This window comes from Pectinophora gossypiella, chromosome 8, assembly GCF_024362695.1.
Source record: "Pectinophora gossypiella chromosome 8, ilPecGoss1.1, whole genome shotgun sequence".
In the NCBI taxonomy this organism is placed as follows: Eukaryota; Metazoa; Arthropoda; class Insecta; order Lepidoptera; family Gelechiidae; genus Pectinophora; species Pectinophora gossypiella.
In genome coordinates this window covers 6077126-6149214 of record NC_065411.1, presented here as the reverse complement: position 1 = coordinate 6149214, position 72089 = coordinate 6077126, and the positions used below count along the sequence as shown (strand labels likewise).

At 37.6% G+C, this 72089-nt stretch overlaps 1 protein-coding gene across 1 annotated transcript; it reads right to left on the bottom strand.

Annotated features, from left to right (window-relative positions):
• Positions 1-13019: 13019 nt before the first annotated feature.
• Positions 13020-64798, bottom strand: LOC126369114 (uncharacterized). The gene is made up of 45 exons (XM_050013407.1): positions 64755-64798; positions 63968-64121; positions 62707-62950; positions 61362-61498; positions 60880-61011; positions 59851-60061; positions 59329-59507; positions 59004-59081; positions 58823-58930; positions 58230-58371; positions 57098-57240; positions 56158-56331; positions 55651-55878; positions 55255-55356; positions 54104-54265; positions 53257-53358; positions 52451-52542; positions 51455-51572; positions 50675-50794; positions 49609-49707; positions 49191-49298; positions 48649-48744; positions 47537-47625; positions 45785-45908; positions 45227-45421; positions 43871-43930; positions 43278-43512; positions 42449-42496; positions 41012-41163; positions 40138-40257; positions 39312-39527; positions 33487-33561; positions 32941-33133; positions 32227-32328; positions 31642-31763; positions 26124-26276; positions 24628-24761; positions 24019-24136; positions 22777-22901; positions 20417-20606; positions 19323-19410; positions 17204-17268; positions 14932-15091; positions 13785-13981; positions 13020-13136 (listed from the first exon to the last, which is right to left on the bottom strand). The coding sequence occupies exons 1-45, from the start codon at positions 64796-64798 to the stop codon at positions 13020-13022; spliced, it is 6051 nt and encodes a 2016-aa protein (XP_049869364.1).
• Positions 64799-72089: the final 7291 nt, after the last annotated feature.

The window sequence follows — 72089 nt, the reverse complement described above, 5'->3', positions numbered from 1 at the left end:
TTCTTACTTATCTCGCTCGACTATTTACAACAGAGCTTAGAAGAAATTATGGTAGAGCAATAAAGCTGCCGATAATAAGTTATTGTCGGCTAAGTACTGGATAACATTTGAGGAAAACATACAATTAGTAACGTAAAGAAAGCAATTGCACCATAGAATAAGTAACTTATGTGATCCTTATTGTATTATTTCATTTTTGTAAATTGTTTTATTCTCATATATTTTATGCTACGTTTAATGGCAATTTAAGTAATACTATTTAATAATAAGTATAACTAAAGCACATAATAACGGGTTCTTACCGCGTTTAAATGGGGATATGAGACTCCCGATATTTCGACACTGATGACTGATGAGATTGGAGTGGAGTAGGTAGATCCATAATTTTCTACGGGCAGACATATCTGTATACCCTCTTTCTTTGCCGCTTGTTTATGTTTTTGATATCGGAATGTTCGGAACCATCTGAACTCGCACCAAACTCACTATGACAAACCGCACTCACTGTGTACTCACGTTTTTTGTCCGCGTAAACTTAAAACAATGAATAATAAGTATGTATGTAATATGAATAAAAAGGTACCTGAGCTACGCATTGATCTATGACATAAATTCGCTAAACCTTATGTAATTACAGAATAAACCTCGCCTTTATCCTTCTCATCCTGGGCCTACTCCAGTAAAATTAAACATTTCCCATATTAAAGTAGAGCACGTCTGATTCGGTATTATTCTACGAATTGTTGTTTTAGCTCTTAAGCCAGAACTCGTGTCGCTGCCAAATTGAAATATCGTCGCAATTTATACTCCAACTGTAACGGTACTTATTAGAAAAGCTATATTTCTACAGCCGATAAGTCGCTTAATGGTGTGAGCAAGTCGATAAATGACCTATTAGGAAGTTAGGATGGCTTCTTTAATTGGGTTTCCGAGTTGCGTCGCTAGGGGAGCAAGAGTTTCGTAAATATTAAAATTACTTTAGCGCGTGTGTGCCGTTTGGCGGCGGGAAAAATCTGATTTTCCATATATTGACGTGGATGCCCAAATGGAGGCAATATCGGAGTGCTGATTTGTCGCTCCGCTGAATATTGGTCTGGCGTTGATTCAAATCGGTGGAATGCGACCCGGGAAATCGAGGGTACCTTTTAATTCCGCTAACAAAAATAGCTACATCCACTCAGATATTCTTTATTCTATTTAGTCACTCATTGGTCATTTTTTTACGTAATAATATAATAAAATAAAACAAAACATAAACAGCCAACCGGAGGAGATATGGAGCATACTCCACCACGCTGCTTCGCTGCGGGTTGGTGGAGGTATTTTTACGGCTAATAACCGGGACCAACGGCTTAACGTGCCCTCCGAAGTACGACATGATCTTATTTTTTCAGACAATCAGGTGATGATTCGAGACTGTAAAATCCTTACCAAATGATAGACTTACAAAGTAATTTCGACAATGTCCCCATCGGGAATCGAACCCGGACCTCCAGATCGTGAGCGTGACGCTCTAACCGCTAGACCACGGAGGCTGTGAGTAATATAATAATATACTTAAAAAAAATATATTAAAATTTAATGCAAATCCCCGAACACATACTTACCTCGTCAATACAAAATACTTACTCAAATCTGTGCACTGTTACATACGGACATTTAGACAATTACCTGAGGTAATTGTTACTTTTTTCATTTCAAAGTCTTTATTATATCGTGAACTATAACAACATTAAAAGTAAATCCAGGCCAAACCCATTAATTACTTAGTTACATTTCATTTAAAAGAAATCCAATAATTTATACAGCCTTGCTCTTTTCATTTCGTACAAAAAATTCTCATATTTTCGAATGAAAGAAATATGAATATTCAAAGAGTGAAATGCAGAGTAAAATTGAAATCGTATAACGCGTCTTCGTGCTGTTTTAACAAGTTCCTAAGTAAACATAGCTTTAGAAAATATAGAACCTACTGAATTAAAATTAAAAGCCGAGATAAATTTAAAATGTAGGTATAGCATAATAGTATAAGATTTCAAGTAAAACGTAGAAAAGGACTGAAAAATCGCAGTTTCCCTTATTTATCATTATTTTTTGCGTCATTTGCAACGGCAGATGACATTGAGGCATGTGGAAGATTAATCAGGGCGAGGGAGGGGTGAGGTGGGTGAGTCCCCCTCTGGCTGTGGGGGGGAGCGGGGTGATGTCCGCGTTATTTAGTTGAGCATTATATCAAGCGGCGTCGCCCGGTGAAATTAAATCAACGCTTTCAAGTGGCTCGTTGCAATCGTTACTCATTTGTCACCAGCGCAAATTATATCGTGGACATAAATCGTCTTTTATTTCATAAGAGAACGAGTTTCATATTTAATTTAATGCGTTTTGCTTTTCAGTTGTCTGGATTTGTAATGATACTTGTTGTGTTTTAACGGTTGGGGAAAATTGCTAAATAACTCGCTATCTCGGGATTGTAAACGCGGTTAATTAAAGTATATCATTAATTTAATATGTTAAACTTATTACACGTGTTATTAGAGGCCGTATTGACTTATAACTTATTACATACAAAAACGAACACACAAGTTTGATAAAAAAAATGTGCTTTCATTATGAAATCCGTCAAAAGTAGTCAGAATCCGTCCTTTGCACTGAATGAAGCTGGATTTCAACACTTCTGCGACTGGCCCATATAAAGAGCATATCACATTTATATTTCGATATCGCCTTTATTATTACATTATTACTAGCACACATCATCCCACTGCAGGGCAAAGGCCTCCTCTTCCTCCACTCCTCCTGATCTTGGGCTCTCTGTTTTCAAGATGTCAAGCTTGCATCCAACTCGTCACGCCATATTTTTCTTGGCCGGCCACGACGCCTAAAATTGTGAATGATGGTGCCCTTAATGAAATGAAATCCATTTGTTCAATGAAAAATTCTAATACAAGCTTTTTAATCGTATAATTAATACCACAGGAACAACAAAGATATTAAGTAGGAAGTATTGTGAATACGAATATTACCGGCATAGGGAAAGTTCGTACTTTACTACGTACCTATAGAAAGGCAACTCTGCGCTCCCCACCAGCGGCTGAGCTGGCGGACAAGGTTTAACCGTGTACAGTCATGAGCAATATAATGTACCCACTTTAGGACTCTGTCTGTCGCACTGTGTATTATACATATTAATGCTCGTGACCGTACAGATAACAGACAACAGTTTCTTTGTCATTTATAATATTAACATAGATTAAAGTATTACCTTATAACAAGTTTTGGAATGAAAATTGTCCAGATCTAGATGTGTGTAGGCTAGGACAAAGGCATAGAATATGGAATAATACTACGTGTAGACCGGCAACTCTCCACTCCCCACAAGCAGCTGAGCTAGGTTTATCCTACCTCCTTCGGTCTTACTTTAGACTTCAATTGTAGGGGCGTCAGACGTCACACACACATATGCGCGTGTACAATAACTTCAATCAAATCAAATCAAATATACTTTATTGCACAGAACTAAATTTAAACAATCAGACATAACACATGAATACAGTACAATTTGGACGGCCTTATAGCTCTAGAGCAATTTCTTCCAGGCAACCACCAAAACGAAATAAACATTTACAAACAACTTGGATGCTTCGTCAAAGTGTAGTATCTGTGTAAAATGAAGCTTTTTGTATGAATTGTCCGGGGTGTGCCTACACCCACGATTAGATGTATGATACTTAATTTCATGCTTTACAAAATTCTGAACAATACGAATGACTATCCTATCCGTAAGAATGCTAGTAACATCGCCAAAGATGTAGGTGATCTAACTATGCCGGTCTTCACATGATATCGGTATAGTACTTAACACATGGCTATCGAAATAAGCTCAACTAGACTAAAGCACGACCGTAACCCGTGATATCGTAGAACTTACTGCGATATACGAGACTTTCTAATTGCAATAAAACATAGAAATTCTACACATAGAATGATTGCTATTCGATTAAAAATGATCAAAATACCAAAAAATGGTTTTTAATAAACTTTTTGTAAACTCACAACTATATTTCTGATTGGGCCAAACAGATGTACATCCATCGGTTGTACCTACACATTGAAATACCCACGATTTATCCAGTCTTTTTTGTCCGGACCAGTAGTGGCAAATCTACAATAAGCCAATGAAACAGCTTCACCTAACCACACGTGTGGCCGGCGATGACTATTCGCTGCAGCAGCTTGTAGTCGCTGCGATCCACACAAGACACCAACATCCGCCACCGTCGCGCTGCTCCACCCCCGCGCGGTTAACAGTTCTGCGTCCTCCTATGATAGTTAAATGCTTTCATTTTGACTTATTAACATCTCCTTGTAAGTATAGAACTATACTTACCTATTAAACAAGGCTCGGAGAAAATGAGCCACACTTGTGACAGGGACAGAAGCACGCGACAGGCACCGGTGTTCGGAAGTCGCTACAAGAACATGTTAATAAGTCAAAATGAAAGCATTTAACTATCATAGGAGGTAGTGGGTAAGTCGTTTTTAAAACTGAGTAGCTTGCCTTATACCTGCTGCACAGAGCAGAGAAGGTGGGAGTAGTGGAGGGGGCGCAGGATACATTTTGCGATTTCATATCGTAGCCTTATAGCGAAAAACACGAAGCGCATTTTTTAAAAATCACACTCGGCAATAGCCAAACTAGTGTCATTCCAGGTAAAATGTGGTTTAACTTTTTGCCCGGAATGAAAGTAATTAAAACAAATGGAGGTTTTGTTTAAGAAAATCGCATAAGAATAGGATACTTGACTGGGTCAAAGACACATTTTAAAATGCTAATCTAGAAATAGAAGCCAGTCTAAGATGATCAAAAATCAATGTCATTTAACTTTTCGAAATTTAACCACTTTTATTGATGATGTCACAGGACAGAGGCTTAGGCCTATTTTGATCGTGATTTTCGAATATTAAATTACTAAACTTTGCCTGCCTTATATAAGGCGAATTTAAACAACAGCAACACCAACAGTATGTCCATACAAACTCCAAAGAAAACTTTCGTTTTGACGTTTCGTAAAAAGTATCTCAATTGACTAGGTTGTCAAGTGGACTATTTGATTTTTCCATAAGGCACTTATGTGTTTTCCTCTATAAGGCAACGATATAGGGTTGAACCACATTGGCGGCCCGCAACCGCATTTGCGTTCCGCAGAAAAGGATAGAAACATAATCATAGAATAAGGAAATAGTACTACGTATAGAACGGCAACTCTCCGCTCCCCATCAGCGTCTGAGCTTTTACCTCACCTCCCCTCGAACATAGTGTAGATTTAAATCATATATAGCGCCAGACGTCACACACACAGATGCACGTGTACGATAACGTCAATGTGTGGTGTATGTGTAAAACGAGGTTGTTTGTATGAAGTGTCCGGGGTGTGATATAATAAAAATACGATGTGGTGTGACCAAATGTAACTCAATTCAACCCATAAACGCCCATGTCCGCTTGTTCCGGTTTCTCGGTTCTGTGAAGCAAGAATTAGAAGGGACACCCCTAGTGTTCCGTAGTGGAACGCATTTTATATTATACTCCCTAGTGACGTACCTACTCGTGTTATTATATTCCACTTTCAGTTTCCCATTCAGTGATTTCACGACACGTGCATCTGCTTAGATTTTATTCCAGCTATAAATAACATTGAGTAATATAATTATAAAGAAAAATGAAATATACAAGAATATAATTATATACATACAATATACATATATAAATTCATGCTCGTAATCTTTAAAGGGGTGGGCACAGCCTTTAATAATCGGAAGACAACTTTCAGCCACTTTGATACAAAGTTCTAAGATGAATAATGATGAACCGAACTATTGTTCTATGATAATGATATGTGTCAGTCATATCAAATATACAGAACACATTTTTTTTGTTTTTTTTTCATTTACTGATAAAGTAAATACAATTAGTCACTTATAATTAAAATTACAATTAATTGAAACATTAAATTATTGCACAAACAATGCAGGTCAATCTAAAATACCTTACCTTGGACATAAATACTTACCTTGATCTAAAAAGAGTACAAAGGGCAACTTTGTTTCTCTATTAAAGACTTACATTACATTACACCAGTTATGATTTGGAACTACCCAAGGCGAGGTTCTTATATTTCCGCCAGTTCTTTTTAACATAAAATAAAACTACACTTTAGAATGCTAATTAAATTAAATAACTCAATTTGTGACTTCAAACAGTGTTACCTGCCTGAAACTTATTAGCAAAAAATAATCTTCAAAAGTATTTTAATGAAGTGTTTAAATTAATTATGAAGTTGACGATGATTAATAGAGAAAGCGGCATGCAGCGTTTATAATTAATTCACTTTTGAGCCAAGAAGATAAAATACTACGATTAAAAAATATAAACATTTTTTTATTTTATTCTAATGGTAATACAATCAAACCCGCAACGAAAAACTAGTAATTTATATATTATATTTTATTTTATACCCAACAGAATATCATTGGACGAAAAAATGTCGTCTTCAGTTAATGTCCTCCAGAGGGCGCCACATTAAATTAAGCATGACGTCACATAGCCTATAACCACCGAACAATTAAGACGATTCTAGTGCCACCTCATTTGTTAAATTCTGACACGTGGTTTAGAAGATAAGTGAGAACAGACGTGCACACACACGACACGTCCGATAGAGCGAAGTGGAAGAGAATTACGAAGAAGGCAGACCCCACCATCAGATGGGAATAATAAATGCCAAGGAGAGAGAGAGAGAGAGAGAGACGTGCACACACACACATACATAGATAGCGGTCAAACACCATAACCCTCCTTTTCTGCTCCACCGTAGTTGGGTAATAAGTACCTGCTCTTCTCTCGTCGCCGATAAAAATGTTCGAACCAACTGTATTTGTAAAAATTACACTTAATATAAACAAATAACTGGTGCAAGTAGCGGAGATCAAAACAGACCTGCTGGCATACATAAATACTACCTAACTATAGACCATTTGTACCCGATTACTCTAGCCATAGAGGCAGCCAATCAGCTCGCGATACTAAACACTTCAGGACCCCGATACCGACCCCGCCGGCATGGTCGACGATTTCCCTCAATCAGCGCTTATCCCTATCGACTATCAGACGCCCAACTGGGCACCCTCGGGCCTGTTGTCTTAAACTTTGTACCAGGTGAGAGCCTTCAGCGCTCCCCATTTGTCCGGCCAATTAGTTAATACCATCTGCGGCAAATCTACAATAAGTCAAAAAAGTAGATCATTTGTATGTTTCTAAGAACATTGTCTCAAGCACATAATCAGCAAGGTACGGAATAACATTGCAACTTTAAAAATCCAATCTCCATATGAATTCTTTCCGCTCCGCGGATGCATTCCAACTTGAAACGTTTGCAAAAATAAAATGAAAATTTGTATGTATCTACCATAGACCTCGTATAAAAAATAGACCACCAATCTCTGTAAAAAAAGTCCAAACACATCTTCCATCCATTATTATTATGATCGAAATAAAGAGAAGCAATATAAGTAGCAAGATAATTCTATACATATCTGATCCAATTTTCAATCAAGAATTATTTTTATATATGCCTCTGCCGTTACGTCTTTATACTTTTGAATAATTATGTACCCGAGCGATGAAAAAATAGATAATTATCACGGTACATCTGTACAATGCCACCTATATTGTTTCTTAAAGTAGCCTGGTAAGTCGCTCATTTGACAGCACTCATTTTGCATGGCCGACGTAAAATTCTATAGAGACATTACCATAAACATATTCCTTCGCAAGTCCTCAGAGAGTGTGTGAATGTTATTGTACGCATTATTACGGGATAGTGGTCCAATTTGGTCAGTGAGGTTAGGTTAGGTTAGACTAAATACACCATTAAGGCCCGGGTCATTCCTGAGGGTCGAATTAAATTTCTCATATCGCACGCCCTATTTGCCAAAGGGTATTGTAGGTATTATGTTGTTAACTCTTGTTACGCCCTCCGTGGTCCAGTGGTTGAGCGTTGGGCTCACGATCCGGAGGTCCCGGGTTCGAATCTCGGCGGGGACATATCACAAAAAATCTCTTTGTCACTTTGTTTTTTCACTTTCCTAATTTGGTTAGGCCATTACAGGCTGATCACCCTGATTGTCCGAAAGTAAGACGATCCGTCCTTCGGAAGGCAGGTTAAGCCGTTGGTCCCGGTTACTACTTACTGATGTAAGTACGTAATCGTTATATATGAATCAGGGGCCTTTGCCGGCTCAATAGTAATCCTGGCACCTCGGTTGATGAGGTTGGTAATCCGATAGAAGAACTGTTGTTGAGTGAAATGAAACCGAAAAAATAACGACAAATGATCTTCTGTTCTTCTTCTATCGTGTGGTTTGTGAGGTCAATGACCGACCTCATCAATTCTGGTGTCAGGGTTATTATTCAGCTGCGGCGACTAGGATTCGATCAAAATCAAAAATACTTTATTGCACAGAACTAAATTTAAACAATCACACGTAACACGTGAATACAGTACAATTTGGGCGGCCTTATGGCTTTAGAGCAATTTCTTCCAGGCAACCACTACCAGGAAAACAACTAATGAGATGATGATTCGATGTGGTTACTATACAGGCATCATCGCGGCAATTCTCTAGTATTAAATGGGTAGTAAACTAGTGAAGTTGGTTCAGGCAAGTTTGGAAATGTAGGTGGTTTTCACTTAGCAAAATTAGCCGTTTGGCACACCGCATCATTTCAGTAATGGTACCAACCACAGTCGCGACTGCAATTTGTTTTATCGGTTCACTGTTTTAGTTGAGAAGACATATCAAATGGACGAGATGTTTTAAAGTAAATAGTTACTACCTTAATGACTTACGAAACAAGTTTCATATTACATTGCGTCGGAATACACATTTTTTTTATATACAGGGTGTTAGTGACGTTGTAATGAAAACTTTGAGGGATGATTCAGGCCATGATTCTGAGTTGATATCAAGTGGAATTTTCCGTCGCAAAAGTATGGAACGGAAAATAATTTAAAAAATCATAAAAAAATTAATGAATTTTCCGATCGCAAAAGTAAAGAATTGAAAAAGATTAAAAAATACTAAAAAAATCATGAATTTTGCGACGGAAAATTTGATATTAACTCAGAATCATGGTCTGAATCACCCCCGTTAGTATTCGTTACGATGTCACTAACACCCTGTATCTTTTTGGTATGAAGTCGTGAGCTTATGTTTAAGTAAGTAATTTTTTTTTCAATATTTCATATTAAAAATATATATTATATAATAAATATACTTTATATTTATAATTAAACATTAGCTGTCACAAAAGGTAAGGCTTTATTTCACCACTTGCTTACAATCCTTAGACTAGTTTTCGCTGATTTGTTGGAGACAAAAGTATACTTACAACAAAGAAAATTAGAGGAAAACAAGATTCTTGTTTTCTTGTCAGACGAATTAGAGCATTTTTTCTGTAAAAAATATAATTACTCTAAAAACAAAAGGATTATTCAACATTCTGGAAAACTAGAGAGCGCACTTCATATTTAATAATTTTGAGAAAAAGTATTCAATTTAATTAGATTTTACGTATCTAGAAACAGACAGACACACATGAACAGCGTTTACGTCCCACTGCTGGGCAGTCTCCTCAATCAACCGGAGGGAGTATGGAACATATATCACGCAGCTCCAGTGCAGGTTGGTGGGATAATAAGTACATAGAAATAAACAAGAAAGTATCATCATAATCATAAACAGCCTATGTATATAGGCTACGTATGTCCCAATACTGGGCACAAGATTCCCCTCAATCAACTGAAGGGGGTATAGAGCAAACTCCACCATGCTGCTCTACTGCGGGTTGGTGGAGATGTTTTTACGGCTAATAGCCGGGACCAACTGCTTAACGTGCCCTCCAAAGCCCGGAATCATCTTGCTTTTTCAGACAATCAGGTGAATCAGGCCTGAAAATTTCTCTACCAAACAAAGGACAGTCTCACAAAGTGATTTCGACAATGTCCCCATCGGGAATAGAACCCGGACCTCTAGATCGTGAGCCTAACGCTCTAACCACTAGACCACGGTGGCTGTTAAAAAAGTATAGCGAAACCAATATTTTTTTTTTTTTTTCCCTCAACCATTCTGAAAGTATTATTGTCTAAAGCCAGCCTTTAAATATTTTTATAGGTTTCAATATTGCCTGGCACTATTGGAAGGATCGACGAGTGAAGTATAAATCATACTCTCGATATTTTATAGGTTTTAATTTGGAGGTTTTATGTCCTGATAACATCTGCAGCAGTAATGGCTGGGCGGCTGATTCTACTTACTATTCATTCTAGTAAAAAAAGGAAAATTTCTGACAAATATACGTACAGTAGATCTAGTAGTAGATACAAGTAGTATAGCTATAGTCCTAAGGAATAAGTATCACGAAATTACACTTAAGTAACTGAATATAGTGGTAGTTAAAAACATAGGACGAATATTAAAATAAGATGAGACTAGGTATATTTTATTCATTTTTATTTATTGAGTAGATATAACCGCTACATATATAAGTACAGTCATGAGCAATATAATGTACCCACTTTAGGACTCTGTCGCACTAACATATTTGACATTTAGTGAGACTTACAGTTCAATTTGTCAAAAAAGTTAATGTGACATGGTACCAAAGTGTATACATATTAATGCTCGTGATCGTACTTAAAAATATTTGTTAAAGACTTTTTTATCGATAAATATTATTTATTACTTATTAGTAGTAATTCAAATAGAATTGTGTATGTGTGTGTTGTTGATTGTTTTTTTTATCGTGATTCATTATTTCGCCCCTTTACTTGGCGCGACAGATAAGCAGCTCGCTCGGTAAAAACTTTCTTTCCTATTCCCTACTTCTTCTTCTTCCTTACTTCTTTCCCTCTTTCTTTCTTATTCCCTACTATTCTGTAATTGACTCAATGACAGGAATATAAACATTGCTATACGTTGGCTTAAAGACAAACTGTTTCCCACCGGGGTAAGTAGAGACTATGCAATTCCATTTGCTTCGATCCTGACACACTTCTCTTGATTCCTCTTTATTCAGCCTTTTCATACAAGCAGGCTGGTTCCGAGTAGATCGCACATCTAAGGACAATAAGTACATCTCCAATTTGATTAATTACGTCCTTCTAGAAGCGACATCTGAGAAAAAATAGGGTACTACTAACAACATATAATATTTACTATCAGAATCCGTGCTACGGCCGCGCGCCATACCCGCCATCTTTACGAGCCCAGCTTTATGGCAATGCGGCGCTTGCAACCAACCCTCACTAAGTAATACTTACTATAATAGCGTATTTACGTTCATGATCACGATCAAAACTTAGAATTAGTATACTTACGTACAATGTCAATAGTGCGGCCATTCAGGTTATAAATAATAAGAAATGGACAAAAATACATTTTTGTACATTTTTGTAATTTACATAAAGAGCACGTACAAAGCCGAACGCGCATACTTACCTAGTAATTGAGTAGATATTTTTTCAAATAAGTACTCATAAGTAAGAACAAAATCCATAGTAAATCTTCTCAAGCTTCCGCTATCCGCGAACAAAAAGAACTACCTGTCGGAAATAAAAAAATAACGTGCAAATAAGAGCAAAATTGCTACAATATTCAGCAACTCGACAGAATGTTTCATCAAAATGCAAAACAGGACAATATCCTACAGCCTGGGGTAAAGGAAAGAACTGAGTTAACTGGACACTGGAAAACAGATAACTCTATTTGAATAACTCATTCACACGACCATCGCCGGGTAACCTAATTTGTACTGACGGGCTCACACGCCTGAAAAAGGACAACATGGACAACTTTTTGCGCGGATTATTCAAAATTCAAAAGCAGAAACAAAATCGCATCGCGAATATATTATCGAATGTTTGCGATGCTATTTTGTTTCTGATTTTGAATTTTGAATTTGAAAGACAAGCTACTAAAACATGAACTAGATTTAAAAATTTAGATATACTCCGTGGCACAAATAAAGTCGCAGATTCTGCATAGAATTATTATGACTTGTAAATTAGTTCCATTAAAATCCGTGGACTTCTATCGTTGCGCGGATGATTAAGGTAATAAACCTTAAATCTAATTTATCTTTAGTCTTCGTTATGTAATATGGGGATCCGTGCTCAAGATTTTTTTTTACATGTTATTAGATCTTTTTGAAATATTATTAAAAGGTTCGTTACTTAGAAAATCAATGAGTTCATCTGAGTTCATTATAATTGGTTTTTTATGTTGATTTTTTTTTTGCCTTTGGCGGCTCAATAGTAACCCTGACACCAGGGTTGATGGGGTTGGTAATCCACCTCACAATCCACACGATAGAAGAAGATGTTGATTTTCGTCATAGAATAAGGAATAATGCTACTTATAGAACAGTAACTCTGCGCTCCTCCCCAGCGGCTGAGCTAGGTTTTACCTAACCCCTCCTCGGTCTTATTTTAGTCTTCAATCGTCGTTAGAAGTCACTCACACAAATGCGCCTGTACGATTACGTCAATGTGTGTTTTTTGTCCTGGAAATGAACTGACTTAATCTTTTATACTTTGACTTTTATATTATTGTGACAATTATTAATAATAAATTTATATCTTTAATAATGTAAAAAATATAATAGGGCATGCATAATTAGTAAAGAATTCTAATGTTTAATTCGTTTATAATATTAATGTTAAATTAATTTATATTTTTACGCCGACTGGCAGATCACAGCGCTATAAACTTATATTATGTATAACACCCTACTCTACCTGTGTTTCACAAATAAATCATTTTGTATTTGTATTTTGTATTTTTGTAGTAACGAGGAGTTTTGTATGAAGTGTCCGGGATGTGCTTTGGTATAAAATAAAGAATAATAAGGCTATAAATTAAAACGTAATATATTTCTAGAACACTAAATAAATCTGAACTTAAGGCGAGAGTTGAGTAAAGAGATACTCTGATCTTTCGTAGATGATCTGATGAGCCTCTGGGAAGAACTGCAGGATGTTTATCCAGTGATCCAGGCACAGGGACAGGACACTTACCTGTAACCACCAGCAATTGAAATATTGGATTTTTTTATTTATTTCTTCTGCTTGGATGCAACCTCAGCAAGCCTGGTGTCAGGAGCGAATTTTCTCATAGTACTTCTACCGCATTATTAAATAACCCTAACACTAAGGTCTATAAAATGGACCTGACCTGTCACATCTTCAGTTTAGGTACCCTGACCCAGTGAAAAACGGGATAGCTAACACAGTTGAATTATTGGGACTTACATTTGGTTATACGTTCAATTTTAGAAGATCTGTCTAATCTTCATATCACATGCTGATAGGATTTTCTTTATCAAATCCCTCGATTTTTTTCAATGAATTTCAATCTAGGTGAAAATTGAGACCTAAAATTTTGACCTGTATAGAAGCTACTGTATCTATTGCGAGGTTTTGTTGGCAAAAATTAAAAAGTTAAAATGACACTTACGTGATTTTCATTATTAGGCGTTGGTGACCTTCTAAAATTGAACGTATAACCAAATGTAAAATCCATGACTATTCACCAACCCCAGCGTTATCCCGTTTTTCACAGAGTCCGCTTACCTAACTTGAAGATTTGACAGGATTTGATATAAGGTCCTCTAAATCCTCTTTCGTACCCTGTGAAACTAGGATATGGAGATGATGGAAACTGACCTTCGTCTCAGACCTGTAAGAGAACACGTGTGGCATCCCCCTCGTCAACCCCTGCAGTATGCCAAACACGTCCCCAGCACTGAGCTGCTCGTGCACTGTCTCCGTGAGGTCACTCCTAATGGAGACCACCGACACAGTCCCTGATGCCACCCAGTACATCCGTGCCTCGGTGTCGCCCGCCATGACGATGTAGTTACCTAGACAACAATTATGGGCATCTTCAAAGAACCGGAACGGCCAACTTTTTCTGGGATGACTTCAGAACAGTACCTATTTTGACGTGACTTATTGTAGTTTTTCCGCAGATGGCATTAACTACTTGGCCGGATAAATGGGGAGCGCTGAAGGCTCTCGCGCGGTACAACGTTTAAGACAACAGGCTCAGGGCGTCGTCTGAGGTAAAATTATTGAAAGAATTAATCGACGCTAGTGGGTTGATAGCGATAAGCGCTGATTGAGGGAAATCGTCGACCACGACGACAGGGTCGATATCGGGGTCCTGAAGTGTTTATTCTCGCGAGCTCAGAACAGTAGCAACGCTGCATTCGTATGATGGCATTGTCAAAGGAATCGGTGCCCACGCTTAAGATCTGTCAGTTTGCTCAGTCTTTTTGCAACATGCATTCAATGCGTACGTCAAGAGAGAGAATATCTTCATATTGGCGTGTCAACGTGTATACACCTCACTAAATAATGTTTAATTTCATCGTAGGTTGATCGGTACCAACATAGACACCAACACGTGAAGCCTATTCACTCTAGCCTTAACAATTCTGTGGGCGCACCGTGCATCCTTATTTCTTTGTTGTTGCTTTTAAGGTTTATTTTAAATAAAGACAAGCACTATCTGAAGTCCTCAAAGTAGGTATCTAACGCGAGCCTCGTTCAATTTTTATATACCGACCGCCTGCCCCTACGCTGGCAGTCGTCGGTTGCAACCCGCACAGTTACCTACTGTCGCATATATCGAGCGATCTACCGAGTGGCACTCCGAACACGCTTCTTTCCAAAATTATTCCGTCGTTTTATTTATATCGCCTATAAACTCCAAGGTAAATAACACAGTCTTTCGTTATTCGCATTGAAAAGGAGGCAATGTGTTTCATGCGGGATGTGACAAATAGATACAAAATATAACTCATAGTACCAGGAAAGAAAGCAGTGTACTCCAAAGAAGCAGTGAGGTGCTTTAGGAACGCATCTCCAGTGTCAGCGAAGAGGTAACAGTTGCGCAGGTGGTGACCAAACATGGCGGACATCAGGTCACATCGACGCACGTGCGGGGTCTGCGCTAGTAACACCGGCAACTGAAAATAATCAATATATATTTAATGAACACATTTTGTCTTCTCCTTAATAGAGACAGTAAGAAATGTGTTAGTGGACACATTCTTAAGTTATGAATTAATCAAAAGGCTAGATTGTAACTTTAAATGAAGTAAAATATTATGTACCTACTTCATAGTATGAAAAAAGAACATATTTTTGAAAAGAAAACCGACAAAATAATGGAGTTTAGTCCCTACGAGGTGTGCACGAATTCCGCCATCGCACGCGATTGTTAGCGCGCGTTTCAAACAGTAGACGCGGCTACGTAGTTAAACGTCGTACGGCTGTTGGTCGAAGCCCCGCGATATGAGGCGCGCGGCGCGCGGTAGCGTAACCGTGCAGACATTGCCGGTACCGTAAAGATAGTTATCTACGTATATGGCGACTCATAACAAATAAATGTGTGAAAATACTTAAATTTATTTTGTAGGTAAACGTAATTAGATATTTCTGTTTCAGACAAGACCCACGTCTTGTCTGAAATGCTATGATGCATATCTAAACATTACTAGTAGTACAAGCACAAGACTGCCTTCGGCCGGTATACAAACCGTATTCAAACACCTCAAGGGATATGTCAAGTTGGCCTAATTGACTGCATATGTACTCCCAACTAGTGTTGTTGAATGTGGGACAACAATGTAAAGAAACCGGGACATGGGTGTTTGATTCGATCCTCAAATAGAAAATAACTGATCGTTTAGACAAAGTTTCATGTCTCGCTTCTCGAACGTATACTAATTTTGTACCTACATAGTTTGGAACCCAATCGCATTGACATAATTAACTTTTAGAGACTTTGTTTCGATTTTAATACGTTATGGCTCCCCCTAGCATTATCCCGTTTTCCACAGAATCAGTTTACCTAACCTGAAAATTTGACAGGCCCGGTTTTTTACAGAAGCGACTGCCTGACTGACCTACCAACTCGCGAAAGGAAAACCAGCCCATTACAGGTTAGGTCACATAACTCCAAATATACATTTCTCGGGAACGTGGGTTTCCTCACGATGTTTTCCTTCTCCGCTGAGCACGTGATAATCATTTATGTGTAAAACAAATTGGACAATCATTAGTATAGGCCTGTGCTGGATTCGAACTTGCGACCTCAGAGTGAGAGGCAAGTGTTCTACCAACAGGGCTACCGTGGGTCTGAAATAGGTATGTTTGCACCAATAAATATTTTTAGACGTGGTGGTAAGTGGAACGAGTCTTGAGGTCTCTGAATATCAAAATGTCTCGTGCGGATCGACACCAGCACTATCTACTTTATCCTACATTCCTTGTATAGTCCATTGAATGTGGTATTACCACTGAATGCCTATTCAAATTGCACAAGAGCCATTGACCACACCGAAGAATTTATAGTATTACAGGTTCCGAGGAAACAGGGATACATAAACTCACGCCTATTTTCCACCGGGGTAAACAGAGACTGGTATATACAATCACAAATATATATTTGTACTCGTATATATAGCGAGAAACTACAAATATTTTATGAATGCGAGCGACTAAGCTGTTTGAATAAATATTTAAAAAATAATACCTTAACAATGCAATAATAAAAAAATCACCAAATAATAATAAAACTATAAATGACAAAATCTAAGAATTGATTATAAATTAATTTTGTGTGGCTATCTATGATTTCAGTTATTTTATGCAAAACTAATGTTACTTACAAGCTCACGTCAATAAAATAGTATTGGAAATAATTAATATTGCATATTTTTTGGCACTTAGTTTATCGTACGATGGATGTACCTCTGGCTAGCCCAATTAGGACTATAATCGTGAGATAAAAATACACACAAAACTGCCTTTTATTATTCATTTGAGTGAAAAATATTTATATTCTGATAAATTATTCCATCTCAAAGTACATCTTAACTCAGCTATTAACCCAATAAGCTATCTCCAGTACAATAATTCTCTGACCCCTTTTAATCCTTAATCCACAATTTTATTGTAAGGAAACGCAAAGTGCTGTGAAGATTAAAATTTCCTGAGGAAATTCACAAAGGTAATGTCGTAATAACTCGTGGTAAAAAACTGAGGTCAAAGGGGTTAATTGTCCACTTTCTCACCTGCCTCCCTCGTTCATAGGTCCACAGATGTTTGACATAGTCCCAGAACTTCTTCGCTTGATACACTGTGGAGAAAATGCATAAAATTAAAAAAAAACTTAAAATTGTCATAAAAGAGAAAACATTAACAGTGTTACTACAAAACAAAGACTAAAAGATAAACTACGTTTAAAATATAATCCGTATATGAAAGAAGTCCCGAACGCCGCGGCGCTACTGTCGCAGATCCTGCATAGAATTATTATGACTTGTCAAGTTAGTTTCATTAAAATCCGCCGACTTCTTTCGTGGCGCGAAATACTATTTCAAACCTTGTTTATTTTTAGTTAGTGTTTTGTAGTAACACTGTATAAGTTCTCACTCGGACAGGATTCAATTCGGCAGCTCTTGACAAAAACTGTGGATTAGCAGAGTGAGTTTTTACCCAAACAAACAAAAAAGCAGTGTATTAAATACAACAAGTACTTCAGCAAAACAACCACCTTTTATGTATTATAATTATTAGAATTACTTAATACACTTTTGTGTATTATATATTATAATTATACGGTTTAAGTTCAAATCAAACCAAATATACACACAAACAAAACATACAGACATTTAGCAACGGTACAAATGGGTTCTGAAGCAATTTCTTCCAGGCAACCACTGCCAGGAAACCATAAAACTTGATAGTGGACTTGCCATATAACTTGGAAAACTTTCTCTCTATCATTATGCTCTCGACCCCCACCTATACACTTCACTAGCTGTCCTAAACCAACAATACTATGAGCAGGATCAAACTTTCCAGCTCACTTCCACATACTGATCTGTTGCCGAGGTTCACCGCGCGAAATTACCATATTGGAATAATTAACTCACCACTAGGATTCCTTGCACGAGCGATAGATATATTCGACGAATTTTTGTTTCAAAATAAGAAAGAAAGAAAGAAACATTTATTACTATAAGCTAATTTCCAACTAGTCAAATCAGTTACTCTTTACTAAACGTCAAAACACTAAATCACTATGGAATTTCTATCGAAAAGCACACTGTGATGTCATAGAAAACGAGATGAAATGTCGGATTTATTATTATGTTTTCCTTAATTAAAATTCATAAATAAGTTAAATAGAAAAATGAATAATTATTTTTGGTTACTTTTAAATCTTTTCTTATATAGTCATCAGAATTTCATAATTTTATCTTTTTGTTTTTTTTTCGACGTGACTTATCGTAGATATGTCGCAGATGGCATTAACTACTTGACCGGACAAATGAGGACCGCTGATGGCTCTCACCCGGTAAACATAATTTATCGTTGACCTAGGAAACTACCCAATTGGGTACAGATCTACAGGTGACAAAAAAAGTTTTCTTTTTTCTATTTAACTTATAATAAAGAAAAATTTAATATTGAAATTATTTTTTTCTTCTATGACGTCACAGGTTGCCTTGTCATCCAAATTCTATAAAAACGTGTTTTGACGTTTAGTAAAAAGTATCTGATTTGACTAGTTGGAAAATACCAACTCATTTATATCGCTCGTGTCTCTAATCCTTAGACTCGTAACAAGAGTTTCTGGGAAGTATTTACCATAATTATACTAAGAGTATCGACACCCTTTAGTTTCGTACATGTGAAGTTAATACAAACATCTCCTTTGCATTATTACCTTCTGTTGTCTCAAACGAGTACACCCACTGGCTGATATAGTAGGTACTTATACATTAAAGCTATATAATATATTATACAGATATACGTAATTACGTATGTAGTATATTATATACATGTGTGTCAGAGTTTTACTGTTTTTTTTTTTCTATGAACACGTTAGGACCAATGTTAGGCGTGTCACTTGTCAATAAATAAACATATAAACAGCATATCAGCATATCGTGTGTCAGGATCGAAGCAAATGGAATTCTATAGTCTCTGCTTACCCCGGTGGGAAATAGGCGTGAGTTTATGTATGTATGTATGTATGTATGTATAAACAGCATATATACCCACTGCTGGGCACAGGGCATCCGTCAATCAACCGGTTGGGGATTCGAATATACTCCACGCTGCTCCACTGTGGGTAAAACACAAACAAATAAATAAAACAAGAAAATAAGAAAAAGATCTTACCAGATAATCCCTGATTAGACAAGACCTTCATAAGACATTTTGTTACATTCTCGTAGTTTGCAAGCGCATGTTTCTTGGCGTAAGCAACCTGCAAATACAACTATATTCATTATTTACAGTAAGTAATCAAAACATATTTTATACTTACAAATCAAATATACTTCATTTCACACTAACAAAACATACAAACTTATAAAACTCTACTACTTATCTCCTCCTAGTACGGCTTTGAAATAGACTACTCTGGGCGCCATCCCACTCGCGTCAGACAGAGTACTGCGTGGCAGAAACCAAGAGGGAAACCACTGCTCTATTTTTTCCTAATAAGTAGCATGGAGCATGCTACATCGACCGGCCAAAGCAAACACGTAAAGACCCCTCAAGACAATTTAATCTAAATGTGGTGTGACACCAACCGGCGATTATCCCTGTACGCACTATGGAAGTGCACCAAAAACAATCCCCGGTTCCTGTAGGACTATTGCACATTATGGGTTATTTGTTTCACAATTACTTCCGCACAATATCCCAGGAAGAGGAAATGACTGAAAACCAGCGCTGGATGGCTCCATAGCATGGCTCCATCGCAGCACAAGCTGAGCCATTTCCTTTTGCCCGTATTCGCAATATTCATAATTACCTAGTTCATATAGCAAATGTAAATTGTTACTGGCAATAAATTTATTTTAGTCTTATTCTTATTCTATCTTTTTTCGGTCCGAATTCGGAACACCACACTGCGTTTCATAACAAGATCACAGACGTTGCGCAGAAGGCGCTAGTCTGAAGTGGGATTGGGCTGACCATGTTACCCGTATGCCGGAAACACTACGGGCAAGGAAGACTACAGAATGGGCGCCAAGTGTCAAAAGGCGTCGTAACACAGTACTAGTTATATTAAAAGTTATATTGTCGTGTCGAAGGAAAAGATAGAAAGTAAATGTAAAAAAGAAAAAAGTGTATGTGTATGAAAGTGTATGTGTGTGTGTTGTGAAGTTTAGCAATAAGGCCGCCTATTGTGCTTATCTTATTCGTTTGTACATGACGTTTACTTGTGTCTTTGTGCAATAATTATTGGTTGATTGATTGTTTACCTGCATAGACGATCCTACTATGACAGCGGACATAATTTTACCGCAGATCAGGCAGAATGTCAACAGGCCGATCGCCACCAAATACTCGATGACAAATTCGTCACCACCAGTCGTGGTCGTCTCCGAAACTATGACGTAAATTGACGTCACATAGTCCCAATAGTTCTGTGATCTCATATCCGAAATTTCTCTATAAAATATTTTTACAAGTTAGTCGTTGTTGTCGGCAGCAGTATCGAAAAATTCGTATTGACAGGATTAGGACATTAGCGTCAAAATGGCGGGACCAATTGCTTAACGTTGAAATTACATATTGTTAGATATACTACCTACATACATTCATAAACAGCCTATATACGTCCCACTGCTGTGCACAGGCCTCCCCTCAATCGACTGGAGGGGATATGGAGCATACTCCACCACGCTGCTCCACTGCGGGTTGGTGAAGGTGTTTTTACGGCTAATAGCCGGGACCAACAGCTTAACGTGCCTCCGAAGCACGGAGTCATCTTACTTTTTCAGACAATCAGGTGATTCAAGCCTGAAAAGTCCTTACCAAACAAAGGACAGTCTCACAAAGTGATTTCGACCATGTCCCCATCGGGAATCGAACCCGGACTCCAGATCGTGAGCCTGACGCTCTAACCAATAGACCACGGAGGCTGTTATACTACCTATCCACTACTATTTAATACCTTAACTAAAAATCTAGTACCTTTCTTATTCAAAATATATCATGTTAAACACTGGTCGCGCCATTTTGACGCTAATGATTAGGTGTAATGTACTGCTACCAATCTGTCGAAAGTTATTGTTGCTTCAATAAAAATCATGTATATTATAGGTATCGATAACTTATTTAGATCAATACTGGTGCTAATTCGTGTCATCTAATTTTATTTTATGTTATACCTGTCATTTTCTTATCCGCCGAAAGGGAAAGGGACGGGTAATCGACAGCCATAAAATTTATGAAACACACGTCAATTTTAGGCAGAGATCTAAAACAATCCTTTAAAAAAATTACATTGAAAGACAACACTAGCGTAATTGTTAAAATGTTCGTCCTGGTCCAGTCTTACTAAAACGAATAATTTTCGCTTTGTGTGTTGGCAACATCAAAAGTCTTATATATTTTACTGTAATATATTTAAAACACATAATAACGGGTTCTTACCGCGTTTAAATGGGAATATGAGACTCCCGATATCATGATCCCGTGATCATGGCACTTGCAACAGTGTCGAAATATCGGGAGTCTCATATCCCCATTTAAACGCGGTAAGAACCCGTTATTATGTGCTTTAATTATGATAATAACCGCGTAAACTTAAAACAATGTAATATATTTGCCACGGACTTTGCCGACGAGGCATGTTTTTCTTATCTTGCTTACTTATATGTAAATATTTCCTAGTTATTCAATACAGTCCATTTCTAACAACATCTCGAAGTGTTTTATTTACCGGAGCAACCATCGCCTCCAACATTGTGATTTAATCATAAGTATACTACAGCTGAATTTAATACCTATACATCGGAAATAAACAATACCCACCCATAATTGCGGCCCAATTCTCGTTTGGATGCACGTGGTGCCCTGTGTAACAAAAAAAAAACTAAACTTTATAACTACTTCATACATCAGACAACTCAAGAACAACTTTTTTTACCTATAATAAAATAGGCTCGCGTTTACCCACAATCCTCCAATCAATCCTTATGGTATGTGACGATGTGGCCTAGGATGGATCACGCTTACCTAGGAAATGCCTATTCACTCTAGCCTTGAAGACTCCCAGATTATAACGAGTTGGATGAATTCGAAAACAAATATAAACAAAAACAGGTAAGTAAATAAAGTGACGTCAGCAATAGATTAAGCACTGCTGATTACGAGAAATAAAAGAAATATAAGTTTATAAACTAAAAACTACGGGCAAATCGCGCTCTAAAAAGTATGAAACGAAAAAATATTTATCTGACATTCTTCTTCGTCAGAATATGTCCTCATGAGGGCGCATAGCACATCACATAGCCTATAACAACCGGTCAATCAAGACGCTTCTAGTGACACTGCATTTGTTAAATTCTGACAGATGGTTTAGAAGTTAGGTGGGAATAGACTTACATTATACATACATACGTAGATAAAATACTTTATTGAGCACAATGGACATACACGGAAATGCACAACAGGCGGCCTTATTGCTCATGCAGTAATTTCTTCCAAGCAAACTTTGGGTATAGGAAAATTTTGTACATATATAATAGTAACGGGTTAGTGCACGTTATATAGCGATCAAACACATGACCCTCCATTTTGCTTTTCCGCAATCGGGTAAAGTAGGTATACTAACTCGTCAATAAGATGTACTTTGACGGTGCGGACGTAGCAGATAGGCGAGGAGGCTATCATGAGCGTTAGCCACGCGCATGATGCTGTGTGGATTACCAGTACTATTACGACACATGTCGTTACAACCTGTTGGACAAACAAACATTACATCATTCATAAAATATTATAATATACAAAAACTCAAGCCCTAACTCACGTAATTCCTAATCGAACAGAGGCACAAAATATCAAAGACAACTTGCAGCCACTGTTATTGATAGTCCTAAGATATAATTCATCTTATGTTGACAAGGCATCAGCTTACGTCCATAACAATGGAAGGTTTTCTTTTTTAGAATTAAAAAAAATATATATTCTCAAGAACTCGTTAGATGGCGCTTAGCAACTACGTTACTGGCCCATTGCCAAAATGCCAATGATAGAAAATAAAAAACTGCCTACCCCCTTCTTATACTTGATGTCGGAATGTTCGGAACCATCTGCAGGGCTTATCGATCGATTCGATAAATGTTGTCGAAATCGATAAGTGTGTTTTTCCCATAAGATGCGTGTCATGTGATTTTATTCGTATTTTGACAGAACGACATAACCTATAGTTCGCATATTAGCACCAACGGGCAAAACGACATAATTATATCGTCAGAATCGAGAAAATGACCGGGAAAAAAAAATATTTTAATTAAAACAACACTGGTTCTAACGCAGTAAGAATCCGGTATTATATGTTTTAATTAGCAATAGTAGTTATCATCAAGTTGCGATAAGATTATTGAATAGCTAAAGCGAAATTGCCTTTTTTTTACTTATTGTAGATTTGCCGCAGATGGCATTAACTACTTGGTCGGACAAATGGGGAGCGCTGAAGGCTCTCACCCGGTACAACGTTTAAGACAACAGGCCTGAGGGTGCCCAGTTGGGCCCGAACCTCGGCTCAGGGCGTCGTCTGAGAGGAAAAATATTTGGAAGAATTAATCGACCCTAGTGGGTCGATAGCGATAAGCGCTGATGGGAAATCGTCGACCACGCCGGCGGGGTCGGTATCGGGGTCCTAAGTGTTTGGTGTCGCGAGCTGATTGGCTGTCTCTATGGCTAGACTAATTGGATCGTCGGGATCGTATATATATGCTACATACATATACGTATACATATATATATATATATATAATGAACAACTAATAATGTACAACGCACAAACAACATATATAATAATAAAGACAGTCTACGTGTAAAACATAAGCATTACCTGGAGAGTAGTAAGATTGTTGGTAAGTTCAGCCGCAGTCTTCCTGTAGAAGTCTACAATGTACACGAGTCTCAACATTTTGTGGGCTCGTAAGTAATGTATTAGCCTTAGGGGTGAGCTGTAATCACATAAAACAAAAGAATAAAGCCTTATTTACTTCTTCTTCTTAGAGGGGCCTTTGGCGGTTCAATAATAACACTGACACCAGGGTTGATGACGTTGGTAATCCACCTCATAACCCACACGACTGAAGAATGCAACGTTGATTTTACAGTTTTGACGCATAGCATCACTAAACCAAGACTGGTTTGTCTCAATGTTAAGTTTCCCGACACGTGACAATTTATACAACTTTCACCATTATACACATCAAGAACAATTAAATTACAGTAGATAACAAAAATCCTCAGAAAAGGTTCGGTACGATCTACTTGAACCGGCGTGCGTGTATGTAACGGTTGATAAATGTGGTGGAAGCAAGAGAAGTGTGTCAGGATCGAAGCAAATGGAATTTTTTAGTCTCTGCTTACCCCGGGAAATAGGCATGAGTTTATGTATGTAGAAAATAAAAAAATAAGGTGGGTAGGAAAACAAACATAAGTAACTTACGGAAATATAAATGCGATAAATTCTAGCGGAAAGTTGACCAATACGTCAGTCCACCCCCATAGCTTATGTTGCCTATATCTCTTGCGGCATTTCACTCCTTCCGTTACAAAGTCCCCGCGTTTATTCAAAAATCCCTGTTAAAAACAATATTTGAATAATTTGTCATTTTTATAGCCGCTGTAGTCCTCTAGAACACCAGCTTGCTTCTCAATTGGTTAGCGCCAGTACCGGGGCTTGCACCAAAGAGTTATTAATTTACCTTAAGTGCAGTTTCCACTAACACAGTTGGCTCGACCATACACGGCGATAAGGCTCACCACGTTGGTCTAACAGTAAGTTCGGTGAGGTGTGGGTACTTATTTCATCTTGCGATGGATGTACCTCTGACTACCCCAATTGTGATATAATCGTGAGCATATGTTATGTTGTTTATTTTTTAATCATCATCATCATCTCCCTAGCATTATCCCGTTATTCACAGGGTCCACTTATCTAACCTGAAGATTTGGCAAGTGTTTATACATACGTATATATGAGCTCTTAACGTACCTCACTTACTTATTCATGTCTCATTGGGACATTTCTAACACTCAATACTTACAGGAGTGGTAAAGGAAGTATTGGATAAAGAATACGTTTGAATTAATATTAATAATTCGTATTGAGCGCCGACCTGACCTGTCTGTCTCGCTCGCACTAACGCGGTAAGAATTAGGTTTTTGTATAGTGTCCGGGGTGTCTTTGAAGTTTTTGGTACGGGAGCGGGACTGTGTGAAATCGGACCGCGCTCAGATTTTTATGTGAAAAGATGCACGTAAACTGGAACTTTACAAAAAACCCCGGGTACGCTCCCGGTACAAGCCTTTTTGTGCGATGAGAATTAGTACACCCTGCCTGATAGTCTCGGGATCTTGAAACGTAGCCAGAGAGGATTACCTACGTTAGAGCGATACCAACAACATTATTAGCACTACCACTGTAGGCTGAGCTGTACAGGGTGGCCCAGAGGTTCACGTTCAAAATGATGATAGAAAGTCTCATTGACTACTAGAAAGATCACTATGTATGTCCAGTGTAGGTCCAGCGACTATTTACGGTTTAGGAGATATGACCCATTTTGTACCTTTTTCTAGATTTCCTACTTTATTTCAGAAATCATGATTTTGTCGCTCTCTTTCTTAATAATTCTTTTATTTTACTTTATACCTATTAAAATCATAATTCCTAACATAGCAACAGTCCGAAAACAAAACTTGCAGTCACTTTTGGTATTCGTAAGTATTTCAAACTTGCATAAGACCATTATGGTGACACAAAGGATTTTTACTATATACCAAGGAGGATCAGCATCGTGGTGCCTTCGGATCACCCTGTATAGTATATGTATACACCCACTCCTCGCCAGCTATGTTTAATTCAGAGAAATACAATGTTTTTTTAGTTCTTTTGTGAAATCGTTAACGGACTTCCCCCTTCTTTATTTCCTAATAACTTACTTGATGCATAGACATGTAAATTTTTAGGTAAAAGAAGATGTCGATGAAAGCCTGTATCCAACAAAGAATCAAGCAGTCGTTGAGAGTCACAACTTCGTACAGGATCAGAATGTAATTAACCGTGGTCACCATGCAACTCACATAGCCGAAACACTGTAAAACAATAATGATAATTTAAAAAACATCTCATACTCTATACACTCTAGGATGGTGTGTAAACAAGTAACTACTTATTGTATTTGTTCGAGCATGATATTATGTAGCAAATTGGACGCAACGATGGTGAATGTCGGTGTACGGACAAACCAAAGTGGGTTTTTGTTGCACCGTCAATTGTAAAAAAATGTATTAAGTACTGTACTTATTTTTAATAAATAAATAAATAATAAATAAATGACAGAAATATAAAGCAAGTGCAGTACGGCCTGTACCATAGAGCAACACGGACCTCCGCGGACCCCTAGTACAGTCATGAGCAATATAATGTATCCACTTTAGGACTCCGTTGCACTAACATATTTGACATTTAGAGAGACTTACAATTCAACTTGTCAAAAAAGTTAATGTGACATGGTACATATTAATGCTCGTGAAAGTGTATACATATTAATGCTCGTGACCGCACGAAAGAAACATAAACTGTTTTGACAGTTGTCATCCGTTCCGTAGTACGTAGTATAGCTCCAAGGAGGAAATTAGAGTTTTTTTTTTAGTGACTAACTCAGTGTACTTTATATGCTATACGTACGACTCTAGCGAAGTCGCTAATTGGAAACTCGTATTAAATATAAAATAATACGAAATAAATGAAAAACATAATACTTAGCTAAGTACATATGAAAATCCCCAATTACAAACACAGTTGTTTCTAATATAGGTGACGATGATAATGATTCTCTTTGCATGTAGGAGGTACGGTAGTAACTATGCTAAAAACAACCCTGTTCGCCGCATCTGCAGTGATTACAACCACTTGTTTTCTGACCTTGACATTTTTTCTCTCTCTAAGCCCGTTTACAAAAAGCACATATCCTTAAAACTTTCAACTAGCTGCTGCCCGTGACTTCGTACGCGTTTTTCTTTTGCTTTATTAATTGTTATATTAACGGCTAAGATGCTGCTACTGCTAGGGGGAATCACATTAATTATGCTATAGTGTAATACAATAAATATATAAACACCACATTCACACATACACTTCTTCACACATACATGCAAACGCACACACACACACGCACACACATACACACACACACACACACACACACACACACACACACACACACACACACACACACACACACACACACTTACACTCGGACACACACTACTCCCAATCTTATTATTATCATTTTTGGGTACTAGCCTTAAACCATGTTAAGATGTTTCATATTTTTATTTTTTTTACTGATACTTTCTTTTCAAAAAATAATTTTCTGGCCTCTTTCGTTTAGCTTCGCTTTTAAAAATATATCGAGGGTTGAAAGGCAAATGGGTTTAAGCGACATTTTGGGCGAAATTGACTTATATATATATTCGGAATCAGCGATTTTTTCCGCGTCGACTGATCTTGGTTTCAGATCAATCGAAGCTACTTTTTGGCGCTTCAACCAATTAGCACTTTGGGTACATTTTTAAAAACCCGTGTTTTAACCGACAAAAAAATGCACAAAATTCTGGGCGGGTGGCATATCAGTCGTATTCCGGGATATGAGTCGGTCACATAAGCTGTTATGTCTTTTCAATTTCATGATTCGAAGTCTGTTAAAGCGTTTTCCCTGGCAGTATTTTGTTATAGATAAGTCGGTTAAATCATTTGTCCTTAGACGAAACGAAAATAGATTTGGCGCTTAAATCTTTTTGCTTTAATCCAGATTTTATAAATATTGTCGCTTCAACCGTTTTGCCTTCGACAGTTTAAAAGTAAAATTGGCACTTGAACTGTTTTGCCTTTACCGACAATATTCATAGAATTTGACTTCAGCTATTTATGCTACATTTTTTTAAAATTTTTGTCGTATAAAACAACTATCATTTTCTTTTGAAAGGACTTAAAACGTTTTTCCAAAACAAAAAAGAAATAATGTTAACATTTCAGTCATCGCAATTTTGTATGAAACCTTGTGCCCGCATCACTTCAACATATCAAAATAGGTATGGGCAGGTCCTGGTTGGGCGGTTCACACAGCTAAAAATTACGATTGGGAAGACCGGGAGTGTGCGTGTCATCATGTCACCCAAGCCGTATCCGTTGATGGTGACTTCTATTTGTGTCTATCCCAAGTCGTTGTTGTGGTACAATTTGACGTGGCTAGCGGAACCGAACTTCGAATTGAAGATCTGGTCACATGGCATAGAATCAAGCTGGCCAGCCGAGTTTACCGTGTAATTGTAGGAAGGTTTCCGTTGAGTTTTCCGTATTTGGCGTCTTGGACTAAGATTTTCGAGGACTATATCACGCGCTATTCCAGGTTCAGACACACTCATCCCAACTATCAGTTGGCATGTTGAAAGCCACATGGTTGCGCTTGAGTACGTCTTTGTACCGCAGGTATTGTCCACCTTGTTTACAGTTCCTTCTAGACACCTCGAAATAGAAAACCTTTCTGTCATCCATTCGTATGACGTGACCGCACCATCGTAGGTGATGTTTTATGATGAGAGCTTCTATTCCGAATATGCCAGAACGACGTAATACTTCTGTTATTGGAAAACCATCTTGCCGCTTTATGCGAAGGATGGACCTTAGACATTTAAAGTGTTACGTATCAAGTACGCCGCTGAGAATTTGTGTGTACAAATTTTATATTTTAAGTTTTCCAAAGGCTGCCACCGCACCTGTTATCTGGGCTGGCAACTCCGATGACTTTGGAGTCATTTCATATTAAATTGAGAACCCAAATATTTTAATTTTGAAACTTCCTCCAGCTCAGCGCCCTTTAAAGCAACATTGGAAGAAGCTACATCCCCGGAGCATCCTCTGGATGGTTATTTTAAAAGGGTTTTGCACAAAACTATAAATATTCTGGTGTGTGACTTAATTGAATCGGCCATTCCTCGGCAAGTTTGGTTAACTGACGCATAGATGTGAGACGTGAGAGATCAAAAATGATCTTATTCATTTTAGCCTTAATTTCAATTAAGCTATAAATAACAATTCCACAGAGTATCCCACTTATGATATATCACTTATGAATAGACTAGGAACCATGGCTCCATGTGTTATGACATAGCATTGTTTCGCGCTGTAGGTAACGACGCATAGCTGTGAAAAGTTACTTCTAAATCAAACTGTCGTCATCATGTCGTCATGATATTGTCGTATCAGGATAAGTCATAACTTTTCAGGACAATCTGTTTTCTTTAGAGCAATCCACAAGCCGCGTGAAGCCTCACGCAGCAGATAACAAAGGCCGATGTTGTTCAAGCCTTTTGGCCTGAATCTGTTTAATAACAAAACCGTACCCCCATATCTTTGTCCGGACAAAATCATCATTGGGTTTCCGGAAGTACCTTTTCTGCATCACGGGATAGAATAACGTTAAGGCTAAAATTTAATATCGATCGCCATCGACTCGCAAAGAGGAAGAAGGCTAAAATCATTCCAGCAGCTGACTCCCATATCTTCAGGATGAGTTTGTATAACCAGTTATTAATGTATAGGCATATTATACAGTTCAGATGGTATTTTTGATGTGTTGGTATTCGTCATCTTTCTTAGCGCGGTAAGAAGTTCTTCAAAGGTCGGGGGTGCCGCTAGATCTTAAGCGAAACCGACCTTGTTGTAACAAACTCGACCGATATGTTGTAACAAACAAGTCACTGGTATTACTATTGGGATTTAAGACATCGTAAAAATATGTCCAAAGCGCTGCTAATAAGTCTTTCTGATCAGTGAGGCGTTGGGTATTTTCCTTGTTGTAGATTAAAACTCTCTTCAAAGTTTGTGGCCGAAAACAGTCTTGAAGCTGTCGAAAATCTACCGGAACTGGATTGATAGGAATCAGCATAGAGCTGAATTTCACAAGCTTATTCCACCTGGCATTTGTTTTTGAGACATATGGTGACAGAAAAGCCCGCCTGTAGTTCCCCACGAGCTGATTTTCACGTTAGAACCATCACACCAATCTTAGTTTTGCGATCTGGTTTACCAACCAATAACTTTGGTAGAGCAGAGCACAGCTATAAAAATGCTCGGCAAAGGAACACCATCTATTTATTATTATTATCATCTATATTATCTCATCGACAGATGTGTCTGCTGCGATGTCCGACGTATCTCGGCTTTAAAAGCATGATCGAGTTCTGTTATTGTTTGTCAACTTCGACGGTATCTTATGGCCAGCTCGAAGTGGAGGTCTTAGGCGCAAATGTAACAGAAATTTTGATCAAACAAGTCGCTGATCTATCCACCCCTGGTCGCCTCTTAATATGAGAGCAATCAGTACTTCACTGCAGTCTGTCCTAGTACCGCGTACCATCTAGTAGGAGCCAGTGCTTGGAACTTGCATTCAGACACGTGGTCTTAAATTTTTCAGTAAATCGGAAACAGGTTGTCATAGTGAGATTAAACTCGGCACAGAGTATAAGCATATTTTAAGACTTTTTCAAAGCTATTTGTTTCTTTTATTGCCCGCATTCAGTTGGTGACAGTCATCTGTCATCCGCCATCATACGCGGTTTACCATATACTTAAAAAGTCGAATTAAGCATGTGTAACAATCTTTATGGTTATATTCTAGATCCTGTTTCTTAATGGAATCGATTTACTCATTATATCCGCCGTGATTTTTCCTAATATTGTAAGGTATAAATATCTGTAAATGCCTTGCCCGACTAAAATCTCTCCCAGGAAAAACGGCTTAAGGACCGACTTTATTTCCGATCTTACTAATATTTGGATTTCATACAATTGAAATTAGTAGCGGATGGTCACTTAAGATATTTTCCTTCCCTGTCATATAACCTTTTATGGAGGTTAAGCTGATTTGCCTCTAGTCTTCTTTTTTTAAGAAGTCGTTTAACTCATTTAGCTTTAGTCAAACTAATAAGTGAGAGGTCTCTTAAAGCATTTTGCTTGTAGCTAATATTTGGCTCTAGTGGATATCAACCGTTTTTCCTTCAACTGTAATTTAGTTCAATTGAGGCATTTTGTATTAAGCGACTTCTAAAATCTATAACTGATGTGTTTTTCAAACCAAATAAATACAGAATTGTGCAACGTTTAATTTAAAATAATTCTTAGCATTTTGAACACTTTTGATTCAGTAGTTTTTTTTATATGATTTTTTTTCGAAAAAATAAAACTTTAAATGACTCTCCTGTAAAGTTCACAAAATGTCGCTTAAACCCATTTGCCTTTCAACCCTCGATATGTTCCAGAACTCTAGGGAAACCTATAAATAGCTTAAGTTTAGATAATAAGTGTTGTTAAATATGTTTTTATAATGCTGTTGGTTTTCTCAATAAACATAAAAATAAAAAAAAAATAAAAAAATGATGAGAGATATTTTCAAACCTGATATAAGAATGATCCTGGTCTCAATAGATTGGAGATGTGCATATAACTATGGAATGTGGACATACTCGAAGCTGACTTCGCTTGGCTTAAATCAGATTGGGATGCCGAATGGGAAATATCTGTAAAGTAAAATTATTATTTCATTTTTGGACCGTTTGCGTGGCAGCCCTAACAATATCCTGAAGACCCTAGCTGGTAAGCTTGATTGTGAAAAGCTGACACATTGGACAAAAATGCATTTTTCTTTCTTAATTATTTCAGTCTAAACGAACAATAAAATATAAGTATTAATAACTGAATTAATAAATATTATTATTATTACACTTACAGTTAGGTGGCATTTCGCCAAAAACCGTGAAGGGCGGAAAGATGAAGGGGACAACAAAGAAACATGTAGGTACACGATAGTTTTAATAATAACACAGTTAAACATGAAAATTGTTTTCAAGGCCCTGTTTTCACGCAACTCGTCCTCATTAAAGCAGATAAAAAGTCTACCAGAATGGTCACTGAATATAATTCTGCATAAATAGACACATAATAGTTAGTAGACGTAGGCCAACATTAAACTTAGACTCTTACTGTCGTATTTCGAGAATCCATCGCTGATAGACCCGCTCCTGTTTGTGAATCCCGATACGTTCGATAATGATCCTGATCTGTCTTCATCGCCTTCTGATTCATCTGTAACATTAAGAATTTGGTATTCTTCTTTTTCGTGTATGTGGTGGGTTTGATAACCAACCTCACCAACCCTGATATGAGGGTTCTATTTTTGAACCGCCCAAGGCGTGACATGGCTATTATTGGCTATGAACTTACTTCAGTAAGTAGGTAAGCTCCTGGCTTAAACCTCATATAGTTATAATGTCAAGGAAGGCTCCGCCACCCTCCAAACTCCTTCACTTGAATTATATTGTGGCAGCTTATTCTCGTAAGGTCAAAGGTAAGTTAAAAATAGTTTTGAGTCGCCAAAGGCCTCTGACATACATCTTATCACTTCGGCTTTATATACTTCGAAGCTCGATAAGTATCTTATTCTTCGGACAATTAGGTGATAACTAAATTAGGATTTTTTTATATTGTTCTTACCAGGAATTTAACCCCGAACCTCCAGAATTGAGAGACGAATGCTCTTACCACTAAATCATCGAGTTTGTTGAGGACATTCCAGCATAACACCCTATATATTATATGTACAAAACTATAAGTCAATTATATGACTCAAAAGTATCAAAACCTTATACGAGTATACAAAGCTGATCTTTCTTGGTATTTAGAAAGTAAGTTACTTACCATTCGACGAACCCCCGTCAGTATCTACGGATATCGGCATAATGTAATCTTTAGAAACTGTGAAAGCCTTTTGTAAAGGTCCCTGGATTTTTGGATAATACTTGATCAGATTGAAAAATGTTTGACTAGGTAATACTAGCAGATCCAGGCTCCTACTAGCGTAAATAGCAACTTCGGAGCACGATAAGGCTTTCTGAAAAAATATGGATTTTAAATTATTATGTATTGTCATCACTTTAATTTTCATCTGCTACCTGATCTCAAGAAGATTATCACAATCTGCATTAGAGAAGAAGTTTATTATAAATCAACAGCAAACAGATCTTTCTGTTTTTTATCAATAATAATCTTCTTTTTTTAATGTGGATTGTGAGGTCAGTGACTGATCTCATCAACTCTGGCCTCAGGGTTATTATTAATCGTCAAAGGCCTCTAATATGACTCACGTAACAACTGTATATTTATGTTAATATCTGGTATCAACAGCTTAAAGCATAGATCATATTTATTATTGCAGAACTAGCGCATCAAGAACAAAACACTTACTCCAGAGAAGTTTCCAAACATTCCTCCCGGGCCCATGCAGGAGACCATCTCGTTGTAGGAATTGAGAACGTCCACCTGTTGAAATTATACAAAAATTACAATATCTTGGGTAAAAACCAAATTGGCTAAGCGATGTCACATATATGTTTATGACATATACAGTATATTTCAGGTACATACTGTGTTTGGTTATGCTGTATATTTCAGATCAGGCGGGTTAAAAACAAGTTAAAAAGGCCACCTCCAAACAATTCATCCAAAAAAGTAAGATCGAATTGCAAACAAATGTCAAATAAAAGTTTTGCACTGGCAAGCGTGCGAAGCAGACGTGTTACCAGTATTTCTCTAAAATACTTTTAAGTCTCGTTAGTGATTTTCGAACCTAACAACTAACTGTTAGGTATCTTATTTGAATAGTTGTGTTAAGCTAACTTGTGACTTTCCTACTGCGTGCGCCTAACCATCGAGGAACGTACCTGCTCTTCACCCCCTCGGGTAAACAGAACAACCTCTTATTTTATATCTCGCTTCGTCACCAACGCATTTGCTAAGCTGATATAGTCATTCAACGACACAGATATACAAGATGCAGCAACCACTTACTGGAAGTGGCTCGCCAATTGGGCGTAGCGGTTCACAGCCAAACCTTAGTACTCATAATGCCGAACAAAATGTGGCATCTCCCGAGATTTCTCTGGTCACTCACCGCAATAAACGCAAATATCTTGAAGACATAGATAACTCTAACTCTAAATTCCAAGAATTAAAACAACAAATTTCGGAAATGATGTCCTTACTAACCACTTCTACTAGCGCTCAAGAACAAAACGCAGCTCAGATAAAAGGAGACATCGCTGTTATAAAAGAACAAATGTCGGATATACAATCCACTATGAAGAAAACTGAGCAGAGGGTTACGAATCTTGTCAAAGAACAAAACGAGATTAAGTATAAAATGGAAATCTTAACCACCTCTGCTCAAAAGACTAATAAAAAAGTTGAAGTGCTTGAGAAAGATGTGCAAATCCTAAAAACTCATGGTGGCGAATTGGAGCCAAAAAATAGCTACGAAGAAATCATTAATGAAATACATGAGAGGGATCATAGACGCAAAAATATCATAATTAGCGGCATACCTGAAGGCCAGTCTACTGATGCAAAAGCACGCCAGGACTCGGACAAAAATGAAGTATTAAAAATTATCAAAGCAGTTTCTGCAGACTGCCCGTCTCCTGTCAGAACTATGCGTATTGGCAAGTATAAAGCCGGGGTGAACCGCTCCATAAAGATATGTTTCCAGTCCCAAGAAGTAGCTGTCAATATTCTCCGTAACAGAGCAACTTTAGGAAACAATAATATAAAAATTTTTGCCGATCAAACACCATCTCAGCAAACTCACTACAAAAAACTAAAGGATGAACTGATCCGAAGGACTTCAGATGGCGAGGAAAATTTGCGCATAAAGTATAATAAAGGTATACCAAGAATTATAAAAGAAGAGGTATCAAAAAAGTCCAATCCTCAAGTATCAAAGAGTTAGATGTAGAAGATGTTACATACCAAGTCACCAATAGATATAACGACATTACAACTACAATGAAATCTTTAAAAATGTTCTACGCCAATGCCCGTAGTATAGTAAAACGTGGTAAATTTGACGAACTGCAATGTGTGTTACAGGCATTATGTACTACAATTCATATTATAATTTTAACGGAAACCTGGTTTTCGTCCGAAGACCAGGCAAAACTGTTTCAGCTACAAGGATATACACATCATTATAACAATAGGCCTGGGCGTGGGGAGGAGTATCGATATTGGTAAATGACAATCTGAAACACTACCTTGTTGAAGAGTTAACCATCAATGATAATCACTTTATCTGGGTGCACCTAGAAAAATTTTCAGTTGACATTGGAGGCGTTTATAAGCCTGGTCGTACCAGTGCCGTCAATTTCTTGGAAACATTTGCCGTCCAATTAAATAAGAGAAAGCGAGGCATATTGATGGGAGATTTCAACTTTAACCTATTAAAACCGAAGGATGATTACGTAAGCGATTACATGGATACATTAGAAGAGGGAGGCTACAGAATCCTAAACAAAATAGATATAGAATATTGCACACGACAAACAACATCCACAAAAACGTTAATAGACCATGCAATCACGAACCTGAAAGAAAACCAGTTTCACCTAGCTATTGTAGACTCGTCGATGTCGGATCATAAGCAAATATACTTAGAGATACGAAAATGCCAACCAAATATACTGAAAAAATCAGAGTATGAAGCAATTGATTACGAAAAACTGTATAAATCAATGGAGTATACCGAAGCACAGAACGAGAACAATGATAGCTATATGGTCCTGGAAGAGAAATTGATACAAGCAATTAAACAATCTAAAATAAACAAAATCAAGTTTCTTAATCCACCAAAACAAGATTGGATCAACAAAAACATTTTGGACAAAATAAATCACAAAAATACCTTATGGAATAAATATAAAACAAACCCTAACAACAAAGAAGTGGAAAAAGAATTTTTAAAGGAAAGAAATTTAGTAGCTGAAAATATACAGAGAACAAAAAGTCAATATTACCGGAAACAATTCTCCAACTGTGTAAACAAACCAATCAAGATGTGGGCTTTGATTAATGACCTGTCTAAGAACAAAATCAAAAAGGTTTCTATTCCAGCAAAATTGATAGTCAACGACGTCCCTATTACAGATGTTCAAAAAATGAGTGAACAATTTAACAGTTTCTTTTCGTCCGTTGGGGCCATATTGGCTCAAGCGATACCTGCTCAGTATCATAATAACAAAGTGCTTACCACGGCAAACCACACTGATCTAGCTGGAAACACATTATCGTCTTTTAGACTCACAACACCTACGGAAATTACTAAAATAATTGATAATTTAGACCCGAATGTTAGTGCTGGTTTGGATGGAATCACCACAAAATCACTAAAGTGTGTGAAAAACCTAATATCTGAAGAGTTTAGTCGGTGCGTAAATAATTGTTTAGAGCAAGGTGTATTTCCGGACAGCCTCAAAATTGCTAAGATAACGCCTATTTATAAATCTGGTAGTCGTTCAGATCCAGGTAACTACCGCCCCATCTCAGTGCTACCTGTTGTTTCTAAGATATATGAAAAGATTATTTACAGCCGTCTAGAAGAACACCTAGATAGAATCAATTTTCTCTATGAAAGGCAATATGGCTTTAGGAGTAAATCAAACACCTTATCTGCGACGGTAGACCTTGTAACCGAAATCAAGAACAGTATAGACCAAAGAAAAATTGCTTTGGGAATTTTTATTGACCTTAAGAAGGCCTTTGACACCGTGAGCCATGAGATTTTGTTAAATAAGCTAAATGACATTGCTATTACTGGTACTGCTCATAATATTCTTAAATCCTATCTTTACAATCGCCAACAAGTTGTTAAGATTGCAGAATCAAAAAGTAGCCCAAAACCAATTATATTCGGTGTCCCACAAGGGTCGATTTTGGGACCTTTACTGTTCTTGATTTACATAAATAACATCTGCAAACTTGACCTGAAAGGAAAATTGTCACTATATGCCGACGACACCAGTTTATTCTACTTTGGACACAAAATTGATTCTATAATTACAGATGCCCAAGGAGACTTGGATGTTCTTAATATCTGGTTCCAGTGTAATCTCCTCACTGTAAATGCAGCTAAAACACATTACGTAATTTTTCGAGCCAAAAATAAAAAAATACCTGACTTTCTACCTTTAAAACTTAACAATATAGTAATTGCTAGAACAGACAGTGAAAAGTACTTAGGTCTAACGCTAGATGATCGCTTAACATGGAAATCACATATTAAAAATGTAAAATCCAAATTAACATCACTCACTGGAGCACTTCGTGGCATTATTAGATGTCTACCATTAAATGTACGATACACGATCTACAACTCACTTGTTAAACCACACATAGATTACTTGATTGAATTATGGGGATCAGCTGCCAAAACAAACATTAGAGCTATACAAATTGCACAAAATAAATTGATAAAAGTGTTGTTCAACTACGACTATCTGACTTCCACTGACATTCTATACAAAAAAACAAAACTAATGAATATTGCACAGACATTTCGATTCTATACCTGTATATTAATAAGAAAAATTTTAATGAAAGATATACATACTACAATAACTTTCACGAAAAAAAGTCAAATACAAACCAGGCATCAGTTAAGATCGGCAGACAACTTAATGTTGCCGCGCCCACGGACTAATTACGGAATAAATAACATAACCTATCAAAGTGTAGACCTATATAATAAATTGCCTAAAGATATTAAAGGAGCCAAAAGCATGCTTACATTTAAACGATTACTGAAATATCACCTGACTAACTTGGGTAGTTGTGTGGGTCACAGATAGACTATGAAATGCTGCTTTTTAAATAAAGATAGGTCTTAAACTATTAAACCATTTTCTTGTCCTAGGGAGCATCGGCTTATTCTCCAAATGCAAAAACCAGCTTTAGTAAGGTATATACTATATTTTTCACATAGTTGTTAAGACGACATAGTTTTGTGATTCCATACAAATTCCATAGCAATTTTTAGTTTTGACGTTTTGTAAGACTAGCTAATTTGACTATAACTAAACACTTTGTGATCCCTGTTTTGGTTAGGACATTGCACACTCATCACCTGATTTTCCAAAAGTAAGATGATCCGTGCTTCGGAAGGCACGTTAAGTAAGTAAGTAGTCGTTACATGAACCATGCCAGGGGCCTTTGGCTGCTCAGTAGTAACCCTGACACCAGGGTTGATGAGGTTGGTAATCATACCTACTAATAAAGTAAATGGCAAATTAAAGTAAAGCTAAAATTATATACACACACATATATACATATAAATTAACTAACCATACTTGTAACTAATAAAATATATTTTTATCTATCTAATCCATCTCCGACGCAACTACGCTCGGCACTTCCAGTTCGCACTAGATCCGTGTGCTTTGCTCGTTGAATGAGTAGTGCCTATAACGCTTCGCACAATAACACCTCATGCAAATTATTCGTCAACTACCTACCTCGTTTTATTTTTTATAGTAGAAAATAGAAATATTGTAATTCGTACGCTTGTCTCAAACATATATTACTTATATTAAAATATTTTTAAGTTTCTCATGTAAGTGAATTGTAAAATTCTTATGAGAATAAATTTTCTTAAACCTGAAATAGCAATATTACTTGCTTAGATGAATTGCTTCGATGTGGCCATTTAACCTCCTAGTTTCATTGACAGGCAGTCGCTTCTGCTAAAGTAAGACCTGTAAAATCTTTAGGTTAAGTAAGTGGACCTCGTGAGAAACGGGATAATGCTAGTGACATCATTGTCTTGGTCATTTGATGCGAGTTTCTTGTTAACATATATTTATGTCCCCGATTTAAATCTTCAAATATTTATCCATCCTAAGTCGCTGGGTATATCACACCTATCTAGTTGTAAAATGCCAAACGCATTAACAAGTCAAACAAACTAGTATGCTATAACGCCTTTAGCTGTTGCTAAAGACTGGCATTTTACTTCTACTTTCATTGTCGTATTGAGAATAAGTTATATCATGTCTTCCATATGCATTAAAGACCAGGATAAGAGTACTCTAAACCGGCGAGCATCCATGAATTCTTTGATGAGAATGGAGGAAGTGATGTTGTGTCAGGATAGTTGTAAGGAATTTCGTGGTCTCTGCCGGAAAATAAGCGTGATCTTATATATGTATGCATATATTAAACAATATTGTATTATCTTTCCTCACCTTTCCTTTATAGATGATGTAGATGTTCTGTTGCAGGTCACGACACTGAACAACAGTGTCTCCTTTGAGGAAGTACATCTCGTTGAGGTGCTGGGTGACGACGCGGATGAAGGATCGCTCCACGTTGCAGAACAGAGGCACCTCCCGCAGAGCACGCTCGTACATGAACACCAGCGTGTCTTCCATCAGGGCAGAGTGGAGATAGCGGCAAATTTCCTGACACATTACACCCCTGCTGTGTGTTTCTGACATATACCACCACTGCTGGGCAATGGCCTCTCCTCAAACCACCAAAAAGAGTGTCGCATACTCCTCTAATCCAATGCGGCTTGGTAGAGGTGATGAGGCTTTTGTAATAAACGATATATTTTTCTATTCTTCTTCTATAGGTGTTTGGGCTAGTAGCTCGAATCAACGCCTCATAGCGCCTTCCAAAGCACGGAATCGTCTTACTTTATCGGACAATCAGGCTATTCAGTCTGTCTCTAATGAATCTCCTTATCATTATTTTTTCGACGTGACTTATCGTAGAGGTGCCACAGACGGCATTAAAAGCATGGCCGGGTAAATGGTGAGCGCAGAGGGCTGCTACATAATTATCATAATTTACATTTTCGAATACCTATACAATCCTGTTGCGAAAATATAGAAAATTCAAGGATATTTGTACGCTGACACACATTTTTACATCGTAATCTAGAATTCACCCCTACCTGTTTGTCTACTTTTTATATAAAAACGCAAGTTAATGCCATTTCCGACAAATCTACGATAAGTCTCGTCAAAAAATAAAATACAAAATAAAAGTTAAATAATGGACAAATACCTGAGGCTTACTCCCGTTTGTTCTCTTCCACACATATTCAAAGTACTTGATCGTTTTCGTTGTAAGATTCGGATCAACATTCTGTTGATATAAAAAGTTTTCCAAATCCTTCGTATTTTCCTACACGACCAAAATATCTCATTAAAACTGATATATCTCACTATAACTGGTGGTTCTACCTAATATTTTTAACGACGAAAGTTGTACCGTTACGTTTGCGCTCTCACCACGAACTGTACAAATTACCGCGAATACTTATACTTTGTTTAATATAAGTTCTGCCTTACTATGTAACGTTATTGGATATTATTCAATAGATTTGTACCCATTATCATTGTCATCTATAATATTTTACTATTGTATGTACAGGCAATGAGCAAAAGTGCACTCACTGAGTGCACTGTCAGTTAGTTCTTCAGATTATTTATCAAAAAATATTATTGTTTGTCGTTACAATATCTCGGCCCGATGGATTCACGGACTTTTGGAAGGCGTGGGACCGAAGCCAACACGTAGAGGACCCTTAAGACAATTTACTCTAAATGTGGTGTGACACCAACCGGCGATTATCCCTGTATGCACTATTGTTATTTTATTTTTATTTTGTTATAAGAAGATTATTTATGTAAGCTGACTACTTGAAAAATGTAATGGTAAATACAAAGGAAAAGGAAACCTTCTTGAGGGCCTAACCAAGTTGTCAACGTTTCGATGTGTAAAATCGGGAACATAATAATCCGGCTGAATTAAATGAACACCTTACGCCAATGACAATACATGCTTGCAAGGGCCTCTTGATTCGCGCGAGATATACGTTAGCGAGTTGAGATATCGAAACGATTGCAATTTGACTAGGCGTGTCTACGGAACTTACATTATGCTCAAGCAATGACTTTGACGTGGATGTTCTTGTGGATGAAATATAGCCGAACATGAAAGCGAAATAGAGGAAGCCAGTGATCCTTAAAACGGTTATCAACACCAAATCCATTGCTGTTGTGATGGATGCAGCGGTACAACCACACCCTGACAAACAAAACAACAATAGGGTACTTTCCAACTAGTCGAATCAGTTACATAAACAGCCTATATACGCCCCACTGCTGGGCACAGGCCTCCCCTCGATCAACCGGCGGGGTATGGAGCATACTCTACCACGCTGCTCCACTGCGGGTTGGTGGAGATATTTTTGCGGCTAATAGCCGGGACCAACGGCTTAACGTGCCCTCCGAAGCACGGAATCATCTTACTTTTTCGGTCAATCAGGCAATTCAAGCCTGAAAAGTCCTTACCAAACAAAGGACAGTCTTACAAAGTGATTTCGACAATGTCCCCATCGGGAATCGAACCCAGACCTCCAGATCTAGACTCACGCTCACGCTCTAACCACTAGACCACGGAGGCTGTTACTAGTCGAATCAGTTACTTTTTACTAAACATCAAAACACGAAATTACTATGGAATTTGTATAAAAGAGCAACATGTGACGTCATAGAAAAACATGACAAAACGTCCCACTAATTATTAAATGTTTCCTTATCAAAACTCATAAATAAATTAAATAGGAAAAAGAAAACGTTTTTCGTCACCTTTAGATCTTGTCTTTATTTAGTAATCAGAATTTCATAATTTATCTTTGACGTAGGAAACTAGGTACCCAATGGGATAGTATCCTAGGGCAAAGATAAATTATTAAATTCTGATTACTAAAGACAGACAATGCAAACTGACGAAATTGATTACTTATGAATTTTAATTAAGAAAACCGTTATAATTTAAATGGCGTTAATACCTAGCCTAGTCCTAGTGCCTTGCCTACTGTCATCATCATCATCAATTTAAGAGCCACGCTCTTGTCGGTGCAGCATTTTCCATGCTACTTTTTTAGGGAAAAATAGGGCAGTGGTTTCCCTCTTGTCTTCCGCCCCACAGTACTCTGTCTGACGCAAGTGGGATGGCGCCCAGAGTAGTATATTACAAAGCCATACTAGGACTCCTGTCCTCCGCCTCTCAATAGTACCCTAGTAGTCTGAGTAGTTGGCTAGTGTAATTAACGTAATATTAAGTTTACATTTTATCACGTTTGTTTATTACTTTCATGCATATTCTATAGTAATTTCTTGTTTTGATGCTTAGTAAAATACAAGTGCTAGATTGTTAACGAACACAGCTAACAAACTTCGAGTAAGATCAATCAGTGGCCTAAGATAACCATTTGTCCTAATATGTCTGTACAAAAGTACACCCGATTGTCACCCCTTTTTAAAGAAACAACAGCGTACAATGTTGAAAATTACTCAATGATGCTTACCAACAAAGATAGCAAATATCCAATATAAAGTTACGAGATATTCATTTACTGCACCTGAAACAGAAGGACGGTTTTGGTTCAGAGCAAAGCTGCTTTATTTCGTTCCAAAACAAACTAACATAACATAAACAGCATAGTAGGTGCCACAGTAGTGCACAGTTTAGTGTGTGTGTGTGTGTAGTGCCCAGTAGTGCACAGGCCTCCCATCAACCGGAGGAGGTATGGACCATACTCCACCACGCTGCTCTCCATTTTTTTTATTAAAAGAATTGAGTGCGTTTAGCCACGATCCAGCAACTTAAGCAGCGATGTGGTCTAAGGTAGCACGCGAACTCAAATAGTGCCTATTCACACTTGACTTGAAAATCCCCAAATTTTATGTAACGGGGAACAATGACGCAGGAAGAGAATTCCATTCTTATTATTTTTATAAGTAATATAAAATAATGTGAAAGTAACTTATAAATTTGCGAAACGCTATGATGGCTGTTAAGACTAGAAAAAGTAAGTTCTACCACAATTCGCTCCGTCAATAAGTTTTAAATTAATACCAAACTGGATGAGCACTTGATGAGCGGGACAAAAGTCAAATCTACCATCATAGCGTGCCGCTAGTTTAGTCATATTGAGAATTCGGCTATTTGCTAAGTAGACCTCCAGAGTGGACTACGAGGTGGACCACAACTAGTAGTAGAAGAATAAGAAGTAGTCGTTAATGAGCCATATCAGGGGCCTTCGGCGACTCAATAATATCCCTGACACCAGAGTTGATGAGGTTGGTAATCCACCTCACAACCCACGCGATAGAAGACGACTAATAAGAACTTACAACGCAATCCAAGATCATATTCTGAGTACATATTGGTGAGGGCCCTGTCACAGCGGACATAGATCGTCGAATCATTCGGTAATGTAATCGATGTACATGAGTTCATGAAGATGACTGCTGTCATCAGGTTCACCAATGTTATCACAAGTGGTAGATGCTTCAACATAACCATAACAAAGTTGACTTGCATTATATCGCCTTGCCAGTATGAGAACGCTCCTGATATTCTCTGCACCTGCAAACAATCAACATGTTGTGTTTGAATCATTTATTGATATTTAATTTTACGTTCATTTGTTTGTATTGAATGTTTTAGGAGAAAAATACTATTCGATCCTGACAAAAGAGAAATTGGGTAAGAGCAACACATAAGAGCTTTTAAATTGGCAACGACGATATATAAGAAAGATAAGAATTCCTAAGATAGATATGATGAACCTGTTGGTGATATGTTAGAAAAAAAGACTTAATCCCTGTGTCGAAACTTGATAAGGTAAAATAAAAATAGGTAAAATAGACGTAAGTATTAAGTTAGAATATGCATTATCTAAGTACATTTATTTTCATATTTTAAACGATCCAATAATACTTACTAGAAGAAGCCGATTAATTCTGCAAATATCTTGATCGATTTGATCATTCACAAATCGGAACTGAAAATAATTTGAGAATAATAATTACATCCAATTTATATTTTCGTGTACTATTTGATGTTTCTAAGAAGTCAAAACATACCGCACATAAATAAATTTAAAATAGTTGTAAAAATAATAATATCAAGACTGCCGAAGCGGTATGACTGACTGTAAAAATGTTGTTCATGTTGGAAATCGACACAAATCAATAATTATTTTAATGCAGTTAGCTCTCGATCATTTAGTTACCACAGATCATAGAAATAAAGGAGATACTAAAATAGACGAGTCTGCATGTCACCCGTTAACTCACATCGTCGTGTGAAGCGGCCGCACCAAGACACTGTCTGGACCGCTACATCGATTTACCTGCCGCTTGTTGCGTACTAACTCAAGCGCTAGTTGTGGTCGCGCGATACCATTACCATATATACCGCGATGTCCGTGGCCTCACGCGGCAGGGCCCGCAGAATACCAGGGTCGTGGCTTACGCCGCGACGTATGCTGAGCGAGCGAGGTCCTTTTATTCCGGACGCCACAGCAGATGATCGGGCCGTCAGTGCGTTGCATTTAGGATGCTTACTTTTATTATTGTTGTTTTTATGATTTTGGTTTGTTTTTTTTTGTTTTGGTTTTTTTTCTGTGTACTTATTGATTTCCGTGTGGTTTCTGTCCTGTCTTCAACGTTATATACCTGTCTGTCTGTATCTGTGGTGTCTGGGGGTAATAAATGTTTGTTTCTTTCTTTCTATACCAGCAATTAATAATGTGGAATGTCTTATAACACGATCGTTGCCTTATGTAATATGCTCGTTTTGTGCATATTTCTGTGTCGCCGGCTATGCTTTCGCGGCATTTCTCTATATATGAGAGTCGTGGTAGCCCAGTTGGTAGAAAGCTTGCCTCTCACTTTGAGGTCGCAGGTTCGAATCCAGTACAGACCTAAACCGATGATGGTCGAATTTGAATTCGAATTCATGTTTAGATCATGAATGATTATCACGTGAAGGAAAACATCGTGAGGGGACCCACATTCCCGAGAAATGCATTTTCGGATATATGTGACCTGGAAGGTCAGACAAGCAATCGCTTCGGTAAAAACTGGACCTTTCAAATCTTTAAGTTAGGTAAGCGGACCTCGTGAAGAACGGGATAATGCTAGGGAGATGATGAGGACTCTGTGATAGCTACAGTACATAATTAGGTAGTTGGTAAAGCTGCGGACGTGAACGACTTCAACCCGTCTAAAGACACACTAGAAAATACGAGAAATACATTATAATGCATAATATAAGGTTACAAAATAACACCTACCAGTAGCTCAAAGGGGAAAATTGACAAAACATCAAACAAAAACGTTGTCTTCAAGTATTGTTTCGTAGTTAATAAGGGGTGTGCTATCAGCAGCGACTTTTCGTTGTAATATGCAACGTAAGACATCACAATAATGTCCACGTAAAGAAATAAATCCGTATAGTTATAAGAACAAGTATGCCGCTGGTAATGTATCTGAAACAAAGTTCCTCGTTAAAGGTACACACGTTTACAGTTCCTTTAATACTATATTTTGTTGTCCTTTAGTTCTAGTTCAGTAGAAAGTGAAAGATCCAAGCAAATCTACAACAAGTAAAAAAAAAACAATGTTGGTGGCCAGTTTTCAATTTTGGTGGTCGTTTTCAATTTTGGTGGACGGTTTTCAATTTTGGTGGTACCGCTTCCAAAGATATTTAACATATTCTTAAGACTCTTGTAGCTCGTCGTAGGTAGAACTATCCTTTTCCATATCGCCATATAAGTTTCACGAAAACATAAGATGAAAATTCGCCACCAAAATTGAGGAAAAACTGTTGAAATTGATATTATGATACTCACAGAAATATTATAGGGTATAATTATCATGTAGTATACAGCAAAAGCCACACGCAGAGCACACCACACCTTTAAAAACATACCGTGGGGAGTAATGCAACCTGGTAGAAAAATGTACCTACAATATCTGAAACAAAAATACAATATCATGATAATAATGAACAAAGTGCTGATTGTATATAAAGCTGATGAATAATAATGATTTCATCCATCATCATAGGCCTCCCAGGTCTGTTAGTTTCAGACGATTTATGATTATCATTGTCGCGACGAGATAATTGATAAAAAACGTAAAATGGCAATAATGATGGTGATTAGATCGACAATAATGATGATTTTAATACTTTGGAATCAGTGTACTAAAGGCAAGTAAGTACCTATATAACTGTGGAACTGAGAAACTCAATTATTTATACATGGTGTTAGTGACATCGTAACGAATACTCACGAGGATGATTCAGACCATGATTCGGAGTTAGTGCCAAGTGGAATTTTCCGTCGCAAAATTCATGTATTTTGTTTTTTTTTTTAATTATTTTAAATTCTATACTTTTGCGACGGAAAATTCCACTTGATATCAACTCAGAATCATGGCCTGAATCACCCTAAAAGTTTTCGTTACGATGTCACTAACACCTGTATATTATACAAACACACAAATAATATCGCATTAGTAATGAATATGGTGTCAATTTCATTATAAACTCAGACAATACCTACAGTAAATCTAGTACGTGCTTCTTTTTCCTATTTTAATTTCAAACTTTTACCAAACTTCTACAAAGTACTTCAAACAAAACTCTTCTATTTTCGTTTCCTATAGAAAACTTGTCTATCCACACTTCACATGGCTTACAACTCCAAACAAGACTTCGACCAGTGCGTGTCGGGAACTTTGAGGGGCTATCAATAAGTTTGATCTCGTCTCTACATCTTTTCTGTGTACGTTACTTCAGCAAAGTCATCTTGAATTTCAATATTATAAAAAAAAAATAAAAAGCATTTATTTCAGGCGATGCCCATAAAAAGTTACACACAGACAACATAATTACATTTCACACGGACAAAAAAACACACCAATTAAGAAAAATATTACAGTTATCATAAGCTCACGACAATATCTCAATTGCCTCAAACGCAAGATGGACTAAGTACCAACACTTCACCGAGCTTTTTGTTAGACCAACGTGATAGGTGGTCAGACGTATTGCCGTCTATAATGGTTGAGGCAACTGTGTTAGTGAAAACTGCACTTAAGATAAATTAATTCAAACTCAAAAATATCTTTATTCAGTAGGTAACATAGTTACACTTTGAATCTTCATTTTTTGCGGATGGGACGTTCGTTATGTACGACGTCTAATCCGCCTAAAACTACTGCAGCTCCTCACAACCTGTATAGCCGGGGAATAGAAGCTATAAGGAAAGCCTCGGCATTGGGCCCGAGGCGCTCTTTATAAAAAAAACATAAAATACTGTAATTACTTAAGTTTTAATACAAATAAGTCTTAATTTAGTATAAATACTGTTAAAAACTACTGTACTGGTAAAATACTGTTATACAATTTAGTAATTTGGCTGCCTAATATCAGTTCCCTAATAGGTATATCAGTAATATTGGTACCGTATACATCTTGTGATTTACACATTCCGTTAGGGATCAAGGGCAATTCATGATTTATGTACATTCAAAAATCATAATATCAATATTGCTGAAGTAACGCACACCTCATTGCCAAAGCTATTGTCTCGTACCTCATATATCCCAACTTCTCGAAAACACTTGTAAACTCTGTCTTTTCTGTCTGTGTCCTCAAGACAACGAAACTTTCTTTTATCTCTTGCTGAAATATAAAAAGTATGTATATATATTATTATGTATTATTATTAATTTAAGAGCCTCGCTCTTGTCCGTGTGGCATTTTACATGCTACTTTTTTAGGGAAAAACAGTGCAGTGGTTTTCTTCTTGCCTTCCGCCCCGCAGTACTCTGTCTCACGCGAGTGGGATGGCGCTCAGAGTAGTCTATTTCAAAGCCGTACTAGAGAAGGTACTGACAGTTACTGCTGCCCTCTGTCAGGTTCCAGGTTACAGTCCGGGTGAATTGCCCCTTCTGTCCTGTATTGCTGTACCGAACGCTCCCATCTCCGCCTTTGAAACCGTTGAGATCTTCACCCGTATGACTAGGCAAGCGTTATACCCCGTAGGTCTAAGTCCCTATCCGAACTCAGCCACCATCTCACTCCGGCCTACTGAAGTAAGAGGCGCCCACCCCCGCGGCAAGGACGCGCCGAACAGGAATTACCCCAGGGGATGGCAGAAAAGATGACTCTGTCGATGTATGAAACCAAAACCAAAGGCAAAAATACAAAAAACGGAATAATTTTAGTTTAGTACTGGCCGTTGGTCTCGAGTACTACTTACTTATTAAGTACGTAGTCGTTACTTATGTAACCTTAATGTTTATGCTTTGTCAGGGAAATCTGGCGGCGGTATAATAACCTGAACACCAGAAGAGGAAAAACATATTTAAAAAAGTGTATACATTCCTTGGGTCTAAGGGCGACTAGGATCATAGGATTGGGCAAAACAGTAATAAAACCCATGAGGGTGTTATTATCATAAATAGAACGATTACAAAGTTATACACGTCGTTGATTATTCATAACAAACAAAATAACGTCGTTTATGCGTCGCTTCTGCTACTGGCTAGTAACAATTTAATGAGAGAGATTTATTTATTTTTCAAAAACGTAGTACTTTTGGGAATCAACGTACGAACGCTTCTAAGAACATTTAAATCATTCAAGAACTCTGAGACTTTGTTATTTACAAGACAGTTTGATTAAATAATGTGTCATTCTTACAGCAATTCTGTTAATGTTTTTCCCTATGCGTCCTACAACAGGCCTTGCTTCTTCAAATTGTTCCGCTAAAGATCGCAGTTCTTCGCTATTCTGTAACTGCAACGCAAAACGTTTCAAGTAATTAGTAGATATTTGGTAAGATTTTTCTTAGATTTATTGTTAGTATTAGTATTAGTTAGTAAGTACTAACGTACAACTGGTACTTATTACTTCCTTAGTCTTTGACCTTTCATTCATAATAATATTACACTTGGGAATTTAATTTGAATTGCATTGAATAGACGTGCTATCCTTAAAGGTGTTAATTCTAATATGTATATACCGAATCATTTTTTATTTTATTTTATTCGGGGAGCTTACTCAAAATCTTAATAATGAATAAAGCGAATTACAAGCTACTGCAGACAGTAAAAAACAGTTTACGAGAAGTGAGATAGGATTACATATAAAAGGAAATAAACAAAAGAAGACACATAAAACAAAAAAAAACTTAACAAAATATACCTAACTTTGAGCTACAATGACCACTGGCAAAATCTTACAAATCGTAATGGTTCGCTGACGTCGGGGAATGAGCTCCAGCTCTGCACCAAGGAACTGTATTCGATACGACGTAAGACGCAGTTGGTTGCAGTCCACACCGTATATACCTTAAAAATGCTTCATTTTAATCACCTCCATCACTAGATAAACGCTTTCTACTCTCGGAAAATAAACAAGTATCAAGAGAATCCGATGAGAAGTATATTGGCAATACCATAACGAATCTACAATACGACTCGTCCCAAAAAGTATCTTTACCACAAAACTAAACATCTGGTTTTTAAACTGGAAAAACCATTTTTAAAAAAGTATAGTAGCGTTTTAAATGCTCCATATCATTAATCTATTCCAGTGGAGTCTGTATACACTTATGGAACGTATATAGACTGTATATAGGATGTATCCTCAGATCCTTACCTTAGGTAAACCAAACATCATTTCTATTACTCCAAAATGATCACCGGGACCGAGGGTTTTCACATTTCTCCCTTCGTGATTGACAAGTTTGCAATAACCCTAGAAAAATTAAAGTCATCCAACATTTTACATATCGAAATCGGAAACTGGATAGCGATCAAAGTAGCGTACTAATCGGTGAACGAACACAGTCTGCTAAGGCTAAAATTCAATTGTATATTTATATAAGAAATGAGACATGAAGCCAGAATAAGGCAAGTAATTAAAAATTGCAAATCGGACTGTCATAATGTCTGAATAAATGCATTTATTATTATTACATTTACACGTTAAGGCCAGGCGCACACTACGAGTTTTTCCGCGCGCGGCAGAAAAAAGCAGCGCCATAATGTCGCGCTGTAATTCTGTACCAAACAGTTTTAAATTGTATTGCGCGCACTTGACGGCAGAGCCGCCGCAGCGGCGCAGTATTACAGTGCGACATTATGCCGCTGCTCTTTTCTGCAGCGCGGCGAAAAACTCGTAGTGCGCGCCTGGCCTAAGCCGTTGGTCCCGATTACTACTTACTGATGTAAGTACGTAGTCGTTACATGAGTCACGTCAGGGGCCTTTGGCGGCTCAATAATAACCCTGACACCAGGGTTGATGAGGTTGGTCGTCCACCTCACAACCCACATTATAGAAGAAGAAGAATACATTTATTCATTGTATGTAATTTCCATATCGCGGCTCTATGGAGTCCCGGACATTTGGAAGGCGTACGTTTGGGCCGAAGCCAACACGTAGAGGTTCCTTAAGACAATTCAATCTAAGGGTGTTATTAATGAACAAATCTCAGCTGAGACTGCCCTTAACATCATGCTCAAGTCCCTGTTTTTATATAAGAACTGTCACATAGACATTGTCTTGAGCGCAGTCTCTAAGTTGTGATTAGTTTATTAATATCACCCTAAACCCTAATGTGGTGTGACACCAGATTATTATTATTATTTGTGTGTCGTTTCCATATTTCAGGCCTATAAGGTCCCGGACTTTTGGAATTATTATTATTATTAAAACGTAGTACCTTCTGAATGACGTACATGTCCCGGTTGATATCGGCAGCATGTTGGACCACCTCGTTGTCTGGTAAGATCGCAATAGACGCGAACCCTGCTACGGTCTGCAAGAAGTCTTGAGAGCACTCCTGAAAAAATATTTTCTATTGAAACAAAACAGGTTTTATGCTGTAGATACATAGATAGATGTTAGCACGTCGTGACATCTAATTGTCTTTATCCAAAACATCAGCTATGGTTAGTGTTGATAGTTTAGCTTGACTGTAGTTAATGTTAAAATATTAATTACAGATCGCAATATTTTTACGGTAACGAAAACTTTGAGGGATATCAAATGCTATTTGCTGTCGCAAAAGTGTGGAATTGAAAATAATTCAAAAAGACACTATATGAAAATAATCCGACTCTTGATATCAACTCAGAATCATGGTCTGAATTATTCCCCTCAGTATTTGTTATGGTGTCACGGTGTACGATAAGAAGACGGTGTCACTAACACCCATACGCACTTGTATGGTGTAAGTATTAATGACATGTATTAACTATACATTTAAAATATACTGTGGTAATTTACCCTTAAATGTATTAAAAGAAAAGATTTGATACTTTTAAGTTGTGACGGTAAGTTATTAAAAATATTATTAAAATACATTAAGTAATTCACAAATGTTACCATTTGACCACAATCTCATCTGAATGGTGTGGTGTGGACTACGCTCACCTAGCAAATGCTTAATCCAACGGATCTGACTCTAATCTACGTTGAACTTTAAAAATATAATCCATACCTGAAATATCGGGCAAAACAACAAAGTATCCACCATCTCTATGGAAAGAACCTCTTGTTGTATGCTAGGCGACATATCCCTTAATATTTCAGTTGTTGACACTGCATTGTTGTAATACCTGTGAATGCGTTTCTAGGTCATCAAGTGAGTGGGTTTCCAGATGACACGACTTACGGTCGCTTTCACACCACAGAGTAATTTTATTACATTCTAAGTTCTTAGAAGCGGAGCCATAAACGTCCATGTTCGTATAGTGTCATAGTACTCTGTGGTATAGAAACGCATGCAAGGCGGTTAGCACACTACACGCATGACGCGGTCGCGGTCGTTGCTGGCGGTAAAGTAATACTGGCATAAGTGGGTCAAATATAAATTATAAAATGTAATGTAATGTAATGTCTGTCTAAGATGATCAAAAATCAATCTCACTTTACTTTTCGACTTATTCTCATTTTATTATTTTATTTATGAATTAAGTAAGTCACAATGAGTGCGACGTTTGACCGCTTTTATTGATGACGTCACAGCACAGTATTTCAAACTTCAAACAAAACTATCGTTCTGGGATTTCGTAAAAAGTACCTCATTTGACTTTCTTTGAGGAGCTCGGTGGCGCAGCGGTAAACGCGCTCGGTCTGCGATTGTTGAAGTTAAGCAACTTTCGCAAAGGCCGGTCATAGGATGGGTGACCACAAAAAATAAAGTTTTCATCTCGAGCTCCTCCGTGCTTCGGAAGGCACGTTAAGCCGTTGGTCCCGGCTGCATTAGCAGTCGCTAATAACCACCAATCCGCACTGGGCCCGCGTGGTGATTTAAGGCCCGATCTCCCTATCCATCCATAGGGAAGGCCCGTGCCCCAGCAGTGGGGACGTTAATGGGCTAGTGATGATGATGATGACCTCATTTGACTAAGTTGTCAAGTAGTCTGTTAAGGTAATTTTTAAGAGACAGGTTTCATATAGAAAATAAAGTAATTTTCCCTCAACGTTATCTTACCATTGTACCGTGAAATACTTGTGCACTCTCATCTTGATCTTCAAGGGGACTCGATTAACTGTGAGGAAGTAGAATAACTCCCTCATGGATTGCTGTCGATGAAACAAAGATTTCTATACTCATCCATTACATCCCTTGATACATAAACTCACGCCCGCAATCCTTAATAAGGGAGGAGAGCCACGAGTAATCAGAAGGCAACTTGCAGCCACTTTTGATCCATCATAGTCATAGTCCATTAAGTTAGAAAAGACAGTGGGTTTTCACATTTTTTTATTTGCCGCAAATGGTATTTTATGGTGTACTTATGGTAGGCAGAAGGCAAGAGGAAAACCACTGCTCATTTTTTCCCTAACAAGTAGCATGAAGGATGCTACACCGACAAGAACGTGGCTCTTAAATTAGTAATGATGATGATGTGGTAAAGGCGTGGTCGTTACATGAGTCATATCAGGGGTCTTTGGCTCAATGGTAACCCTGACACTTGGGTTGACGGGGTTAGTACCTCATAACGCATACGGTAGAAAGAAGAAGAATGGCCGGATTGGCTTGGCGGGAGTCGGTTTTTACAACATTTTGACTTCCCAGGCGGGAATAATAGCAATTTCGTTCAGTTTATTATCACAAATATGTAAAATCGTTAACCCCTTCGTACATAATGCTACGCAAATCTATCGTAGCCGACGACATTCCAGTGTGGTTACATCAACATAACCACCGGTCATTGACTGCGGTCAACAGTATGACACTTGGGATCAAAACCACGGCTATAGATAGACGTATTATTCGTGAAGGTGTTAACATACCCGAAATCTCAGACGTCGGGCCATAGACAGAAAATACACGCTGCAGATTTTTGCTGTGTAGACACAATTGAGATACATTCCGATGATGAAGATTATCATTACCTGTAGAATAGTAAATAAACTATTAGCACACCCTGGGTACTTCATACAAAACACCCCGTTTTACACAGACACTACACATTGACATTATCGTACACGCGCATGTGTGTGTGACGTTTGGAGCCCATACGATTGAAGACTAAATAAAAAGAAAAAAAAAGTAAAAGTAGATATAAGTAGATATCAAGTAAGAGCGAGAGAGGTATTTGGGAGCGGGATGGATGGTACTCCACCTCACAACACAAACGATAGAAGAAGATTTATGAATTTTAATCAAAAAAACGTAATAATAAGTTCGACATTTTGTCACGTTTATCTATGACGTCACAGTGTGCTTTTTCATACAAATTCCATAGTAATTTCGTGTTTGGACGTTTAGAAAAAAGTTACTGATTTGACTAGTTGGAAACTAGCCTAATGTTATGCCATATTAAGTATTGAGGAGCTCGGTGGCGCAGCGGTAAACGCGCTCGGTCTGCGATTGTTGACGTAAAGCAACTTTCGCAGAGGCCGGTCATAGGATGGGTGACCACAAAAAAAAAAGTTTTCATCTCGAGCTCCTCCGTGCTTCGGAAGGCACGGTAAGCCGTTGGTCCCGGCTGCATTAGCAGTCGTTAATAACCACCAATCCGCACTGGGCCCGCGTGGTGGTTTAAGGCCCGATCTCCCTATCCATCCATAGGGAAGGCCCGTGCCCCAGCAGTGGGGACGTTAATGGGCTGGTGATGATGATTAAGTATTATCTTACCACTACCAAGTCAGAACTCCCTGGCATGTAATTGGAACTACCACTCCCGGTAAAGATGGCGGTCCCAAAAACGATCGACGACAGGATGGGCCGCACATGCTTGGCTCGACGGGTCACGAACAACTTCGTCTCAAGGTATATCAGCTGTTGCATCCAAGAACCCTGTTAACACGTTGTTGTCATCATCTTCGTCAAAAACGTTCAAGAAGAATCAAGCTTAAAACACATATTAACGGGTTCTTACCGCGTTTAAATGGGGATATGAGACTCCCGATATTTCGACACTGTTGCAAGTGCCATGATCACGGGATGACTGATGAGATTGGAGTGGAGTAGGTAGATCCATAATTTTCTACGGGCAGACATATCTGTCTACCCTCTTTCTTTGCCGCTTGTTTATGTTTTTGATATCGGAATGTTCGGAACCATCTGAACTCGCACCAAACTCACTACGACAAACCGCACTCACTGTGTCCTCACGTTTTTTCACCACAGATATGTCTGCCCGTAGAAAATTATGGATCTGCCTACTCCACTCCAATCTCATCAGTCATCCCGTGATCATGGCACTTGCAACAGTGTCGAAATATCGGGAGTCTCATATCCCCATTTAAACGCGGTAAGAACCCGTTATTATGTGTTTTAATTATGATAATAACCGCGTAAACTTAAAACAATGTAGAATCAAGCTTATTTTGCAAAAAAAAACATTATAACTAAAGGATAGCTAATATATTGTTATTGTTAATATATTGAAAGGATTTGCTAATATATTGTTACTATGTTGCGCAGACGACAAAAACTTGACCGCGGGTGGACCGATGCTATTAACACGTTCACTGTATATGAACCACATATGGGGCAAAAAATTTGAAAGTCATACGTGCATGGCACATTTTTTCTTGCCACAGTGGGTCTATGAACATAAATTCCAATGTGTTTATCGAAAAATAACATTGCACGTAAGAGGTTGATAAATAATTTTCAGTTACACAGTGAACGTGTTAAGGTGTGGGTAAACAAGTAATTTTGTGAATCATGAGTATTGTCTGACATTTAAAATTATTTTTTTATTCATAAAAATGCTAAATGATTATTCATAAGGAGATAAAATTATTTAAATTGACTTTTGCGATTTCAACCTTCCGTACCTCAGTGCATAATCTCTTTGGACAGGAATACATATACAGGAAACATCCTGCCCAGTAGCAGAATATGATAAAAATCGCACAGTTCTTGAAGAAAAAAAACACCTAAACAGAAAACGTTACTTGTTACAATTCTTTTAGGGATCCATACTAAAAAAAATAAAAACGGGATAACACTATGACGATCTAGTGCTTGTCCAAACTTCTAATGCAAATAGGAAATTAATTAAAATACTATTATTTTATTGCCAACAGGGGGCTGAAATAGAGCTTTAAAAGTTTAAAGTGAGATTAGTAAGTAAGTCAATTGGTGTATCACTATTAAACATTTTTTGTTATTTAAATTCGACTTAAGAAAAAACTCGTTGAAATATCTAACATTATTGCAAATTACTTTACCTTTACATTAGCATGAAAAGTGGCTCCCCACTGTCCCATATAGTCCCATATATGCCAGACTTGGATGATTGGGACCAGTCTAGATACCTCCATAGCCAAGGTTATTCCACTAGGATCGAGAGATGACGCAAAAATAGATGTCGGGAAAACAGACATTATGTCCAAATAAAAACCAAACTTCGACAATTTGTACTCTGTTATACCACCTATAGTAGTGATACTCAATCCCTGTAAAATAGATTAACCAAATTTTATTAAAGGATTCCACAAACAGTGGATTTAAAAACGATTGTTTCAGGAGACTGTAGGCTGTAAAGAGATGAGTTTAAAAAATATAATTGTGCGTTTTTTATAATTGCTTGCACCAAGTTTAAGTTTTTAAACGACTACCTACAACAAGTACGATTTATTTTTTAAATACTAAAATAAAAAGATAATTAAGTATATAATCAATAGTGATCAATCAGAATATTCCCAGTAAGTATAACAACTTTTAAAATGACATACCTCGTCTATTATAGCCGTGGTAATCTGTACATAAATGTTCATTAGTAGGCCGACCATAATAATGGAATTCACAACATACTGATTATCAGATATGTCGAGATCAATCGCTTGGAGTGGAAATGCTATGCATATGTATAGAATTATACAGAAGTGGATTATACTAAACATTAATGTCTGAAACAAAATATTTAAGCTTAACGCACACAGTACCGGAAAACGGAACAAGTGGGCCCGTGCACGCGATTTTAACTACGTAGGCGGATGTACCGTTTTCTCTTCGGCTCTATTTGCACCAATCATTAGGGTGTGTTTTCCACTTGCTGTAAATTATTATCTAGAACTGTCACGTATGCGGAAGATAGGCTAACAGACAATTAATCAGCAAACGAAATAAAACTTTATAGAAGAATAGAATAGAAATAGTTTATTATAAAAGGACGCCACACACAAAACCAGACAAAATTCAAAATTTCCATCAAAACACACACCACATTTTTTTTTCCAAAACAATTTCATTAAAGCAAAACGGATGTTCGTCGAAATGATCATAAGGTGGTCATCATCAGTAGGTGACTCTGGTTACTCCCACGAGGCAAGTCACTAATATTTGTCAGATATTTATTTACCTTAGAGCAGACCTTACCTTCAAAGATGGTGTAATGATCAGCACGCTGGCTCCGGATATAACAAAAGCTGCAGCTTCTAATCCCATCCAAAGCAGATTGTTTTCGATGTTTTTTCTTCGCGATAATACTCAAACACAAAGACAAGACTGCCTAGGCAAGTTACAAAAAGTTCCCATTTGTACACTTACTATCTTCTTCCGATTAAATTGAACCCATAGCAAAAAGGGCGTTGCGTAACTCAATTCGCTTAAGTTATGCGTCAGCGAGTGTAGTGAGAACTTTTGCAAATTGGCTAGGCCCCAAGGTCTACTTACAAACGAGGTATCAGGCCGAAGAATCCATGGGAATTCGGAATTAAGAACAATGTGTGGTGCATCCACCGTGGTGACATTGTTACATAGCTGATACAGCTCCATATAGTCTGTCGTGAATTTCGGAAGCCTCTGATTGTTTCTGTCTGCCAATAAAGAAACAGAATGGTTAAAAGAAAAAAACATTTACTAGTGGAAATCGGTGTCTTAAACTCGGCAGAGTAGCATACATAAATAGGTCTACAAAAAACTGTTGTAATCTATCTAAAAATTCCTAAAACATAACCATTTGACTGTTTAAGATGCCTGACGTGGAGCGGGAGTCTGTATAAAACCACACTGCTACGCTTCGAATGCCACTGAACCACAGAATTCGATTTTATGAGTTTGAATTCTCGGAATGTTTGAACAGAGATAATTGATATCACGTGGTTTTCAGGATTTGTGCCCGGCTAATGGCAATGGGGTCGCCCCCTATTACATAAAACTTAAACATTGGCGAGGAGTGGGTGTACTATACAGGTGTTAGTGACATCGTAACGAAAACTTTGAGAGATGATTTAGACCATGATTCTGAGTTTATATCAAGTGAATTTTCCTGTTGGGAAATTCATGAAAATTTTAGTGTTTTTTTTTATTTTTTTCCGTTTCATACTTTTGCGACTGAAAAGTCTAAAGTTACAAAATTCATTGGAACAGAAAATAATTCAGGCCATGATACTAACACCCTGTATACACCACTGCTTACACCTTCGGGGATACAGGAGTGCTATGTAATGTTATGTATTGTTACAGTTCGAATATCTATGTAAACACGTGCATATAACCACGGGCATTACTAAATATTCTGGCCCCAGGTCGATCCCGGTGCGTCGCTCTTTGTACATCAAGCTTAAATCTAACATCTAAGGAATTAACAGTATTATAACAATATTATCATCAACTACATTGACCAAATTGGAGATGTCCTTAGCAAAGGTGGTAACCGGCGTGCATGTATCAACGATCGATGGATGTGGATGAAGCAAGAGGAGTGTCAGTAGCGAAGCAAATGAAAAGACTCTGCTTTAAGTGAAACGTGCATGAGTTTATATATGTATGTATTATCGACTAGCTCCAAATATTTCTGCTCTACCTCTGTAGTACAAGTGAGAGTCGTCCACAAAAGTAGGGTCATCTTCTTCAACCCCCGCCAGACGATCCTTGAATAGTTTCATTGGCCTGTACCGGGTTCGAATCAACCTCGAGTCACACTTGTCATATTCCTCAATATCTTCCTGAAAATGTTAAAATCCATCTTTTGTTACAACTTTATTGCCCTATGTTTGTACTTTTCTATTTGTAGTACTTAACAAATAAATTGCAATCGTTGATATATAATACAAAATCCAATTTTTGGAAACTAATTTATTAACATACGAGAAAAGATCGTATAATGTTACATACGATCGTATAGTAGCATCCAATGTCTAATTTCTTCCTGTTTACCTGCTTCTGTTTGTTATGATTGGCTATAGGTAACGAATCATCTTACAAAGGAGCATCTCTTGCTGTCAGATCAAACTGCGTGTCAAACATCAACATCAGCAGCAGCAGCATGTAGATGTCGACATCGTTCGTAAACGTTGTCGATGCGTCTCGGCAGCTGTTGTTGACCAACGTCAACAGCTGAAGTTTTCTCTGTTTGTCAGATAAACTTGTCTTTTGTGTCTAATATCTGTAAATTACCTGTTTGGCTTTCATCTTCTGCAGTCTTGAACACATCCTTTCACGTATTATTGAAAACGTTTGAGGATTCTCTGCCATAGCCCGCATAAAATGTATTCTCTTCAATATCTGTTATAAACACGTCAATATTAATCGTAAAACGAACCCATACATTTTGGTTTTTTATGTAAATTATGCTTGCCTGCAATTCAACATAAGTGGCAGCTTTCACTGTTACTTTCGCCGGTATTGAGTAGAATAAGCTCAACTCTCCTAGAACCTAAAAAATAAAAGTGAATCAATGATTTAGGTATGTATGTATCCTACGTCGTTATCAACCTCAACCGTGATGCTCTATGTTAACAACGATAAACTTTCCGAGGTCACGTTTACTAAATAGACTTTATAGATAACCTTATCCTAAATAATAATGTGAAAGAAAGAATTTGATTTTGAGAAATCTCAATTGTCCACTGAATTTAAAACACATCATTTTATCACCACAGTATATAAAAAAAAATACTAACAGTGCCTTCACCAAACGCGATCATAGGGCTTTCATCGTCCTCATCAGATAGCATTTCGATGACTCCCTTCTTGATACAAAACATGCCACTCTTGACGACACCCTGGCTCCAGATCGACTGTCCTTCAAGATATAGCTGGTGCGTCATTAGAGGAGAAATTTGACGCAGAAAACCTTCTCCTGGAAGAGAATTAGTTTTTTTGGGGCTTAAATTAGTTTCTTTTTTTTTTCAATGTAGCATCATCAGTTTATCAAAGAACACTTAATTGATTTTCAAAATTGTAGGTATTTCCTACTATCAGCTACCACCACTTTAGGACGTCTTATGGCTAAAAGACTAATGCGTAGAAGAAACTTTATAAAGTCTGTAATATAAACGACAGATTTAACAAAATTTGAATCTCATCACTGATAGACTGTTTGTTGGGAAATGTTATTAATACTACTGCTATAAAAACTGGAAACACACGTTTTGCCGTTAGTTTGATATAATCCAGCCTTCTCAATGCACAATGAAACTAACCAGTATCTCTGAACAAGAGCGTCCTGTGAAAATATGGAACGTTTATGTCAAAGATGAGGTCGGTCTTGAGACAGTGTGGTAGCTCCATCAAATAGTTAGATGTTAGTACACCCCCCTTCATATTCCACAGTTGATGTTTATACTCCTTCGCTTGTTCCACCAGATAAGTCGGTGCTCCACAATCCACAAGGTACTTTACCATGTGATGATACTGCACATATAACATTTTCTATTGCTTAGTTTTCATGTTTACATACTTACTTAAGTAAATAGTAACCGGGACCGAAAGCTTTACGTGCCCACTCCGGAACACGGATCATCTTACTTACAGACAATCGGTCGAATAGCTTGCAATGACCAGATTAGGGTACACAAAGTATTTTTTGTGATATGTCAACACTGGGAATTGAATTTGGGAATCGTTACATGAGACATGTTAGGGGTCTTTAGCTCAATAATAACCCTAATACCAGTGTTGATATGAAAACCTCACATTTTCAGATTTTCATGTTTAATGTTAAGAACAACATCTGTCAGGTGCTTACAAGTGATTTGGGTTGTCACCCTTACTCCATTGTGGGTCAGATATACGCAGAAAGCCTACAATGCCCTACGAGTCCAATAAAATGACGCCTTCAGGATGGTGGAGACTGCCACGATACTGCAGCGCGTCCGGCATGTTTGCAGAAGCGCGCGCTGATGGTTACCACGTGGAAAGATGCATCACTGCAGCAGAGTACGCGGCAGTATTAAAACCACCCTGCAGGTGATCGAGAATAAGCTGGAATGTCCTATTGCTAATCACTGAATGGCAGTGTTAGTAGGCTAGTTTTGTCAGTCCCTTTGAAAATCATCCAGATTGTCTTTCCATCTTCTTTTGACAGTACTAGACGTGAATAAGAAATAGCTCAATCTGCACGACTCGAAGTCTTCATGCAATATCCCGATTCGAAGAAGTATCATAATAGTATGAATGAAAGGTCAATGACCCGTGGCCTATGACCGTGGAAGTGTTAAAAGGTTTCTTACCTGTTCGACGAAGTCTGCCCAGAGATGGTTATCCAGGACGTACTCCCAAGCCAGAGCGCCCACAAACCAATAACGCACCACAGCAAACCCGGTGATCATAATTAATGTTGTTAGTACCTTGGCATTGTCTCGCTAGGGATAAAGAACATTTTAAAATGTAAACCTATTGGAAGATACCGTTATTTAAAAATAAAATCGGTTTTGAGTCCAGAAAATGAAAGAGCGTTATTGCTGAGAGAGCCTTCTTCAATACTAGAGGGAAAAGCACATCTTAAATTTCCATCAGATGATATTATAGTCCAACGCGAACTTGTAGTATACCTACAACTATTACAAGTTAAAAAACATGCCTGCGACTATCCAGAGGGATGGACATTTGAAAATTTCGTCTGAGAGCAATAAGTAGATACCAGCTCCCTGTGTTCAAGTGAAAATTAAAAAAATGTATTTTCTAAACTTATTTTAAAATAAGTACGACTTACCATCGGAAATGCATCTCCAAATATTGTGTTAAAGCACCGACAGGAACAATAATACAAACAAGCCAAGTATCTGTAATAAATATTAGTAGGATCGCAATTATTTCTCTCTCTGGCAAGATAAAAGTTATAATGACGAACTTAAAAATAATTGATTACAGAGTATTTCATTCCATAAGAAAGGTATGCACATGGCAAAATTAAACCTTTGGCATGAAATAATTAATGACTTAAATAATTCATGACTACATGAAAAAATACTTACGATTTATAGTCAAGTTTTATGGAAGTAACATGCAAGGGATACCCCAGATTGTACCAAGGTTTCCCTAGCCCTTCGGGTTTATTCAAATCGAACCACAAACACGTAATCATATGAAGTAGCATCAACAACAGCGTGACACTTTCTGCTAAGAACATCCAACATCGATTCTTATGCATCTAGAGGAATCAAATATACACTGTGATGAATAGTTTACTACAGCATTAAACCATACTTTCTTCGCAAGGCCAAAACTTTAAATCATAAACTGATGCGATAGCAAACGATACAGACGACTATGCTACGGCGAACCAGGCTACGGCGTACTACAGTGGACTACGTATGCTATGCGACGGCGGGTTATGCTACGCTACGGGGCTATGCTACGGCAGACTATACCACGGCGGACTATAGTACGTCAAACTATCTTAAAGCGGGCCATGCTACAGCGTACTATGCAGCCGGAGTATACTACGGGGGGCTATGCTACGGCGGATTACGCTACGGCGTACTATGCTACGACCGTTTATTTTTATTTTTCTAATTTAGGCAAACCACAAGCCATACTACGGCAAGCTAACATGAATTGTACTAACAGTTCCGTTAAATTGTAAAAAGAATGAAATCATTCTGTAGATACGTAAAATTCTCAACCATCGCGAAACTAATTGGAACGCGTTTAGCGTATCATTTTCCACCGGTATCAAACCAACTGCATACACAAAATCGTAATCATAATTATAAGTAATCGTAAGTTTGGTATTTAAGTCTAAGCACAAAATAAATAATAATAAGTAAGTCTCTGTCACTATAAGTATCTGAGTAATTATTGGGCTCGCTAACTACAGGTCCACATTCGATTCCCGAATCACTTTTCGGATCATTCATTGGCTTAAACGTCCCTCCCGATCCACATAATCTTCTAATTTTTACGGACAATCGGTTAATTCAACCTGTAAACCTGACCAAACAAAGGACGGTCTCGCAAGGTGAGTTTAGACAATGTCTCCATAGGGAATCGAACCCAGACTTCAAGATTGTGAGCCCAATGTAACCACTAGACTATGGAAGCTGGAAGTAACTTACACATATAGAAAGGGAGAATGGATATTCCGTCGTATGTCAACGCGACGAAACTTCGTCTGTACACCCTAATGTGGAGTCGAACCGCCGCCCAATAGTAATGGAGCACGTTGATGACAAAATCCAGGATGAAAATAACTTCTACCACAGAAGTCGCAATGTACAGAAATATAGAATTGCTCTCCAAAACATACGTCCACAGCAGAAGTACAATAAAATTGTAAGTAACTGCTATAAATATAGTAACCTGGGGAGTTAAAAAAGCCACATCGAAGTAATTCATCTAAAAAATCAATTATGCTATTTGACATTTGTTTGCATTGTCAAATTGCAATGTGTGATGGGGGATTTTCACCCGCATGGTAATAGGTTAATAACAAAATAATATGTATTTATAAAAGATTTTCTAAGTAAACTAAGTTCTCTCGGAATTTGTAATTTCAAAGGGTTGGCAAATTCAAAAAAGGAACGTCACGTCACTTTTTAAGGAAAGAAACGTTTTGGCGGGTGTTCCGTCTGGGACTTCGAAGAAAAAACAAGTGAAGTGAGATTGAGTCGTCGTGAGAAATTTAAACTGAAAAACTAGTTTCTGTATTGGATTTTATTAATATTATTTATCATAATTCATAGTAATAATAATTGATATTCGTAGTAAGAGTGACATTTATGGTAATATTAACTGATTATAACTGAGTATGTTACTAATATTTACGTTTTATTATAGAGTTAGTTAATAAAAGTTAATCTCAAACGTCCCCTAAACAATAATCAATTCATACAATAATCTGTTTTTATCGTGAGCCTTCTAATGTGTAAGTGCGAGCGTGTCACGCCTTCTCCTCCTATTCCTCAGTGGCTTACGACCATTTAAGTGTTCTGCTGAGCTAAAATGCGCAACGGGATAAAATGATCGATCGATTCAATAAATTCTGTCGAAATTTTGTTTTTTTCCCCTAACATTCGTGGCGCGTGATTTTGGTTACGACATGACTTATTTGCACATACTAGCACAATCGACAAAACGACATCATTATATCGTCAGAATCGATAAGATGACCGTGACAAAATGTTATCACGTTCCACATGTTAACCCTATTGTAGTAGTTTAGGAGTTAGGATAGAACAGACGTACATACACGCATACATACATAGAGGTAAATTACATAAACCTCCTTTTAGCCTCGGTCTGGGAAAAAACACTATCACAGCTTGGCTCAGATAAGATATATTTTTTTAAATAATCATGTGAATATTCAATAGGTACCTGCCAATGAAGGTGCCACGGCAGTTGCAACAAAGCGATGGTGAACTGTTGTAAGCGACCGTGGAAGAAAGATTTGCCAACATAGCCATCCTTTTTTTTTGTTTGTTGTATCGTAGGTATGTTGGTCTGACTAGTTTGAGACACAAGCTGCGTGCTGTGAATAAGAAACAGTTGTAGAAAAACTCTATAATGTACACATTAGTATAATTCATAATGACAAAAAGTGAGAAGGCACAAAGTGAACAAATAAAAGAAACGTATATACTTACATACATAAAAATATATACAATACATGTGTTAGTGTCATCGTAACGAATACTGAGGGGGATGATTCAGACCATGATTTTGAGTTAATATCAAGTGGAATTTTCCGTCGCAAGAATATACCGTTCCATATTACGCATTGTGTGATAGATAATGCTCTTTCAATTGTAGTCCTTAGCTGTTCAGGTTATTTAAACAATTCATAAAATATCCTATTACGTCCCACTGCTAAGCACAGACCTTCCCTCAATCAATCGGAGTTGATATAGAAGATACTCTACCACGCTACCCCACTGCGAGGTGGTGAAAGTGTTAGGTGATAGTAACCAATCTATCTACCAGCATTCAAGCAACCCAGAACAAACAGTTAAGTACATAGGCACATACGTATATGAAACTGTATGCCTTCACACCGTCGCTAATCGTTAAAAGGCACTGCGGAACTTTAACACTAGGTATCAGTACCTAAACTTCCGTAGAATTCAGTAACAAAATAATATAATTATAATATCTTCTAACTTACGTGGTACCAACAGTCCCTAAGGACGGGTCGCTCACGCTCCTCATCACAGGATATTTTATGTATTTTATGTTTATCTTGTTTCTACCCCAGCTCCGTATAATTTTCACAACATCTTCCTTCGATCATAGCCCACGTGATAATTAGGTTTTCACGGTGGCTTCTCTTTGTTTCAGACATTCCTTGAATTACATTTTTAAAATATGATGAAAGGTAGCAGTCAGAATTAAAATGAATAAAGTTTTGTACTATCGTTCTTAATAAATACCATACCTAAACAGCATGAATTTTATCGTAATAAAAAACTTAATAATACCCAAATATGTAATTAGAGAGAAGTCTATTACATTTTTATATCCCATTTCGGCCATTCCAGCAAGGAGCCGAAATGAAATGCCATATTTTGGCGGATATTGAAATTTTACTGCAAGTTGGCCGCGTGAGGCGAGTGTCGTAAACCTGGCTGGCGGGGCGGGCGCGGGGAGCGAGCGGGCGATAAACTGGAAATGTACGGAAACAACCTCTGTCGATGGCTCTATCATAATCGCACTCGTAACTCAACAGCTCCAGCTCCGGAAATAACTTTTGAATACTACCCATCACAGTCATTACGGAATGCGCAGAACCGAACAAAGAACTTCAAAAAAATTGCATCGCAAAATTTTAAACCAGCGAAACGGCCATGTAGATAGGCGCTCATATAAAATGTAAATATGCGACCATGCTGGAGCAACGAAAGAATAATTCATATTGAGGGGAGCGTCGAGCGCATCCACTTTGCATGGTTATTTTGGCCCAATCCGGGCAGATCCTGCCTTCATGTAATTAAGAGATTAAAAGATCGCACGGGTCGAGCTCAGCGAGATTTCGGTGGAAATATTTTTATCTCGACGTGCAACGCGGCAGATTGAGGGCCTTTGTAAACAATAGTCCATTTGCATGATGGCGGACTTCAGTAATTGCGTATTTTTTGGTTATTTAATTTTGGACACCTAAATTAGTTATATTCAATTGTACGAATTTTTAAGAGCCAATTGTATTAAAAACACGTACGGTCACGAGCATCAATATGTATACACTTTGGTACCATGTCACATTAACTTTTTTGACCAATTGAACTGTAAGTCTCACTAAATGTCAAACATGTTAGTGCGACAGAGTCCTAAAGTGGGTACATTATATTGCTCATGACTGTAGGTAGTGGCACAGAATTCGACTCGAACTTTTCTCACTATTAACCTTTTTCCTACTTAGTGGCTGCGTATAGATATATTGGTATATTCTATACAGCTCACATATATCACGCCTATCTATACATAAGATCACGCCTATTTCCCTTCGGGGTAGGCAGAGACCACGGAATTCCGTTTACTACGATTCGGACACCACTTCTTCCACTCTCATCAAATACTTCATGCATGCTCGCCGGTTTAGAGTACTCTTAAGGGAGTAGATATTCTATACAATCATAATCTGAATTATTATCATTTTTATTATACCTTTATTATCAATCAGTTTTTCATCATCTTTCAATTATACAATGAATAACAATATAATTTTCCTCTATATAATTAGTTGCTTGTACAAGTCTCAAATTAACTTTTGCGTATGTCAGTTCACCCCAACACTCCAACGCTGACTGCGTTATTAATTTTGTTAAAGCTATGAACAGCTTATAAATTATATACTTACTTTAATTATAATTTTACTGTGACGAACAAAAGGCCCCTTTAAACAATTAATTGGTTTTGAGCCTGCGAGCAAGAGAGTTTGATGAAGGTATACATAATTAAGACATTCGAAAAAACTAAACTTTACATTTAAGTATTCTGTTTTCATCATGTGAAATGAAAGCTTATGAAAATTTTAGTGCTTTTTCTCAATCATTTTCAGTTCCATACTTTTGCGACGGAAAATTCTACCTGATATCAACTCAGCATCATAGCCTGAATCACCCCTCAACGTTTTCGTTACGATGTCACTAACATCCTGTATGTATTTTGTTACAAGCAGTCGTTGCCGGTAAAAAAAAAACTCTTTTCAATACGACTTATTACTCGTATTCTTATAAACGGATTATGTAAACGCTTTGCAGTAATATTTCATACCGCAATCGGATTAATCTTTATTTACGACGACACTCCCTCATCATGCTATTAGCATCGCGCTGAGAGCTTAGTTTTTTTAGTGCTTATCTTCGTAGAAAGATTTACAACATAAAAAATCGGCCGAATTTGGGACTTTTCTGAGATAACATAAGCAGATGCTGATGACTATATTCCTAATTGTGGTCGTCAGAGGAATCAGAATCAGAATCATTTATTCAACGTAATTATCATGGATAAACTTGTTGAAGGTCAATGTAACATTTTGAATTTACGTCATTTCGCAAGGTGTTATGGCTGAGGAGAAGAAATGACAAGAAACTGCAACAGCAACACATCTTTTAAATCAATGAGGGTACATTACAAGTTATTTAATAACTAGAGGAACACATTTAATACCAGACATGTTTATCATTTAGGTAATCATTAATCTTATAATAAGCTTTTTTACATAAAGTAAGCTTCACGTGAGCTTTAAATTTATTCTCTGACAAATTTAAAATATTATCTGGTATTTTATTGTAAAAAAGTATACATAACCCCAAAAAAGATGAATTTAATTTACTTAAAGTAATTCACTGAGGTAAAGTCGCATAATGAACTGAGTACCCACACCTCACTGAACTTTCTCAGATTTGTAACATAAAATAACCTCACGGCTATATCCCAATTGGAGTATTCAGAGGTACATTCATCGCATAAGGAACTAAATACCCACATCTCAGCGGGCTTTCTCGGATTTAGTCACTTTTAAAGATTCACGCACTTTATACATAGTGCTTCGTTTCCGAACGATTTTTCCCGGGAAATAGAAATACACTGTCTTCATATTTTACACAGTCATACACACACACACATGCATACAATCATATTGTCACGTTTTAGACCATCTCCAGGCTAAAATTTGTTACTAACGGAGCAAATGTGACATTGTTTGTACCTCCAAAAAGTCGATTAAAACTGATTTTACATGAAGAGATTTAAAACCTCAGCTACTTGGACGCATTGTTGCCAGTTACCTTCGAGAGAGTCATCAGGTGCGACGAAAGTGGGGACTGAAATGTTTTAATACCTCCTCACGTCCTATTCCAACGGCTGGCAACATTGTCTACGGCAATCCCGGTAATGAATGGCTTAAGCCCCGCTTCAGTCGGCACGACTTTGCGACTAACGAGATTCATAATGTGTGTGTGTGTGTGTGCGTGCGTGTGTGCGTGCGTGTGTGCGTGCGTGCGTGCGTGCGTGCGTGCGTGCGTGTGGAATGTGTGGGAGAGAATTAAAAACCAACATGTGTTCTTATTAACACAATGGACGATTGTAGTATACGTATATTATGGGCGATCGGCTGATCACCTTTCCTCCTGCGGTTCATCATAGATATCCATTTTAGGACTACGTATCAGTTTATATAAAACTTAAACGCAGCATCACGCCTGTATCCCCAAAGAGGTAAGCAGAGGTATATTTAGTTATACGCCCACTCCTCGCCAGCTGTTTAAGTCGCCAGCAGATTATTGCTATTAACCGGATACAAATCCAGGAAACCACGTGATGTATATTATCTATGGTCGAAGCATGAATTTGACTCATAAACTCGAATTCAAATTTTAAAGCCCGAGGCAGGATTCGATCCCGTGACACTAAGATATAAGTTATGTGTACTCTGAACAGGGGAGTTAAAATGGCCACATCGACGCAATTCATCTAAGAAAGCAATGTTGCAATTTGACATTTACGCATATAAAAGTAAGTGCGCAATGCAAACAAATGTCAAATAGCAATATTGCTTTCTTAGATGAATTGATTCGATGTGGCCATTTTAACACCCCAGGACTAACACGGATTCATATCAGTTTACTTAAGATCAGTTTTCTGATAGCTTCACCATTACAACCCTATTAGGGATTACGAAAGTGGAGTACTTATTCGTAAATATTTCACACACGCGTGACAAATATTTATACGAACACACACACAGCAACACCAGGTATAGGTTTCCAATAATTTATTACCGACATAATTCAAAATTGATGGGTAATTTATCCGAATACGTATAAATTGAAATTGTATTCCCATTTTTTACACAACATAACATAAACTCACGCCTATTTCCCACCGAAGTAAGCCGAGACTATGGAATTTAATTTGCTTCGATCTTAACACTTCTTTTGCTTCCTCCAGATAAGATTATTAAATGACTTTTGTACACCATCGTAGGCCATAGACAATATGCATAAAATTTATATTAATACGAAAAATTAATACTCGTAACTAGTCGCAACTGACGAATAAAAAGCGTACCGGGAACGTTGCGAGTGAAAATATTTTGAAAGAAAAAAAGAAAAAATTGATACTTACTCTTCGAGTTTAAATATAACCATGTGTTCACACAGAATATATATCCTATATACGTCCCACTGCTGGGCACAGGCCTCCCCTCAATTAACCGAAGAGAGTATAAGTAGAGCATATTCCTCCAGGGTAGATAGGTAGAGGTATTTTAGTGCTAGTATTCGGGACTAACGGCAACGGTTACGGTTAGTTACGGTTATAAGAAAAAAATATATACCCACATCCTAGAGTCAATGTATCTAGTAGTACCTAACCAAATATGGTTACCTTTGGCTGCATAGTGCCACCATTTAAAAGCAACTATTCCAAAATGGCCGCTGCAGTTACGTCACAGTAATATGTGAGTCGCTCCGGCGACGCCGGGCCTTATGGTAATAAAACTGAATTGCATAGCGTTACAATCGCAGTGGAAATGTAATAGATCTCGCAATAGCTGCCTTCAACTTTGTGGCCGCTTGACGAGAACTTACTTTACTGTGTTGGTATGCTGCCACTGTTCACGATTAACTAGCCGTTGTACGGCTACTCTGTGGTGCTGAAAATTGTGCACGTAGTGGGCGAAAAAGTTTTCAAACTCAGATGTGTAATCCTGATGTTTTTGCATTATAATTACGTCTGGGACAAAACAACAAACAACACGTAATTACGGTGATGCCCAACCCAGACACGTGCCTAAAGTAGCCAGAATTTAATGGGTCTAATTAAATACGAAAGTAAAATAATATGTTACAACGCATTGTTGTATTACTAGACACAATAATCAATAGTTTGTAGCTGAGGTCTAGCTAGGTACACCTCTACAACGCTGCCTACCCCTTCGAGGATACTATGATGCGTGATGCTATGTATAATACGTTCAATGCTTATGAATGAATTTATTGAGGTTATTGAAATTAACGGACTTTATGGTGCAGTCTCCACCAACCCGCAGTGGAGCAGCGTGGTGGAGTATGCTCCATACCCCCTACGGTTGATTGAGGGGAGGCCTGTACCCAGCAGTGGGACGTATATAGGCAGTTTATGTATGGTGCAGTGGTTGAGTATTGTGCTCACGATCCGGAAATCCCGGGTTGGAATCCCGGTAGGGACATATCACAGAAATCACTTTTTGAGCCCTTGTCTGCTTAGAACATTACAGGCTGATCACATGATTGCCCGAAAATTAAGATGAATGTAAAGGAAGGCACGTTAAGCCGTTGATACAAGTTACTACTTACTGATTACATGAGCCATGTGAAGGGCCTTCGGCGGCTCAATATACTTAACCCTGACACCAGGGTTGCTGAGATTGGAAATTCACTTCATAACCTTGACGATCGAAGGAGATGGAAATTGTTTTGTTTTGTTGATACTTTTCGGCAGTTCACAGCCCTTTACTCGCAGGAGGAAGCATTCGAGTGGGACCTGAAAGAAATGGAAGGAGACCTTTGCTCATAACAATGGCTAGACAAGACAAGATTTTTGGTAACTCTGTCAAGAACTTTACAATATTAACTTCTTACTCGTCATTATGTTCCAAATAGCAAGTAAGTACTTAGTCTAAACAACGAAGTGACGCTAAGACGGATCACAGGAAATGTTATAAAAAGGCACAACATCTATTTGGCTGAGCAAAAGCCGAAGTTGCGAGCAAAGGCACCTCGCATGTGAGTTTCATACTACATACGAGCTTACCGTTCAAATGACAACTTACAAAATACTTTTCTCGAGGAGACTTACACCTGTAATTCAATTCAATTCTTTATTCATAATAAATATTACACGTTAACAAATATTTCGATGAGTAGGTGGTTTCGATGGTAATCTGAGATGTTAAGTCGAACCTTCTTTGACTCCGTTCTCAGTTGACACGATCTTAAGAAAGACCTCGATCTCAACTCAAAATCACCTTGACCTTTTCTCAAGTTTACTCCAGGGAGGTAGAGTTTGACGTCATTATTTTCGTACTGTTTTGTTTTCAGTATAAGTAATATTTATGCTCGACTCTATTGAGTAAAGTCTTCAAGTCGAGTACGTAAATGTCATCTTAAAATACCAATATCCTTAGCGGAGGCGGAGTCGTGTGGGTGTCAATATTGCCTCGGATAACATTTAGTACTTGGCCGAACAAATAGGGATTTTATTTGTATTGTATTTGTATTGAATCGGTTCCTCAAAACCCTCTCGAACAATACACGTGTATCATAATTATGACTTTAATGTTAGTACTTAGAAATCCTCAAATAACTCGGAAATCTGAGTCCTAATTTTAACGATTTATTTGAAAGATGTCACCATAGGAAAGTATCAAGTTCACCTACCCCCCGTACAGTATATCACACGAGGTCTACAAGCGAAAATCGCACAGCGCTACTGTAAAAATGTTTCCGTGCAAAGTGGAGTGGCCGTATGAAAGGTGGCACGAACTTGTTCCGACTCTGCACTACTAATTAACAGCTCCAGAGAGGCTTTCTCCGAGTTAAAATGCACTGTCAAAGTGCTTTACAATTCCAGATACTAGCTCCCTAGGCAAAGGCCATTTAGTTCTAGCTTTAAACTTTGTACGAGAAGTTTCTTACGCTCTTTAGCTACATCTTTAATATGTGTTCTGATGAGGATGTAGGGGGAAACGTACAATTTCAGCTACTTTAGAAGTGGCTTGTAAAGTTTTTGCTCTGTAGGTAGATATGTGTGTATTATAAAGAGAATAAGCGCTTTATTTCTTCATTTTCTTTTAAATTTGGAAGCAACTTCTTTTTGGAAACTACTTATTTATCTCTGTACTTAATATAAAAAGATTTTTTGAGTCAAGTTTTTTTTTTGCGAGTCGATGGCGATCGGTACAAAATTTTTGCTGACCAATAAATGGGTCGCTTACGGCATTGTCAAGTTTATTAATGAA

Bases quoted from the DNA above. Each gene is read 5' to 3' on its own strand.
- LOC126369114 (XM_050013407.1), bottom strand. From the start codon at position 64,798: ATGAGGAGCGTGAGCGACCCGTCCTTAGGGACTGTTGGTACCAC. The intron at 51,573-52,450 runs GTAAGATAACGT...ACGCATTCACAG, and splicing joins AAGTATTTCACGGTACAATG to GTATTACAACAATGCAGTGT. The intron at 42,497-43,277 runs GTAAGTTCTTAT...TTTCAGGTGCAG, and splicing joins ATATGATCTTGGATTGCGTT to TAAATGAATATCTCGTAACT.